Source organism: Calliphora vicina, chromosome 4, assembly GCF_958450345.1.
Source record: "Calliphora vicina chromosome 4, idCalVici1.1, whole genome shotgun sequence".
Classification (NCBI taxonomy): domain Eukaryota; kingdom Metazoa; phylum Arthropoda; class Insecta; order Diptera; family Calliphoridae; genus Calliphora; species Calliphora vicina.
This window is the reverse complement of record NC_088783.1, coordinates 148,454-220,542: the sequence shown is the minus strand read 5'-3', so window position 1 is coordinate 220,542 and position 72,089 is coordinate 148,454. Positions and strand designations below refer to the sequence as shown.

Sequence of the window (72,089 nt, the reverse complement as noted above, 5' to 3'; positions counted from 1 at the left end):
GCACCTTATTAAATGCACCTTGGTACAAACTAATTTAGCCTTCTTCACCAACTGATTCAAGGCGAATTCATATAAGGTGTACTCATCCCTACAACAAATACAACAATACAAAAACAACATACCCAATCTGTCAAAAAACAAGTAAGGCGAATTCAATATTAAAGTGGAATTTAACAAAAAACTGGTGAAATATATATTTTTATTGCCTCTTTTCATGTGGAGGATGTTAAAATGTACGCATTAAAAACACACACATATATATGGCGCGCACCAACACAAACATAAATTTTGACAGTTTGGATAAAACAGCTGATGATCAGCTGGTCTAATGAGAACACCTTATATGAATTCGCCTTGAACTGATTTAAAGGAGTGTTGTAAATTAATAAAGTAGACTCAGTAGAACAGCTGACTATTTTTTTTACTTTGGTCTGAACTGTCAATTCACTTGTGGTTGTTGTGGCGAAAAATACAACAAGCCCAAAAGCAAAAACAACAACATGCAACTTTGACAGCTCAGACCTTAAACCAAAAACAAAATTGCTTGTGGTTTTTGTAAATGTTGTATTTGTTGTAGTACTGTAGCTACTTTATTAATTTACTTTGAGTGTTGGTGTTGTACTAAAATATTCGGCTGTGCCGAATCTTATATACCCTTCACCAAATTATACTTCAAAATTTTAAATATTTTTAGGTAAACAAAATTTAATTTTTTTTCCAGTTGCTTTTTGAATTTTTTGGAAAAAAAAAATTTTCGATTGTTATTTTAAATTTTTTTTTTTTAAATTTAAAAATATTTTTTTTTTTAAATTTTAAAATTTTTTTTTTAAATTTAAAAAAAAAATTTTTTGTTTTTTCAACTTTTTTTTTTTTAAAAATTCGGGTTCAAAATTTTTTTTCCCGATTTTGACCCATTGTAGGTCCAACTTACTATGGTCTTATATACGTCGTTGCAAATGTCTTTGAAATATCTATCATTAGATATCCATATTGTCTATATTAATGTCTTAGTAATCCAGATATAGGTAAAAAAAAATAGGTCAAAAATCGAGGTTGTCTTGGTTTTTTCCTCATATATCAGCCATTTGTGGACCGATTTTGCTGATTTTAAAAAGCAAAATTCTTGAAAGCATGTCTGACAGAATTATTGAAGATTTGGATCCCGAAGATATCTGGGGTCTTCAGAAAACTGATTTCAACAGACAGACAGACAGACAGACATGGCTTAATCGACTCCGCTATCTATAAGGATCCAGAATATATATACTTTATAGAGTCGGAAATGAAAAATGTAGAAATTACAAACGGAATGACAAACTTATATATACCCTTCTCACGAAGGTGAAGGGTATAAAAATAATCAGCTGTTTCATCGCAGTCACCTTTCTTAGTGTGCCCTGGTATAAACCATAGCAAGGCGAATTCATACAAGGTGCTATCAGTTCTACAAATACAACAATTGGTCTTAACAAACGTCAAAAAACAAAAATGAAAAATTAAACAAATAATTATTAAAACTTAATGTGGTGTAGATAATTGTATAGTGAGGGCTTTAATTATTTATGTAAACAATAAATTTTTTGTTAACAAGCTTAGTATATGTAGATATTTAAATATAAAAACAAGGTTTGACAGTTGTTAGAACCAAAAAGCGAAAAAAAATGATCAGCTGTTTGACTGACTCCACCTTGTATAAATTCGCCTTGCACAAAACCAAACCAGTTGAAATTGTTTCGAGCGAAAGAGACAAATATATTTTTGTGCGTGTCGCCTCTGTATACTTTGTACCACTTTATTACACTTCTATACAATTATTATCGGCGTGAACAAAACAACATGGAAGTAAAAGAAAACAAACCGGAAACAGCTGATTATACGTATGTTGTTGATGTTGTACACAACAACTTTATTTGTTGTGTGGTGAATATAACACTGTATATTTGTTATTGTAAAAGTTTGTTGGTTTTTAACAAACCGTAGTGGTGACAAAAATTCTGTATATTTGTTATTGTAAAATAACAAATATACATATACCAAGGCGTATTAACAAGGTGAGTGCGTCCCGGCAACAAATACAACAATGCAAAAACAACAGGCATTTTGTTTTTGTTAAAATGTACGGTAAATGTCAAAATCAAGGCGAATTAAAATATTACTATGTTATTTACAATAACAAATGTAAACATAAACAAAGTTTGACATATAGTGTAAATAAAACCACAGCGAATTAAGAAACAGCTGATTTTATGCACTCACCTTGTTAATACGCCTTGACATATACCTTAAAATAAACTAAAAAAAACAAACAATGACATAGACTGTCGTTGGAATCGAATTCCATATCAAACATTTTCATGAAAAATTTAAAATTAGAAAATATATTGCCACAATTATACTAGGCGTTGGGCATCATATATGGGAACGGGCACGATAAGTGGACACTCATAGGAATCGAATGGCATACAAAGAATGTTTGAAAAAACTTGAACGTGGGGGGTAGGTCCATTCAAACTTTGATGTCATAAACATATTTCATAAAAAGTTTTAAATTAGAAAAAAAAATTGCCACAATTATACAAGGCGTTGGGCATCATATCTGGGAACGGGAACGATAAGTGGACACCCGTAGGAATCTAATGGCATACAGAGAATGTTTGGAAAAACTTGAACAATGCACCTTGCCTTGTACCTTATAATTAATATACCTTGGTTCACGGGCGTAAATTAACTTTGGCGTATTAACAAGGTGAGTGCATAAAATCAGCTGTTTCTTAATTGACTGTGGTCAAGGTATATTACAAGGCGTATTTAACAAGGTGACAGCAGTGGCGAATTAAAATAAATACAGACGAATTCACTTATTTTTTATATACAGAGTTTGACATACGGGCGTACGGGCGAATATTTTTTATATATGTAGTTTGACATTTGTGCGTGCTATTTCTATAATCAGCTGTGCTGCCGATGGCACCTTATTAAATGCACCTTGTTATAAGGTGTGTTATCAGACCAGCTGATCGTTTTTTGCTAATATGTTCATTTTTCGCCGTAGTGCATTATAAATGTCATACTTTGTTTACATTTTGTAAATGTCAAACTTTGTTTTGCTGTTAAATTCGTTTATGTTTTAAAACCAATAATAATACTATACGAAATTAGTTTTATTTTTAAAAACATCAAATTAAATTACAAACAGATTCAAACAAGGCGTATTTAACAAGGTGACAGCAGTGGCGAATTGAAATAAATACAGGCGAATTCACTTATTTTTTATATATAGAGTTTGACATACGGACGTACGGGCGAATATTTTTTATATATGTAGTTTGACATTTGTGCGAGCTATTTCTATAATCAGCTGTGCTGCCGATGGCACCTTATTAAATGCACCTTGGATTCAAATTTATAAACATTTTTTGTTTAACAAAAATTCGCTTTGATTTATTTGTGAGCTGTTTTTGACATTTTTCCCTGCCAGCCAATTCGCCTTCAAATGCAGGCACAATGTCAAACTACATATAAAAAAAATATAACCAATTCGCTCGGTATTCTGAATTCGCCGATGACACTACCTTATAATCAGCGTTGCCACTCATAAAATATTTTTCCTACCAAATTTCTAATTAAAAACTACCAAAGCAAGGTGCATTTAATAAGGTGCCATCGGCAGCACAGCTGATTATAGAAATAGCTCGCACAAATGTCAAACTACATATATAAAAAACATTCGCCCGTACGTCCGTATGTCAAACTCTATATATAAAAAATAAGTGAATTCGCCTGTATTTATTTCAATTCGCCACTGCTGTCACCTTGTTAAATACGCCTTGTACCAAAGCCTATCAAAACCTACCAAATCTAAAATATTTGAGAAATGCTATATGAATTCGTTTCAAAATTAATAGTTAACTTAAAATTATATTATTGCTGCTATAAAATTATCCAGAGGAAGAATGATATTGAAGCAGAGTTTAACACATATTATTAGAAAATAAAAGTTTTGAGAGCCCTTTGGTATTTTTTGAACTCAACACTACTGAATAAATACACATTTACCTGACTAAACTAAATATTTTAGAAAATCTTCATATTTTGCAAATATGTAGTTTTATTATTTTGGCTTAACATAAGTAGTTTTTTCGTTAATTATTTTGTTCTTAAAAATACTTCTGTATTCAGAAATATCGTAGCCTACCAAAATACGACAAATATCGGAACAAACCAACCAAACTACCAAAAGTCAATTTGTTAACTTCAAACTACCAATTTTGGTTCAATTGGACCAAAGCGGCAACGCTGCTTATAATTAATATACCAAGGTGCATTTAATAAGGTGCCATCGGCAGCACAGCTGATTATAGAAATAGCACGCACAAATGTCAAACTACATATATAAAAAATATTCGCCCGTACGTCCGTATGTCAAACTCTATATCAAGGTGCATTTAATAAGGTGCCATCGGCAGCACAGCTGATTATAGAAATAGCACGCACAAATGTCAAACTACATATATAAAAAATATTCGCCCGTACGTCCGTATGTCAAACTCTATATATAAAAAATAAGTGAATTCGCCTGTATTTATTTCAATTCGCCACTGCTGTCACCTTGTTAAATACGCCATGCTCTATATATAAAAAATAAGTGAATTCGCCTGTATTTATTTCGATTCGCCACTGCTGTCACCTTGTTAAATACGCCTTGTAACAAGGTGCATTTAATAAGGTGCCATCGGCAGCACAGCTGATTATAGAAATAGCTCGCACAAATGTCAAACTACATATATAAAAAATATTCGCCCGTACGTCCGTATGTCAAACTCTATATATAAAAAATAAGTGAATTCGCCTGTATTTATTTCAATTCGCCACTGCTGTCACCTTGTTAAATACGCCTTGCCTTGTAATATACCAAGGCGTATTTAACAAGGTGACAGCAGTGGCGAATTGAAATAAATACAGGCGAATTCACTTATTTTTTATATATAGAGTTTGACATACGGACGTACGGGCGAATATTTTTTATATATGTAGTTTCTATAATCAGCTGTGCTGCCGATGGCACCTTATTAAATGCACCTTGTAATATACCTTGCAAGGTGCATTTAATAAGGTGCCATCGGCAGCACAGCTGATTATAGAAATAGCTCACACAAATGTCAAACTACATATATAAAAAATATTCGCCCGTACGCCCGTATGTCAAACTCTAAATATAAAAAATAAGTGAATTCGCCTGTATTTATTTCAATTCGCCACTGCTGTCACCTTGTTAAATACGCCTTGATACCTTGTTTGGTATCAAGGTGCATTTAATAAGGTGCCATCGGCAGCACAGCTGATTATAGAAATAGCACGCACAAATGTGTATAGAGTTTGACATACGGGCGTACGGGCGGATATTTTTTATATATGTAGTTTGACATTTGTGCGTGCTATTTCTATAATCAGCTGTGCTGCCGATGGCACCTTATTTAATGCACCATGTTTGGTATCAAGGTGCATTTAATAAGGTGCCATCGGCAGCACAGCTGATTATAGAAATAGCTCGCACAAATGTCTACATATATAAAAAATATTCGCCCGTACGCCCATATGTCAAACTCTATATATAAAAAATAAGTGAATTCGCCTGTATTTATTTCAATTCGCCACTGCTGTCACCTTGTTAAATACGCCTTGGTTTGGTATGTTGTCTTATATGAATTCGCCTTGTGCAAGGTGCATTTAATAAGGTGCCATCGGCAGCACAGCTGATTATAGATATAGCACGCACAAATGTCAAACTACATATATAAAAAATATTCGCCCGTACGTCCGTATGTCAAACTCTATATATAAAAAATAAGTGAATTCGCCTGTATTTATTTCAATTCGCCACTGCTGTCACCTTGTTAAATACGCCTTGGCATTGTGCCCAAAGTAAATTAATAAAGTAGACTCAGTAGAACAGCTGACTATTTTTTTTACTTTGGTCTAATCTGTCAATTCACTTGTGGTTGTTGTGGCGAAAAATACAACAAGCTCAAAAGCAAAAACAACAACAGGCAACTTTGACAGCTCAGACCTTAAACCAAAAACAAAATTGCTTGTGGTTTTTGTAAATGTTGTATTTGTTGTAGTACTGTCGCTACCAAAGTAAATTAATAAAGTAGCGACAGTACTACAACAAATACAACATTTACAAAAACCACAAGCAATTTTGTTTTTGGTTTAAGGTCTGAGCTGTCAAAATTGCCTGTTGTTGTTTTTGCTTTTGGGCTTGTTGTATTTTTCGCCACAACAACCACAAGTGAATTGACAGTTCAGACCAAAGTAAAAAAAATAGTCAGCTGTTCTACTGAGTCTACTTTATTAATTTACTTTGGTCGCTACTTTATTAATTTACTTTGATTGTGCCTGTTGTTTTTTGCATTGTTGTATTTGTTGCCGGGACGCCCTCACCAAGGCGTATTTAACAAGGTGACAGCAGTGGCGAATTGAAATAAATACAGGCGAATTCACTTATTTTTTATATATAGAGTTTGACATACGGACGTACGGGCGAATATTTTTTATATATGTAGTTTGACATTTGTGCGAGCTATTTCTATAATCAGCTGTGCTGCCGATGGCACCTTATTAAATGCACCTTGGCCCTCACCTTGTTAATTCAAAGCGCATTTATAAATTCGCCTTGCACGTATTGTTATAAATGTAAAGAAATATAAATAATTTGTTATTAGTAAATTTTTTGTATACAAAGTATAATACAAATCATGTCTGAGGATGGAGAATATGAGACGACGGAAAAAAATATAAATTACAATGCCATAGCGTGCGTAAATGTTAAATTAAACAAAATTGTTTTTAATTGTTTTATTTTGTTATAGTTGTGCGCAGATTCCAGAATTATTTCTAGATAAAATTGTTGCAAAAATATACTTTAGTAAATTTGGAAAAATAAAAAGATTTATCTTGCGACCGAAACGTTTGATTTGCACCGTTGAATATGAAAGTAAGGAAGACGCAGAAAAGGCTTTCAAAAATGCGGGAAACTTTAATGGTATAGATTTCGTAGTGTGCTACGCAGAACATGAAGTGGCACATGTACAAAATACGGAAGAATGGGTTGATCCGGAAGTACAAGCCGAACTAGAGGCAATGTCTCCAGGACACAGACTGGGGACTAACTTGAGACAGTCGACAGGGTTGGCAGCTCAATTGCAAAAATCTAAACTAACCAATACTTTAGCTGCTCCAAATAAATCGCTTAAGGAATTTCCAAAGGGAAGGCAGTATTCACCTCAACCTGAAATGATAAAAGTTGATAGTGTAGTTCGCAACGAATTAGAATCTATATTAAAAGCACCCGCTTTCACATATGAAGAAAAATATAGGGTTTTAGAGGCAAGAGATAAATTAATACGTTTGACCACCGTTCGTCAAACCGATATAAAAAAGGCCGTGGCAGCAAAGGGAACATGTCCTGATATGTGTCCAGAGAAAGAAAGACTGATGAGAGAATTCCAGCGGCAGGTAATATCCATCAAGTTATTTCAACTTATTTGTGTAAATTAAATCATTCCGCTGTTACTTGCAGGTTTCCACTTTTGAGATGGCTGAAGAGGTAGGTAGTGAATCCACAATTTCACATAAAAAGGCTGTAAAGGAATATTCTCGCAGTAGCGCAGACCAAGAAGTACCGCTATCGCACGAATTAAGATCTGAGTCTGTTTTGCAAATGACAATGTTATATTTGGTGCACCGAATTATGGGATTATGTGAGGATCCTAAAACTTCATTGGGTGATTGGTTTCATTTTATGTGGGATCGAACACGTTCTATAAGAAAAGACATAACACAACAAGAACTATGTTCTTTGGGAGCAGTACAATTAGTTGAACAGTGTGCAAGATTTCATATACATTGTGCTGCACGTCTGGTAGCAGAAGACCCTTCAGTCTTTGATAAAAAAATTAACGCAGAGAATTTAACAAAGTGTCTGCAAACTTTAAAGTATATGTATCATGATTTAAGAATCAAAGGAATTCTATGTCCTTGTGAAGCCGAATTTCGTAGCTATGTAATACTTCTAAACTTAGGGGACTCAAATTTCTTATGGGAAGTTAAGCAACTACCGGAGTTCATTCAAAAAAGTGTTGAAATAAAGAGATCAATTTCCTTCTACAACGCTTTACAAAATAATAACTTTGTTCGATTTTTTTCAATGATTAAGTCGAATGAAACATCTTACTTGTCTGCCTGTATTTTGTTGGGATATTTTACTAAGCTTCGAGTACGTGCAATGGACGCAATAATTAAGTCCCACAACTGGCGTAAAAATGATGTATATTTGCCGTTGTCGTATTTAACTCGTGTCCTAGGATTTGAAGATGAGACATCAGCCGTAAGCTTTTTTAATCATTACGGTCTACACTGCGACGTTCTGGATAACAGAGTATTGTTAGATCGTTTAAGCAAGCCCGATGCCGAATACGCAATGGATAGAGCTTTGCAGGTAAGTGCAGACATACACTCTCGATCAGATGATTAGAACCACTGGAATTTCTCCTTTTAGTAGGCCATATCTTTTTAAATATTTTGTCGATAGCTAAAATTTCACTACCATCGGAATGGGCACTTTCTTAAGATTACAAAAATAACAAAAACAACATTAAAATTTAAAGGAACAGTAGTTTAAAAGTGTTTTTCCAAAAAAAGATAAAATAAAATGAAAAATTTTCCTTTCATATGATTAGAACCATTAAACTAATTTTAATTAAAAATTCTCTATTTAATAATTTAATAATAAGAACCAATAATATTAAGTTTATCGGTAATATGTTTAAAATTACTTCAATTACACGGCTTTTTATTGAATTATAGAGTGACTTCAAAAAATCTAAAGAAATTTTATTCCAGGAGTCCTTTATGGCTTGAATTAATGAGTCCTTATCGTCGAATTGTCTTCCTATTTCATAAACCTTGCGCGAACGCCAACCCCACACATTTTCAATTATGTTTAGGTCGGGAGAATATGGTGGCCAATTAAGGATATGAACATTTTGGTTTGAAATAAATTCTTTTACATCTCTGCCATTATGAATAGGAGCATTATCTTGTTGCAGAATCCATGGAATCGGTTCAAAAATATCGTTTAATTTAGGGAAAGATGATTGCAACAGAGTCTTGTAGCTTTCTCCAGTAATTTTTGCACTTTTAAATTCTAAATTAATTGTGCCGTAATACGTTATAGCACCCAGACCATAACCCCATCCTCTCTGCTGTGATGGCGATTTAAAAATAGTTCCTCTTTTCTCATATTGTGAAAATAATAATTTTAGCCATCTGGCCCATCCATATTAAATTTCATTTCGTCAGTGAAATCCACAATACGCCAATCATTAACATGACCTCTTGTTAGAATGTCCCATGTCATGTGCTCTCTAGCTAATTTTAGTCGATTTTCTTTGCCTACATTATTCAGCGGAGGTCCTTTCTTCAGTTTTTTTAATTTCAGGTGTTCGCAGCTTGCAATGGCTCTTTTCACGGTTGCGATACTTGCCTGGGTATCTGGGTCCTGATTTTTGGCGCTGAAAGAGACGAGTTTGATGTAATCCTCAAGATTTTTCTCTTTTCCGTTTGAGTTAAAGCGGTTGGAATCCTTTCTTTGTAATTTTTTCCATAGTTTTCAATATCTTTTAAGTATCCCATCACAGTTTTGTGACTTCTCCAAATTTCAAGCGCAAAAGGAATATCATTGCGAACGGTTAACATCGATTTTGTCTATTTCCGCTATGTTTAAAATACTTTTCTTGACCATTTTTCACTAATCTTTATTAGAAAGTAATGTTTTTCTTCTAGATATAATATAATGCATAAATTAAAGACGACTACTTGCAAAAAAATTTAAAAATGCAAAGTGGTTCTAATCATATGAACGGAACAAATTTTATTTTATTTTATCTTTTTTTGGAAAAGAAATTTGAAACTACTGTGTCATTAAATTTGAATGTTGTTTTTGTTATTTTTGTAATCCTAAGAAAGTGCTCGTTCCGATGGTAGTGAAATTTTAGCTATCGACAAAATATTTAAAAAGATATGGCCTACTAAAAACAGATATTCCAGTGGTTCTAATCATCTGATCGAGAGTGTACATGTGTATGATCTATATAATAAAGATAATCGAAGCGTGCATCAACATTTGTTGTATATTTTTAGCTTGTCGAGTCTAAACGATTTTCCTCGGTAGGTGAATGTGTCTTTGGTCAAACATTACCTCCGCCATCGATGTTTGAACATCATCAGCCGCACAATAGTTTTGATGTAAATGGTATGCTTAAAATGGAATCTTGGACTGCAGATGACCAATTGAGAGGAAAAGATGCTAAAGCGACAATTCAGAACAAGCAGGATCATGAATTTTCGACGAAAAATCTTGCCTCAAACACTGAGTCCAATTTGTTTAAAATTCCACAAACTTTGGTACATATATCTTCAAAACAACAATATCTTCAACGAGAAAATGAGGAAGAAACACAAAAAAATACATTGGACTCATTTAGTGTGAAGAAAGAAAAACTATTTTCTTCGCCGGGTGGTTTTAAATTTAGCGGCAATGTTTTTGGAAGAGCGAACCCGCCAACGACTGCAAGTGAATCTATTTTCAAGTCCGCGGGAGCCAGTGTAAGATCTGAACAAATACCAAATACTTATCTCAATCCAATATTTAAGACTAATTCAGATAAACCTTTAATGACAATGGGGAATATTTTTGGTGGCATTGCTGCAACAAATGATCTATCAAAAGGTACAAACATTTTTGGTGAAGCTGCAAGGGAAACAGTGAATATTTTTCAACACCAAACCGATATTCCTAAAGACTCATTTAAAATGGACAATGTATTTCAAAGCAATGCAACAAATATGTTTTCTCAAGATATTTTAAGTGACTCGAACAAAATGGATGAAAAAAATATTGTTTTAGAAAAAGAACTTAAAGAAAAACTAGCAAAAATTCAAGAAGAAAAAAGAAAAGTTATGGATCTCGAACTGAAAAATTTAAGGGAAAAACAAAAAAGGCAGGAAGATCATGAAAAACTTATAGAGAAGCAAAAACTGGATCAGCTTAAAATAATTTTACAAGAAAAAGCTGAGCGAGAAACGGAGCAAATCGTAGTTCAATTGATTGACGAAGAAGTATCCAGAATTGCGGAAGCTGAAATGTGTATTTCTCAGACGGTCAAGCAAGCTTCTGATCTCCAAAAAGAATTATTAATCTCTGAAGTTGTAAATGAATGTGTTGAAGATATAGCTCATGAAGAATACGCACTCATGTGTTACGATCAATTACTATTGAATCGTTACTTCAGCAGATGGTTACTTCACTTACGCAAGAAAAAGGAACAGAGGAAGCTAATAGAAAATACCCCATTATGGGTCACCACAGATACAAGAGCTCAGTATGTACAATCTATAGAACATCCTTGTCAGAAAAATAACTTACAAATGATTAAACGTTATCGTTTGGGACAGCCTTGTGATTTTAATAAAATTCTAAGACTAGAACGAGATATTTTGCAGGAGGAAAACCAAAATCCTCTCAATTTATTCGCATTAGTTGGTCAGCATTTGCTATGCAAACGAAACTTCACATCTTGTGGCCTATTACAACAAAGAAAATATTTCAAGTTTCTTATAACTCTTCCTGCAAATGAAGAGGAGTTACTTGGATTTGAAAGTTTCTCCAACAAATGGCTAATGAGATTTATAGAAAAGTCTCAAATTAAAACCGGCCCTTTTGTTCACGGTATTGAACATAATGTTGCTTTGTGTGTGCGAAAACTCAACGGCATAATTCCCAAAAATGAACAGGGGGATTTAATGACAACTGAAGGAGACCACAACGATGGTGTAATCTGTTTTATATCTGGGATCGATATTGAAAGGCACAGCCGAAAGCGTATTTATAACTTATTAAAATTAACAAAAAATCTGAAGCGTGTTCCGTTAGCAATTATTGCATACAATTGCACCTGCAATAAAAACGAACTGGCACATATCCTAGGCTTAGATATCCTGCAGGAGGAAGGTTTAATACATTCGTTTTCAATTTTTGGATGCCAAATAAATAGAAAAGATTTCCGATTTCGCAAAGTATTTATAAACGCTGTCGATTTCATAACAAAAGAAAGCTATCTACTGAATAACAATGAAATAAATGCACTAGCTATGCAAAAAGTATTGCCTTTTCTAGAAAATTCATTAGGCGAGGAAATGTGGCAACGCTGGAGTGATTCAGCTAAAAGAAATCCAATTTTTAACAAAATTTGTGGCTTTCCTGAACATGCTGTGGGCATCTTTCATAAAGCGTTGGATCATTTATTGCATATTACACAAGAAGAACTTCAAGAGATGCCTGAATTTCCTGAAGAACTTAAGGAATTTGTTCCCGAAAATACATATTATAATATCCCATTGGGTTTGGAGTTTTTCCCGATCAAGTGGAAATTAGAAGCAAAAAAAAGTAATATAAAACATTTTCTAGAAAGTCTATATTTGCCCGCCATCAATGAAAAAACTCCTGTCGATATTGAAGATTTAAAACTTTGGATACTGAGTTATACATCAAAGTGCATCATAGATGACGATCTAGCCGCAACAAATGCTTCTTATGAAGCCATATCAAATCTGGTCAATCAAATGAAACTTCAATATTTACAGAATATAGAAATTACTTCAAGTAAGGTCATGATAAATTATTTGACCATTTTGAAACCCATTATATTTACACATATAAATAGAACCCTTAGACGTTTCCATAAAGAACTTATAAACTTGAACGTTATATACTTGAAAGATGACTTCAAAAACTACCAAGCACAACCCTGGTGGCTCAATTATGAACCTTTAAATTCAGTATCCGTTGATTACAGTGAAGAACCTACCTGTTTACCTAAGACTCTGCAGGAGAAGAATAAAGAAAATTGTATTTCAATGGAAGCTATTGATGAAATTATAGCTAAAGCAGAAGTAACCTGTCGTAAAGCTGAAGAAATTAAACGTAACAAGTTGACTAGACACAAAAATTCTTCCTTGAATTTGTCATCAAATTTACAGCTTAAGCGAACATTAGATGACTCACTTTATCAGTTTGAATTATCTAAGAAAATTGGTCAATATGATACTACATTTGTATTAGAATTAACTCATGACATTGACAAATCAATTAATGAAGTCATGAAAAACACATCGCCGACAACACATAAGAGAAAACGATCATGTTTAAAATCACCAAATCTATCTTCAGATGTGGATAATGTTATAGCCAAAGCAAGAAATTTAATTCACAAAATAGAATCTATGGAAGATCTAAAATGTAGAAAACGAAAAGAGCCATATGGTATACAAATGTAAAACATACATATGTATGTAGATAAGACCATGATACAACCATTATTGTTATATTATGGATAAGACTAAATTTGAAAAATAATTTTTTATACATTAAATAAATAAATGAGCTATTTCGGAAAGTGAAAATATATTTATTTTAATGTCAATACGCACCGTCGATGGAAAACCTAAATAAATTAATGGTAAGTAAATGGCGAGTGTGTTTTAAATTAACCATTTATAGTTTTGATGGGTGGTGTATTGATTTTGTCATTCCATCCATAACAAAAATTGGTATGGTAAATATGCAAAATCTGATAAAAATATAAGTTGATAATCACGGGTAGCGTCTAAACGTTTCACAGTGGTATAGAAAAAATAGAGGGAATTAAATCTGTCAATGAATTTTGACATGCGCAAAGAGGAAGTGTTGTCGAGTTTAATTCGAGTCACTACAGACACCTCATTAACGTATGCCCTTATCAACTCTGTGGCTTTCCAGATCGCGAAGATCTCTGCCTGGGAGACGCTACACTCGTTAGAGTGTCTATATGAACGTTTGATAGCTTATCGATCAAATAAGCCCCTGTACCAGAGTCCATCTTGGATCCGTCAGTGAAAACTGCACCCCCATCGAACAGTTGATCGGATTCTACCCAATTGTCCCTACTAGGGAACTCTACTGGGGGTGAGACACCGAAGTTGAAGGTCGCGACCCTATGATCAGAAATTCCAGAAGGAGTGACGTCCTGATCGATAAGACCTGCCTCATACAGTATCTGTTTTCGATGGGTTTACGAGATATCACCAAGCGCTTCCTGCATGGTGACACTGATAGTGGAGAAAAACTTTCCCTTAATCAGAATCACCACGTCATCTGCATAGGCGAATATCTTCCTACCTTTAGACTCAATGATAAAGATGTAACACATTTAAAATATCGATAATTACATCGAAACTGCAGGAATAAAATTTTACAACAAAATGATTCGATTATAACCGTAGATTTTTCTCGATTCTAGTAATAAAATGTCAGTTTACCCCAACTAAAATTTGTCATCCACAACATACAATTTCAGTCATTAAGATTGAATCATTCGATTAACAATAAATTCGGTTATCATAACCAAATTTTTTTTAAATGCTTTACTAGTCGACTAAATTGTGTGTTCCTAAAAGATTTATTAAGGTGCTTAACAAACATTACAACTTGTAAGGATATTAACCACCATGGTGGACCACCACCATACAAATCTCCGGGTCCTGATGGTTTCATACCTGCTGACCTGCAAAACAATGCAGAATTAGTTACACCATGGCTGATTACGATATTTCAAGCCTGTCTCTCATGGTCCTACATACCTAATCAATGGACCGAATGCAATGTGACTTTTATACCTAAGGGTGGAAAGGCTTCACATACCAAGGCAAAGGACTTTAGGCCAATAAGTCTATCATCCTTTTTGCTTAAAATCCTGGAAAGAATTATTGACATTCATATAAGAATGTCAGTTGGCCAGGGATTATTATCTCCCTCTCAACACGCCTATACAAAAGGGAAATCGGTTGAGACGGCACTTCACTCACTAGTAGGGTATATCGAGAAATCTATCGAATTCCGCAATTACACACTTGTCGCCTTTCTGGATATAGAAGGGCCATTCAACAATGTGAAATCTGCAACCATAATATCAGCCCTGGATTCACTAGGACTTGAACAATCAGTAGTTAGGTACGTTAGGTACCTTCTGAATTATAGGATCATCCGTTCTAAAATTGGAACGACCACGATCTCCAGATCTGCCAAAAGAGGCACTCCCCAAGGGGGTGTCCTATCTCCACTTCTGTGGAACTTGGCATTAAACTGTCTGCTCGGAAAACTAGATTCCCTGAACTACAAGACTGTTGCCTATGCGGATGATGTAGCGGTGGCGGTCTCAGGGTTTCATCTGGGCACGATATCACCAAGACTGGGGACAGCACTCGAAATTTTAAATCGATGGTGTATCGATAGTGGTTTGAGTGTAAATCCCAGTAAAACTGAACTTGTACTGTTCTCTTTACGGAATAAGATTCCTAACTTTACGCTACCCCGACTAAGCGGCACTGAACTGTCGCTCTCGGATAGTGCAAAATACCTGGGTATTATACTTGACAGGAAATTATCCTGGAAACTCAACGTAGAGGCAAGAGCAGCTAAGGCCATGACGGCTATGTATATCTGCAAAAAGGCCATAGGCACGAAATGGGGTATTAGATCCTGGAACATGAATTGGCTAGTCGATACGGTTACTAAACCAATACTATTTTATGGGGTCAATGGATAAGGCCTCCAATCGCATACTCTTTGAAAGGGTATTGAGACGTATGGCAATCCTGATAACAGGGGCATTGCGAACTACCGCGACAAAATCGCTTTTTACTCTACTCAATTGGATTCCAGTAGATCTAATGGCCAGGCAATTGGCATTAAACACGGCCTTTAGGCTCAAGGCCTGCAACGCATGGAAATTCAGGTCCTATGGACATGCTTGCATAATAGGAAACTTACGAAATCTTCCTGATCTTATTGATTACTGTACCCCCAAACCCTTCTTCCTGAGGAATTTCGGTTTCTCTATCCCATCCAGTATGGAGCTTGTTGATGGTCTCCCTGTCGATGAAATGAGGCTATCGATCTATACGGTTGGGTCCAAAAAGGGGGATAGAGTGGGCGGAGGCATATACATTCCTGAATTCGGAATAAGAATATCCTTTAGGCTCCCAAATGGATGCAGCATCCTTTAGGCTGAAATATCGGCCATTAGAAGAGCGGCAAACTGGCTCAGATATTACAGTGTATCTGGTCGAGATATCCGTATATATAATGACAATATATCCGCAATTAAATCCCTGGTAGGTGTTTACACAACATCGAATATGGTGCAGGAATGCCGGACATCCTTAAATTTGATGGCGAGACATTCGACAGTTGTACTCACATGGGTACGTGGACACAGGGACAATGAGGGCAATTGTATTGCCGATTACTTGGCGGGAAGAGGAGCCTTGATGTCAGACGACGAAATAGACTTCCTCTGTGGAATCCCGTTATCAACCTGCAAGGAATTGATACAAAACGCGTATTACGAACTTGCCCAAGCAAGGTGGGGTAATGAACCCACTTGTACCACTACGAGGATGATATGGCCTGCGTTGGACTGTAAACGCACGTCGTATCTACTTCGATTACAACGAATACGTCTGAGCAACTTGGTGGCGATGATCACCGGTCACTGCACTTTCGGGACTCATGCCGCAAGACTTGGGTTACCTCATCATGACTTCTGTAGAAGTTGTCAGAACGAGGAAGAGGAAGAAACCATCGTACACTTCTTTTGTTACTGCCCGGCACTGGGTGATCTACGTGCTAGGCTCTTAGGTGAGAGATTCGTCAGTACCCTTTCCGGGTTATCTGTAAAGGAACTAAGGTGTATAGACGCCTTTATCAGGGAAACCGGATGGTTGATAAGACCGGTCACGCAAACTTTACCTTCTATGGATCCAGCAACCATCCCATGATGGTCTGCGTTTTTCGAATTCTTTGAATTCCTAACTCCTCTCCTCCTCCTCTTTTTCTTTACACTCTACTCTTGTTAACTTCACTATGACTCAAACTATAGATTTCCCTTTTCTTTAACTTCTATTTTCCTTTTTCTTCCTTTCTGTTTTTATTCTCCTTTCAGGTATCACAAAGGGAACGTTTATTGGACCCAAGTGAGCTGAACAATACCTAAGGTTTTGGACGGCTGCCTGAATACCATACCATACCAAGGATATTAATATTTAGTGAAAAATCTTTTAAGAAAAATATGTATGTATGGACATTATTGAATTTTTTATAGATTAACTACGTGGTGACAAATACCAATAACATAATACAAATGTGAGAGGGCATTTTCAATAGCGGACAACATAAGATCTTGCCTACGTAATCCTTAAGGGCCTTATTCAAAATAATTTTTTAAATTTATCAAAGGTTTATAAAACAAATTTTGTATGACAATTTTGTTTTATAAACCTTTCATAAATTTAAAAATTGATTATGAAAATTGATTATTACTCAAAACTGTTAATTTATATTTTGGAATATAACTCACTATGGTATTATATACGTCGTTGCAAAGGTCTTTGAAATATCTATCATTAGATATCCATATTGTGTATATTAATGACTTAATAATCCAGATATAGGACAAAAATCGAGGTTGTCCTGCCACAAATGGCTGAGATTTTCTCGATTTGATATTGATGTATGAATCGTGTATGTAAGTTAGTTGGGGGCTTCGGAAAGTTGATTTCAACAGACAGAAATGGCTTAATCGGCTCCGCTATACATGGAACATTTTATTTTTATATATGCAGTAACGTAGCCTCTTCGGTAACGTAAGGTAGCGTTTCTACTAATAAAGGTATTTAATGATAGAAATATCAAAAACAGTTTCGTCAGGTGAATTTGTTGACTGCCTGGTCGCAAGTAAGTGATACAAATCTGTGGCCATATGGAAGAGTGGCTTAAATCGACATAAGGGCGAATTGATAATGAAAAAGATTTTAAGTAGAAAATGCCACAAATCTTCTATATTTACCAATACTTTTTTTAAAACTTGTACCTTTGATGTTTAATAAATTTAATATCAATATGTTATGTTACAGATTTTGTGTAAAAAACAGTAAAATTGGGAATACTTCCAATTTTTTTCGTTTCGACTTAAGCTGTTCTTCCATACGGACACAAAAATATACATACATTGTATATTTGGGTGGGCAAACTAAGCTGTTTGCCCAGGTATCATGCACAGAATTAATCTTTTATTCCGATCGAAAGTGAATTAATTCCGTATTTCACTTCTTTAGAAAAAGTAAAATTTCTTTCGGAATGAAACCACTTTCAGTTTTCAAAGTGAAATTGATATTTATTTTTAAATTATTTGGTATTGTTAAATGTTTATTGTTATTGAAAATTCAGGGACCGAATTACCGCATTCGATATCGAGTTAAATGGATCGTAATTTTCTTACTTGAGATTATGTCATTCGATATCGAGCAAGATATTTAGTACATTTTATCATAATTTCGATATCTAAATCATTTTTCTTTACGATAGCCCTTTCGATCACGAATGCGGTAATTTGACCAATTTGGTAATTTTGTACCAAAAACTTCACTTTCTGTACCAAAAACTTCACTTTTATTTTAATATAAAAATTACCAAAACGAAATCGATCGGAATAAAAACTACGCAATTGAAACAATTTCGAACAAAATGTGCGACAGGCCTGTATCAGTTTTTTTTAAATCACATGTATGTACTTTGTACAATTACACTGCAAAATATAAATAAAAATTCGTTGTTTTTATTATAGTGGTGATAACAACAGTAGTCTATATAATGAATATTTTAAAAAACCTTTCAACCAATTGTGAATATATTAAATGACTCATGCACAAAAAATGGATTTCCTTGTTCTTCCCAGGAATCAAACAAAATTTTAAAACATGGATAAGCTTTTTTAACATATTGCGATGTACATATTTGGTGACTGCTGTTGCTACCTGGTTTTTTATTATGGAAATATATTTTTTTTTACAAAAATTAAAATTAAATAATTATTTGCTATATTAAAATTCAAAATAAACTCAATGAATTAAAAAAAAAAATCAAATTCTAATTAAAAGTAAAATAGGATATTTTAATTTATGATGTTGGATTTGTTCTGCAAGTTCTAAGAACAATTCAAACCAATCCCATCCACGGTTAACATTCTATCTATTGTAAATGGTGTTGAACTTTACACTGTCTCAACGCCTCATTGAAACCTTCACAGAGTGTTAAATCGGATTGACCTTGAGCACATTGTAAGAATTGCTTAATTTCCCAGCTGCATGGTCCCTGTGGTTCATTAGGTTGTGCAGCACCGCCATATTGTTGGGCTTGAGCAGCGGGTGGGGCTGCAGTAGGTGCTGCTGCTTCTTTGTCAGAGCCACTGAAAAGACTGGTAAGACCATGACCAACAGTATGTCCAATAGCAGATCCAACGGCAACTCCTCCAGCTGTTGCAGCCATCTGTTGAAACATGGAAGGTTGCTGTGGGGCACCTACTGCTGTTGGAGCAGCTTGCATAGGAGCTGGCGGTGGAGGTGCTGGAGCAGCACGAGCTGGAACATTGGGTGTAGGAGCTGGAGATGGAGCAACTCTAGAAATAAAAAAATATTTAGTACAATTAATATTAACAAAGTACATGTAATTTGTTTAGCATTTCCCGATATAGCAAATGCACTTGTTTATATTTCAAACATATACAAAATACTTGTCATAATTTTCCAAACATAAAATTGCTACTTTTGTTTGCATCAAATATACAAATTGCGACCTTTCTGACTTACATAAAGCATTTATGTGTACATTTTATCTAATATAGCAAATTTTATAATCTTATGTGATACACTGTATGAATTTTTGCAATTTTATTCGCCAGATCTACCTTTTTAATTTTTTTCGACGAAAATTAATTCACACTGCTAAAAATTGAGGTTATGTAACCATTGGAAAACTTTGATATATTTTTTTTCGGAAGTAATTTCATCATGTTGAAAAATATTGATCGAATTTTACATATCACATGCAATTGTTCACATCAAAAGCAAAATTTCTTCATTTGTTCTTAATAAATATATTCATGCACTTAATATGTAGATACATATATATTTTTAAGATAAATCTAGCAAATTCTGATTTCATAACATTAATTAAATTTTCCAATTAGAAAATTGTCACACTTTTCTTTCCTACCTTCTTGAAGCTGGTGGGGGGCTTGCAGAACGACCACGTCTAACCATTTTAATTGATTTTTAATTAATTTTTTGCAAAAATTTCAATGTTAAATTTCTTATTTTTGATATTATTAAAGTGCACTTAAACGTTGTTTGTTATCCTCCGTTCGCTTTAATTTTTCTTTATTTTCTACTTGCAAATCGATGACTGTCAAAGTTTTATATTATTTCGAAAAAACCAGAAAATTCGAAGACGGTAAGGGTTGCCATTTCCCTGAAACTTTTAAAATAATAATGTTTATATAGCAGCAAAAATTAAAAAAATCTCACAACTTTAAAAAAAATTCATTCAAATATACCCAGTGTAAAGACAATAAAATCACAAAGAAATTTTTAAAATTTGCTTCGCTGACAATATGGTTATGTATACGTACATATGTAACAACCGGTTTTGACAAGACATTAATTTGTTCAGACAGCTAAAAATTGCTTGTCCGCACATGAATATGTATTGTGACTAGTCAAGACGTGGTGTTACCCCGATCATGACAAGATATCAATTTCTTGTTCGCACATGAATTTGTCTCGAGTGGACAACTCTTGTCGATGTTATGTTCTTGTTCGAACAACGTTGTCAGAACAATTGTTCGCACAAATATGTCTGACATCAAATGTCATTTTCATACAAAGACCAGAGCAAGAAGTCGATCAGCTAAAAGTCGGCTATTAGCCGCCGCCGATATTTATTGCTTCATTAAGCCGCCGCCGAAGTAGACGGCTAAAGTCGATTATCCAGCTAAGCTGATTTAAGCTAATTTATTTTATATTTGTATAAAAAACAACAAACTTTTTCCATATCTTGAAATTGCAAAAATGCCAAAAGAAGCCGTCTACACCCAGCAACAATAAATAGTTGCATTAGCCGATATTAATTGAATTTAATTTTTAATTTGATTATCTTTTTTGGTAAATTCAAATTCGGTAATTTTAATTTTGTTATTGTTGTTACCGACTTAGTCGACTTTGAGCAGTCGCTGAATTTTTTTTCTTAGCCGCCGCCGCCGATAATTACTCGACTTAGCCGCCGCCGTATAACTTTGAAGTAAGCCGCCGCCGGCATTAATTACGTATCGGCTTCGTTTTCTGACAAAGGCTGGAATTTTAAAAAAATTACAAAGAAAACTGAACTTGAACATTGACACCAACCGAATTCATAACAACGAATTTTGATTATATTACTTTGTCTACCATATTCGCGTTGTGTATAGCGTTTTGCTTTAACACACCACTGATATTGTAGTACAAAATATTTGTTATCCCTTTTTAAGAGAACTGCCCTATCATCTGATTTTGAATTTTTGAAACGTCAAATTTGACATCTCTGTATACTTTGTGGTTTGTTGTTACGAACACTACAACAAACATAATATCAACAAAAACAAAAGGTTGACTTTGAAAGCTCCAGCCAACAGAAACAAATTAATTGCAAGTAATTTTTGTAACTGTTGAACTTGTTGACCAATCAACACCACCTTTTAATAAATTCGTCTTTTTTTTTTGAAATTTAAATTTGGTTGGCGGAGTTGAAAACTCTCAAATTGCCAGGTTATCCCACGTTGATTTTAGTTCCCAGTCGACCTATATCTTCATCAAATCAAAAACGATTGCATGTGACCAATGCAAACTTCGAGAAACTCTAACGCGGTACAGTTATACGACGCCAAACATCCAATGCGAGAGTGAGCCGCAAAACTTTGCCCTTAACTCCCTGTCTATAAGTGATAAATTTTTATCATGATAAATGTCAAAATCGTTGTCAAGATAAAAAATTATCAGGTATAGTCTTCATTTATTAGTATTATTGCTTCGTTATGACAAAATTGTTAGTGCTTTTGCTCAGACAACTTTGTCTTGACAACAAACGTCATTAATTGTTATGATAAATATTTGTCAAGTATAGACAGGGAGTAAGCGATAATGACAATGACGCGCGAGCTCTTTCTCCACCCAGAGCTGAATCACAAAGTACACAGAGGCGACACGGCAAAAAAAATATATTTGTCTATTTCGCTCGAAACAATTACAACTGGTTTGGTTTTGTGCTTATTTATATAGTTGTTTGTTTTAACGCACTATCTGTATTAAACCGCAAATTTGTTTTCTCTTTCTATCGAAACAATTTCAAAAAAAGCTGATTTTAGTGTTTTTGAACTGTCAAATTTGACGCCTCTGTGTACTTTGTGGCTGAATTACGACTGATAAATTCGTCTTGATCGACACGTTTAACCCACACCGCACAGTGGTCCAATTGCTCAATCTAGCCGGGAAAAAGACTTTTGAAAATTTTGACTATTTCATCAGTTAAACAATCTGAGAAAAAAAAATTTTTTTGGGCATGAATGTGTGGTTTTGTATGTACATTTTTTCTTTGTGGGTTTGTTTGAAGCCTATAAACGGCGAAACGGCTGGACCGATTTTCCTGAAATTTTCACACCGTCTTTCTGTATGTGTGGAAGGAATTAAAGGATACCATTCATTAAAAAATTTGAAGTGGGCGGAATGCCACGCCAACCTTAAAAATAAAAATACAGCTCCTTCCTCGTAATTGACATGTTAAACTCTAAATGAAATAAAAATCGTTGAGGCAAAAAGTGGCAGCTGATTTTTTACACAATTTAAAATTTGCACCAAACAAACAAAATAAACAAAAAAACAAAACATGTAAACAGAAGAAGAAAAAAACAAGAAGAAGAAATAAATAAATGTCAAACTGAATTACGAATGTTGTCGTGTAAACAGGTTGATTCGCAATCTTAATTCAAAACGCGAATTAAGTAATTCAGACTGCCGTGGAAACATGGCATAAGACAGTCCTTTCTTACGTTGTGGGTTATACAGCAGCTGGCCTTCGCCTGCGTACGAATTCATGTAGTTTGTTAAGGTCATCTTGCTCTTGGGAAGTGTTTTCATTATTTGTTGATGAGGGCTTAATACCGAATTCTAAATCACCAGGCAACTTGAGTTTTGTCCCGAAGACAATTTTTGCACGATTCACAACTGTTAACCACTTATTTGTTTTTTTTTTATTCTTATTTGTTATTTTTTCCTATTTTGACATTTCGCATCCCAGAGTTGCCACGTAAAATATTTGAGATATATAAAACTGCGTTATACTGCTGAAGTTGTCCACGACTTCTTAGCTGCTATGCATTGTGGACAATTGGCTACCCAATCGGCTACTGCTTGCTGGCAACCCACCCAATAAAAACGTTGTTTTAACTTTTCTAAGGTTTTTGTCACACCACTGGGACCATCATGGAACTCTTTCATTACTTTGTTTATTCTAGAGGATGGTACCACTATAAGATTTGTCACCGTTTTACCGTCAGCTCTTTCCCATATGCGGTATAAGCAGCCATTTAACACTGCAGACTATTCCATAGGGCCCAATATGATTTCATCAGTGGACTTTCGGTGGATATTTCATTGCGGGTAAGCTTTCTGTCTTCTTCTTTAGCCGATATTATTTTAACCAATATGGGGTAATTTCTTTCCGCTACAGATCAATGTTCACTGGACTCTATATGCATTAGTCGAACGTCGATGACACATTAATTTTCCTAGGCTTTTGCGCAATGCTTTCATCCCACGTTGCAAGGCCGTCGGACGCGCTCTCAAGTCCGCATTGGTATGTGTATATTAAATTAACTTTAAAAATATAAAAACTTAAATAAATTATGTTTTAAGCAATATAATCAAACGCGTGGAGACGCGCGACATGTATGGATTAATGGGGTAGTGAATCAAGTAAAAGTGTTATTCACGTTGTTGATAGACCTTCAACTTCAGCAGTGGTCCAACAACAAGAACCTTCGAAACGATTGGTGAAAGAAGTCCGCAAAAGAAATCAAAATTCCACAACACCTCAACAGACATCGTCTTCGGACAATGAAAGCGATAATTTTCAAAACTCATAAAATCAAGCACCCCACAACAAGCTCAACTCCCGTCAAATCCACCTACATGCCAAGTTATTTCCCAGAAGTACCGATATTGAAATGTTTCAATATTTTATTTAATTGTCCTGTTAATGCTGTTTAGTTAATTATTTGGTATTATTAAGAATAATAAGAATGTGAATGTTAATATGTGGAATGTCCATCTCTATCTCAGATTGCAGGTTTCAATAAAAAAATATTGATACTATAAACAATTGGTAATTAAGTTTATTATTAATAAATCAAATCCTTTAAATCTATCTAATACTGAAACAGATCAAAAGATAGAGATGGACGGACATTCCACATAGTAACATTCACATTCATAGGGTTAGATATTAATTGTTTCCCAAATCAATTTTATTTGTAATGTTTTACTCTATTTTCTTTTTATAAATAAATATCATTGTTATTAGTATTATAGCATAGAAAAAATAGTTAATTTAATTAAACAGATATTTTATTACATAGATAATTTTCCAAAAATAAAAGTATAAATTAGTTTTGCTATCATTTGTAATTTTGAAAAGTTTATAAGAAAGTTTAACAAAAATGTTTGTTGATTTTTCGAACAAGGAAATCAACTAAAATTTTAGGCATATTTACTAAATAACTTTGTAAATGCCCTTGCGCTTATTTAAATTTATACTATATTTTTAGGCAATATTACCTATAGAATTTTTTGTATGTATGACCTTTTTCCATCCCGTTGATCACCTGCGAAAGCACACCGCCTATTCCGTATCCACTCGCATCGCTGTCTAGCTCATCGCCCCAGGGATGGGATATGTCAAAATTGGTGTTGTACACAATAATTCCTTTAACTGCAGGAATGCCTGTTCTTGAGAATCACTCCACAGGAACGGTCGCGACTTCTGGGTTAGCTCATGCAAGCTTGCGGCAACACTGGAAAAATTCGGAACAAATCGTCTGTAGTACGTGCAAAGGCTTAGAAAACTTCGCAATTCGTGAAGATTTTTCGGACGAGGCCAGTCTTTTATGGCTCGTATTTTATCTGCATCTGTTGTTATGCCGTCTGCTGTTACGTGATGCCCTAAAAACTTAACTTCTTTCTGGAACAATGCACATTTCTTTAAGCTAAGTTTTAGTCCAGCCGCAGATATTCGTTTAAGGACTTCTTCAAGGTTTTTCAGGTGTTCATCAAAAGACTTCCCCATGACAATTATGTCATCGAGGTACACCAAGCATGTCTTCCAGTGAAGACCTTTCAACACATATTCCATTAAACGCTCGAATGTGGCTGGAACATTGCAGAGTCCAAAGGGCATCATATTGAATTGCCAAAATCCGTCACTCGCGCTAAAGGCAGTTTTCTCCTTCACCTCTATCGCGAATCAATATTTCATATGAATGATGTTTCCCTTTCATCAACTTTATTCACGTGAAAAAATTCCCCATGTTGTGAAATTTTTAGATGAATTTTGTAAACAATAAACAGCTGTTACGAACAAAATTAACTATTGTGAATTACAAGTTCATGGGAATATCACGATATCAATTTTCCATCCGAGGGAATTGGATATTAAAGACCTGCACAAGCTGCATTGCAAGGCGAATTTATACAAGGTGGAGTCAGTCAAACAACTGATAATTTTTTTTTTCGCATTTTGGTTCTAACAATTGTCAAATCTTGTTTTTATATTTAAATACATACATACATATTCTAAGCTTATTAACAAAATATTTATTGTTTACATAAATAAGTAAAGCCCTCACTATTCAATTATCTACACTATATTAAGTTTAAATACTTATTTGTTAAATTTTTCATTTTGGTTTTTTGACATTTGTTAAGACCAATCGTTGTTTTTGTAGAACTAACACCACCTTGTATTAATTCGCCTTGCTGCATTGTTAAACATGAAGTCAATTGCCACATGATGCTTTTGTCATGTCATGTTATGTTCTTTTACCTACTTAACAGCAACACGCAAAGGCAATGTATATCAAAACAAAAAGTAAATACAGCATAATTTTAACAACATCATAACACACACAACACTAAAAAAATTAACAGATGACATGGAAAATAATTTCAAGTCATTTAAATCAATATAAAAATACAACTGAAATTTATGTTTATATTATATTATAGGTCAAAATAAAAATACAAAAGTACATCAATGGGTTTTCAATGTTGTTTTGGACAATTTTACAATATTTAGTAATATTACCTGTTATATTATTACTTAAAAAGGAATACGTATATAAGCCATAAAATGCCAATAATTTTCATGGAATTAAAAATGTAATGTTTTTCACATATTTATTACCGACTTAGGTACAACCGTTGGAATATTATTAAGTCCCATTTTACAATGCAGAAATTGAAAGGCAGACAGACGAAGGTTGTGGCCGAGGGGTTGAAGAGGTATAGTGTGTATTACAAAGGTTTAGGTTAGTTAAAAAGAGAATGCAAAATGTCTGCCTTTCAATTTCTGCATTGTAAAAGGGGACTAACGGGGCATTTAATAATTACACTGCTAAATAAAATAAAACTCCATGAACAAAGCCAATTGGCCTATTAGGCGGTGTGAAATTAAAGTATAAATCGTGTATTCACTACACTGAAGAGGCATTTATGGAGTGAAGTTTTTAACATATTTAATGATATTAAAGATATCAAAAAATTCGTTTATCATACTCGTTGTAAAAACGTGTTTAAATCTTTCGCGGCATAATTGCTACAAAAATTATAAATCTTCGAAAATGTTCCAATGGAACAAATTCAACTGCCTAACGATCTGAAGAAAAAGTGTAGGCCATTTATTACGTAGCTTCACAGAAAAAAAGTTTTATAGTTCTTTATGTTATTCAAAAATGTTTAAAATTTTTCTTGGAAAATATTTATGTAGGTACATAATTTTTTATTATTTTCAGCTAGACATTGAGAAAATATGACGAAATTTACTGCATTTTTTTGAAGAAGATAATGGTATTATGTTGCTCTAATGTTATTGGATTAATTGTAGTCTTTACGTTTCAGACTTTTCGATACATTTAGAAATATTGGCCAATATTGGGATATTATATACAAATATTTGAACTACATAAATCATTGGGTAATGAAATTTATTATAAAATAGCAACAAATTTGTGTAAAAATTTCCTTCATGTACAATTTTATAATATTTCTGAACATGTTCTTATTCTGAATGAAAAAAGTTTTCATGTTCATGTTCGATTAATAATATTTATTAAAAATTTCATTTTAATTATGAATTTCTTTTTTCTGTGTTACCCTTTATTATTTACATATATTTTTTAAAAATGCTTATATTATTTGTTCTAAATAATTCTAAAATATAATTCTAAATAATAATATTTCTCAGATTTTCACTGTTCAGCAGTTGTGTACAATTTCATTCTGCTTTGCAATTTTATTCTGCCTAACAATGCGACACTTGTTAACATCAATTCAACTCAAGCTACCACACATAATAACAGAAAAACCAATAGTTATAGGCATGACATGGTACAACACGGTTTTCGTGGCGCGATGACATGTCATGACATGTCGACACAACAAAACAAAGCATCAAATTTTGAAGTAAGACATTTTTCTACAAAATGTTGTCTTGTACAGGCCTTTATTGGATATTTCATGGGAACAAAATTTCACATGTTATTGCCGATAGGGGTGCTTGTCTTTGTCCATGCCAGGGGCATTATTTGTTTTCAGTTTTTTGATTGCTGATGTTAAGGTCGAGAATCGAATTTTCATTGGGGAAATAACAAGGTCTTCAATAGCTGGTAAAGTAATGTCTGCGCTAGAAATATTAGGCGTAAATACTCTTTCTAGGTGATCGGCAAAAACTTCGGCTTTATCTTTATGGGACCTAACCCAATTACCATCGCTATAACGAATAGCAGATTCGTATCTAGTTGGGTTTATAAGTTTATTGGCTTATAAACCCAACCAAAGACTATAATCCTTGGATTTTGTTGGATCTAGACCTTCCAAATATGCCTTTAGAGTTGACTGTTTGTTTTGTTGGATCTAGACCTTCCAAATATGCCTTTAGAGTTGACTGTTTGTCCTCCATAAGTGCAGTATGAAGGGTTCTTTGACAGTGGTTTAGTTGACTTTTCAAGGTAGGAGAACGGTGTAGTTGTCATTGTCTTCTAAAAGTTCTCTTTTCCTTTATAAGGTTTTGTATGGTTGTTGAAAATTTATTATTTTTGGTGCCGGTGTAGCGTTTAAAAGTCGATAAACTTTGCTGCAGTCGATAATGTTTCCGAAAACATGTTTATAGCATCTTGTATTTCATTGTCGGATGTCAGTGAAATATTTTGAGATACGTGGGAGCTTACATACTTTCTATATTTAAGCCAGTTAGTATGTCTATTAAGGAAACAAAAAGGTTTTTCGATGTTTTGCCAATTGAGCATTGATATAATAGTGGGAGAGTGGTCAGAAGACAAGTCGAACAAATAGACTGTAGAAAGCTGATCGCTGCTGATGTTCTTAATGACTGCAAAATCTATTAAATCAGGAGTCTTTTGTAGATCTAAAGGCCAATAAGTGGGCTGTCCACCAGATATAACGTCAAGTTTAAGAGATGAGATAGCTTTAAATAACTGCCTGCCCTTAGGAGTTGTGAGTCGTGAGCTTTGCGTTGTAATCTCCTGCCGCTATAAATTTGTTGCCTAGAGTTTTGTAAAACGTTATGAATTGATCATCTGTTATTTTGTGTCTTGGGGGACAGTATAGAGAAGATATTTAATAAATATGGAAAGTCATTTGACTGAAATCGCCGATAAGCGTGTTTATTAGAAGCGTTATCTGTATAAAGACTGGGCATCCCCTGTAATTTGCGGTGTGGTTACCACCACAGTTGCTACATTTTTGGGTCGTGTTTAGAATTCGTGCACTCGAAAGTTTTATGGAGATCACCACAGATTACACATACTGCTGGGAGCTTGCAATAACTTTAAACAGTGGTTGCGACTTTAAACAGTGGTTGCGGTATTTTATCCTTATTGTTAATGTTGTGTACATACTTTACCTTGTAGCCTTCACTGTCTACAATTTTGATTGTATGTTTTTCTTTGTTTTTGAATTTTCAAGTAGGCGTGGTACCTCCCATACAAAGTTAATATTAAATATCAAATATTTTGGAAACTATAATAGCTATAGTCCTCAAATTTAGCATGAACAATACCAACGTTTGTATAAATATTTAAGGCCAAAATGGGAGTAGAAGCCACAGAGGGCGTGGCACCTCCCATATGATGATAATTAAAATCTATTATATGGGATACTAAATAAGAGATAGAGTCCATAAATTTTGCACGGTTATTCTATCATCAATATTAATAGTTAGGACAAGAATGGGCGGACTATCAATAGTGGGCGTGGCACATCCCATACAAACTAAATACTAAAAATCATATATGTGTATAATTTTGATATGTAAAGCAATGAAACTTTGTATGAATTACATGTTTATTCCAAAAATGGGCAAACTAGCAAAAGTGGGCGTGGCACCTTCCATAGATATAATGACAAATTATATATAGGGAAAGTTATAGCAGCTATCAATATTAATTTTTAGTACAGAAGTGCGCGGACTACCAACAATATTAAGTAAATGTTAAAATTTGTATACATTTGAAACCCTTATATATATCGATGGCTTAATATAAAAAAGGCGTAACTCAATAAAATCCATAAAATTTTAGACACAAAAAAAGCTTTAATGCAATTTTTAATAAGAAGAGATATCACATTTTATTTCTCATTTAAAATTTATATTTTTTTATTTTAATGAAGTTATTTAATATAACCCTTTTTTCATTGATATTTTTGAAAATAAAAATTAGTTACGCTTTTTTTATATTAAGCCATCGATATATAAAAGTCAATGTGTGTTTGTTTGTATGATTGTTAGCGTATTTGTAATGGCACTCGACTTATGCCCGTAACTTCAACAAATAGATTTCTACGGTGTAAAATACCCAGTAGATAAATTTACCTAAAAGGTAACTTGACATTAATTTTAAATCAATATCTACGGGTAAAAATTACCAAATATTTTTACTCCATAAGTAACTAAGCACTGATTGTTGATTTTTGAAATTACGGGCATTACAATAAGACAATTAATGAGCAATCTATTCGGAAATGCCATTTGATTTTATTCGATTGCAGTTTCCTATTTGCTTAGTATTTGCAATGACAATTGATAAAGCTCAAGGTCAGTCTTTGCAAATTTGCGGACTAAATCTAGAAAATCCATATTTTTCACATGAACAGAAACTAATTTCAGATAGACTAACCCCCATTTTCTCAATATATGGTTATCGTTTTTCGTAACGATAAACCTCCAATTAACATTTATTTTGTATGAGAACTGTCAGTTTATCGTCACGATAAAAAATAACCAGAGATTGAGAAAATGGGGGTAAAAATTAAGCTAGTATATATATAAAAGTCAATGCGGGTTTGTTTTTATGATTGTTTGCGTATTTGTAATGGCACTCGACTTACCTTTATAACTGGGAAGTATAAAGGGACAGATGTATTGCTGTACGTATCCCGATTATAACTTCGGAAATGCCATTTGATTTTAATCGATTGCAGTTTCCTATTTGCTTAGTATTTGGAATGACAATTGATAAAGCTCAATGTCAGTCTTTGCAATTTTGCGGACTAAATCTAGAAAATTCATGTTTTTCACATGAACAGAAACTAGCGAATCACACCGGGTTTTAGCTAGTGGATATAAACTTTATAACTATATATACATATATTTATGTATATTTGTTGGGTCAACAAAACTTTGAAGGGGAAGTGCAATATATATTTAATAAATAAATAGGTATTGGGTTCAATTTTAGGTTAATTTATTTATTTTCTTATTTAGGATTTTGATGAACATACAATTGAGTTATAGGTTAGGGATTTATGTTTATATTGTAGGTTTTATTAAATGCACAGGGTTTTTATGATTTAGTTTTTGGTTTTAAAATATAGGTATTTAGGCTTAAGAGTTTTTTAAGATTTTAAATGTTTTTAACTTTAGGTTTTAATTATTTGTAATTTTAGGATATTTAGTATTAAGTTTTAACCAAATATTATAATATTAAGTTGTACCTACTTTAGGTTTAATAAGCTTGCTGTTTTTGTTAGAGAAGAATAACAACTGAACTCATTGTTTTGATGAAGTTGAAGTTGGCTGCAGTTTTTGCTTGACATCAGAGATGGGGATGTTTAATTGTTCACTGATGTGAACAGGAGCTATGACCAATTATGGGTCAATCTTCATAAAATTCGGTACAGTGGAGTCGGGTTAGAGTGAACACTTGATAATATGAACTACTGGATAGTATGAACCATGGTAGAACCAACCAGGTACAATTATTAGGGAGAGTTTTCAATATTTACCCCTACAACGTCAAATAACACATTTACTCTCATCACTTTTTATTTAGTTTTCGCAATGTTTTGCACGTTATATTAAAACTAACACATATTTATTTGGAAAAAATTTAATTTGAATTGAATATTTCACAAAAAAAAGTAAATACACAAAAATTTGTTTAATTTATTTATTTTTGTCTTACATTTCGTTTTGTTTTTTTCTAATTTTTTTAATTTTCTTTTGTTTGACGTTATAGGGAATGTATAATTGAGAACGTACTTTTTAATAATTGTACCTTGCTTGTTCTGCCATGGTATGAACACTCAAATTTTTACATTGGAGACTCTAAAGAGTGAACATCGCCTGCCTCTATAGAGTGAACTTTAGATTTTTTTTAGAAAAAATTTTAAAAACAAAAGTTTTTATTTGTTAGTTTTTGTCTACTGGCAGTTTTGACTCTCATTAGTATTTTTCTACCACTTAAACTAAGTTTCATTATTTTTTTATACATATTTTTTATACTCCGTTATTTTTGTTTTGGTTTTTCTGAGATTTTTAACTTTTTTTGATTTTGTCTCTACTTTTTGTATTGCTGTATAAACCAAAAAAGGGGTATAAGCTCGTTATAGAATTCGCCTGATAAAAATTGCCGACAGAACTGCCGTCGATCAATCCGGGGTAGAAAGTCGTTATATCTGAGGATGGATCTATTTTTGTGGCCACCAAATGTGACTCCAATTATGCAACCGTATGAGTTTTTAAAAGATTAAACCTAAAAGATGCGACTTCTGTTCTTATGTTGACATGGGAGAAGTTATCGTCAGATATGATAAATAAATGTTGGGTTCCTCTATTAGGTGGTTGTGTGATAACAGATGTACAAAAAGTACATGTACAAAAAAAGCAACCATTAATGATTTATTTGTTCCTTTATAAAAATATGACAAAATGTACATTTTTAACATAAAATTTTATGAATTTTTTAAGGCTTCATTAGTCTTTACTTTCCGTTGCTGTTGCGTTCTGTTCCGTTCTGGATTTTACTTATGGCAGTTAGTTGTTCTGTGACAAAATATATAATTCTTCTTTTCTTTTAACACATAATTCTTCTTTAACTTACCTGGAATTCCCATTTTCTTTGATATTTTCGACCAGGCGGCTCGTTTTTTCCAAATTTCTATTAAATTTCACAAAATCAATAACAAATAATTTTTTTCTTTATTTGAAAAGCCGCTGTCACTTACAATTACGTAGACAATTTTTGTTTTTAACAGGTTCGCCCGGAACAGAACGGAATAGCACTGAAAAACTAACTACTTATACATGTTTTTCATGTACAAAAGAGAAACAGCTGATTCGGAACGTTACAGAAAGTAAAGACTAATTCTGCCTTTATTATTTTTTCAGTCTCGATAAAGTGAAGTTATTGGATAAAGTGAACAGGCCCTGTATTAATTAGTTCAATCTATCCCGACTCCACTGTATATGAGTATTATTTGTGTCGAAGGCATGATAAAGATATTTATAAGAGATTTATGAGTACTAAATTAATTTTCGGGAGTGGACCTTATATGGGAGGTATGGCCAAATATGGACTATATTCACAAAATCATGTAGTATGATTTCCAAATTTAAAATACCGATTTGTGAGGAATTGTTGTTCGATATTGATATTTTTTAGGTATTTATGCAGGTTAATGTGATTATCGGAAATGGTTCTTATATGATCCTTAAGAATTGAGTAATAAATCCTCGGAAATTTAACATTTTTGAATTCTTAAGGCTCTATGTTTATGCAATTATTTTATATCTTTGACGAAATATTGTCAAATTCTAAAATTTTCTATAAAATAAATCAATATTTTTAAAAATGGTATTCAAGTTTTTCAAAAATATGTTTAAGTGATGTAATTGAAAAATGTCAATTACATGTAATTGAAATAGAAAACATGTAATTGTAATTGAAAAATGTCAATTACAATTACCAGTAATTGTAATCATACCTCTTCAATTACATGTAATTGTAATTTAAAATTATCAATTGCAATTACACCTGAAGTAATTTAATGGAAAATGTAATTGGCATCCCCCAAGCCTGATAAAAATGAAATGGTCCATGTATGTAATGTCATCACGTGAGAACGGCTGGAGCGATTTGGCTGATTTTTTTTTATTCGATTCGAAGTTCGATGGTTTGTAAAGAAAAAAATTCAAAAATTCGGAAATTTTAATTTTTAATATATTGTCTTTTTTTCACTTCTCACTTTTCTTAATAAGAGATTTTTTTTTAGAAACTTGTAGAACTACATTTGTCATCGAGTTTTAAAATAAATTTGAGTATGATAAATTTTAATATTGTTTACATTGAAAATTTGTATTTATATACAAATTATTTTAGTTTTTGACGTTTGCATTAATAGTACACATTCAGTTGTCTTAAGTTTGAATGTATTTTAGATTTTAGGGAAATAATAATTGAGAACATTCTGCCATGATTGCGATCTAAAGAAATTTAAATATAATAAAAATCCATACTTCTTTTGTCAACTTATTTTTAATTTGTGTAACTTTTAGTAATACAGGCAAAAGCCAGTATAACAAATCTCACTTTAGCGAAAATCCGATTTAACGCACGGTCAAATTCGTAACATTGACTACCTTATATAACGAACGATTCAAAAATTGTATGCTCGGTATAACGAATTGTGAGAAAAAACAAACAAACGACCAAATTTTTAACATTGACAATCTTATATAGCAAACATTTCGAAAATTGTACGTTCAATATAACGAACAGAAAGTATAAAAAAACAAAAGTAGTAAAAATTTAAAAATAAGTCGTTACAGTACCGTTGACTACTCTCTTTAATAATAGATGCTGTAATTATACCCTTCAGCTTCGTGAGAAGGGTATATATAAGTTTGTCATTCCGTTTGTAATTTCTACATTTTTCATTTCCGACCCTATAAAGTATATATATTCTGGATCCTTATAGATAGCGGAGTCGATTAAGCCATGTCCGTCTGTCTGTCTGTCTGTCTGTCTGTCTGTCTGTCTGTCCGTCTGTTGAAATCAGTTTTCTGAAGACCCCAGATATCTTCGGGATCCAAATCTTCAATAATTCGGTCAGACATGCTTTCGAGAATTTTGCTATTTAAAATCAGCAAAATCGGTCCACAAATGGTTGAGATATGAGGAAAAAACCAAGACAACCTCTATTTTTGACCTATTTTTTACCTATATCTGGATTACTAAGACATTAATATAGACAATATGGATATCTAATGATAGATATTTCAAAGACATTTGCAACGACGTATATAAGACCATAGTAAGTTGGACCTACAATGGGTCAAAATCGGGAAAAAAATTTTGAACCCGAATTTTTTTTAAAAAAAAAAAAATTAAAATTTAAAAAAAAAAAAATTTTAAATTTAAAAAAAAAAATTTTTTTAAAATTTAAAAAAAAAAATTTTTAATTTAAAAAAAAAAAAATAATTAAATTTAAAATAACAATCGAAAATTTTTTTTTTCAAAAAATTCAAAAAACAACTGGAAAAAAATTAAATTTTGTTTACCTAAAAATATTTAAAATTTTGAAGTATAATTTGGTGAAGGGTATATAAGATTCGGCACAGCCGAATATAGCACTCTTACTTGTTTTTTCTATTGTGGTTTTAATTGCTTGTTTCACAATATCGAATGAAAGATTTCGTTCGCATTCTAAGCGAAAGAAAACTGATTCGTTCACATAAACATGAAGTTAGGGAATCCAAAATTAGCTTTATTTCACTTAGAATGGGAACGAAATCTTTCATTCTATAAAGAAGAAGTAAAAAATGTAGATGAATGAAATATGGAATAAAAAAAGAAAATAAAAACAAACCTTTTATCGTGACTAAATGTTTCCTGTAAATTATCTTCACACAAATAAAATGGAATCTAGAATCTTCAAAATCTGAATACAAAAATCGAACTTTTATCTGTAAAATCTTTCGTATCACTGGGCATTTGTGGTCGTACACTGTAACTGTAACCTGCTGAAAAAATAACCTGCTGCAAATTATTGAGCACTAGGCCCTCTCTTGTTGCCACTTATATTTTGTTCAATAGTTTTAATTGTGATCAAGCAGTTAATTTCAAGTTTCGATATAATTTAAAAGTATTTAAACATGAATATGACTTTGCAGCAGAGCTTTAAATTCACCCGATTTAGAAAAAAATACATATAGTTTTGAAAAAATACTGTATTTTCTTCAATCACCTCGCTTTTGGAGCCGTTTTTTTTGGCTTGAAAGTTCTTCTAAGGTTTTCTGCCGCTAGCACGTCGACAATCAGCAAAAATGTAGAGATAAACTAAAATAATCAATAGTAATCAAAAGTAAACAAAGAAAAAAATATTATCTCTAAGGACTTGGTACGATAAAAGTTGATTCTATTAAGTGTAAGTATGTATGCAACTTTAACAACTACGATAAGTACCATAGTTAGTAAGATATAGATAGCGATAGTCATCAGTCAAGAGACATGGAACATTTTACGATAAGAAATTAATTTATATCAGAGAGAGCTGCAATAAATGGGCCAAACTAAACTAATACTTCAAACCCCAATATGGAAAACTACAAATCTAGACCACTGGAATTTTATATAAAATACAATAGAATGGCAAAACCAATTTATTTAACAAATACAATTTAAGTTAATCAAACGTGAAAATCGCGAAACTACTAACAGTTGAAAGCAATAGCCATTTCACTATATAATACAGTTTGCATTGAACGGTTAGGTTAGCAAGGAACTATCATGATTTTAGATAATAAATTAGAGCCACCTGCTTACTTAAACAAGGAGTTTTTCAAAGCTGCGTTGGAGGATGGTCTACGGGAAAAAATTGTTGAAATAAAAAATATTATTTTTGCAGAGTCAAGTGGCGGTGGAGAGAATTATTGCAGCAAGATTTACCAAGTCAAGGCATTATATCGCAGAAGTAAATATCAATTGGACGAAGAAATAGAGTTAATTGTGAAAAGCATCGCGATTACACCAGCTACCCAATTTTTAGACGATCTTGCTGTATTTTTGAGAGAGAAGATATTTTATTCGGATGTTTTGGGAAAATTGGAATTATTAATTGCTGACGGTTCCAAATTTGGGGCAAAGTAAGTGAAACTTTATAACTAAACACATACAGTGAAATTATAATTTCAATACAGCTAATGAACCAACCAAACGTTTCATTAGCTGTATTTTCATCCACAATTATTTCATTAATTAAAATATTTTTAATAAAACTGATTACAACTATGGCACGCCTAAGACAGTTTCGAATGGTGTCTATCATTTTAAAATGCATCATACTGTTTGCTATAGAAACAGCACATAAGTTTAGCAGTTTTAAACCGTCGCTAAGCTAGCTTAAAACCGTGAATACAATTTGTTTCATTCTACTTGTTCTTTTCATATGAAAACATATGAATTGATATATCATTTTTTCACTAATCGAGAATCTGAAACTCTATGAAAAAACTTTTCATTTCACCGTTTCACAGAACCAGAATCGACCCCCAAATCGCGACCAAAATAAATACCCTAATGATTTAATTCATTCAATGTTAGTGGTTTACCTCTAACTTATTATTTACAGAGAGCGTATTGTGCCATAAGCCAGCCATGTTTACTACAATCAAATTGATTAAACATACATATGTACATAATTATTAATTATTAAAATAATTTGTTTGCGGCTGCCTAGCCCATTTCCATTGCTTCGATTTGAGGCACAGTTCATCCTATTAGCTTTTTATGTTTAAGAAACTGCCTTAACCTTTTCACTAGCATGGGGATCATGCATCCCAAGCAAAAAAAATCGCCAAAAATACAATTTCCGCTCAATTTAAATTGGTAGTTTTAAGTATTTTCTTGTTTATTATCAGCTGATTTGGGTACGTTCAATGAGTGAATTGATTTTTATTCCAATTATTAGTTGACAAAAACCTCGGTAGTATGCGCAAGTGTTTTTTGGATTTATAAACGTACCTATACAAGTGTTTCTTCTTCTGAAAGTTATTTTGTGTCAATAATATAAGTGTTTTATATTATAATCAAGTAAGGTAAGCATCAATATACATATTTGTTATAGAGTAAGTTCGGGTAAAATGGTATAGACGGGTAATGTGGTATAGCTACTTTTCTCTAAAACTAAGAGCATAGGATTAACCAAGGTACCAACCAAGCTTAATAGTTTTATGATCTCAGAAATTTTGCAGTGCGTGAGTGTATTTAATTTGTGCAGGTGATGAAAATAGTCAGTTGTAAAAAATAAGCAAGGTCTTGTGGTAGACTTTTTCTGTGATCTGTTAAAAATTATTTTTTTCTAAAATCACGTGTTTAATTTAATTTTAAAGTCAAATGGGAATATTTTGCAATTGAAGAACAAATGAAACAATATTGCATATTTAGTGTATATACACTCCCTGTCACATCAATAGGTCTCCATAACACAATGTTTTCAAAATGTTATAGCTTCTACAAAAAAAATGTTACGAACTTAATTTTTATTTGTATTTAAAAGTAATTTATATGTTATTGAACACTACAAAAATTGGTTCAATACATGATACAACAATATAAGGTAAACTCAGTAGAAAATAAATTCTCAATTATACAATTTTTGTAACGTCAAACAAAAGAAAATATGAAAAAAAATCAAAATCAAAATTTGACGTTATAGGGCTAAATATTGAAAACTCTCCCTAGTGATTCCACCTTCTACAATTATTGTATCATGGGTTCAATATAGACATTGGTTTTGGTTTTATAAAAAATGTTGTAAACCAAGTAAAAAAAAATTCCTTCAAAATTTGCGTCACATGAATAGGACCCTACTATAAAAAAAACTGTTTATGTATAGTTTGCAACATGATATAAAAAAATTACAAGGTGGTTTCATTTATATTTTTTTTGACAAGAAAGGGGATTTTTGAAGTTTATTTTATTTGTAAATATTCAGTGAAGCGTTGCCACATTTAGAAAAATGTTACAATACTCCGAGAAATTTTCAATGAAATATGTGTATTATGTAACAGTTCACAATGCTGCAATTTATATTTAAAATAAATAAAAAGCGGATTAATCTAAGACGTGTACCTTTATATCACATAGGCCATGACAATTAAGAGCTGCCCGAAGATAGTGATACCTTTTTCAATCAGACTTTAAAAAATGGATGTTTTTAAATTTATCAGAGAAATTCTAACGTTGCCTCAATTGTTGCATCAAAAGGATTTTGTGGTCGACTTTCTAAACTAGCCTGTGATACAAACGTGTTACTGCAGTCTTTACTGGAACTACTTTATGTGTTGGCTAGAGATTTGAGAGAAGACTTTTATCCCTATTTTCAACGTGTCCTTGATAAATTAATATGTTTGCTCAATAGTCATGATGCTAACCAATTGGAGAGAACTTTTAGTGTGTTTCGCTTATCTATTTATGGTTCTTAAGCCTTATTTGAAACGCAATATAGGCTTTGTCTTCAATTGTATACCACCCTTGCTGGACGAGAGACGCTATGAAGAACGTGTTACCAATTATGCCGTTTTTCATTTAGTGCTCGGGATGTTTGTGATTATGGCAAGTTCCTGGAGTTTATATTGAAAACTATAGAGCCTGAACAAGCTGATAGTGTGCAGGGCTGTGGGAGTTTATAGAGATAAAGCGCGGCGTAAAGGGACAATTGCATTGCCGGAGACTTTGCAGTTTATTTTAGAATCTTTGGTGGCGGATAAGAAGATAAAACCACAACAGAGCCAGCTGTTGAATGATATAGTGGAATATCGTCAAATATTCCACAATCAAGCATAAACTAAATCCTTATGCTAACGATACTCAGGAATTGGAAACCTTGGCCAGAATTGTGTTGCTGCTCAATGCCTTGAATAAACGCACAATAATATTTTGAATAAAATATTTTTTTTATTTTATTTATATTTGAAGTATCTATACTTCAATAAAGGCAAAAGTCGGATTAAGTTTAATGAATATGGTAGCTTTGTTTTAGATATAAACTTCAAATCCCCTTTATTGTGAAAAGCTTAATTAGGTTGACATAAAGAGAAAATGAAACTACCTTGTATTTTTTATATCATGGTTTGCAATACAAATTTTTATTGTTATTTACATTTACATTTTATGAAAATTTGTCAATTGAGCACATTAACATTTTGATCGCGTAGACATGACTTTACCACCCGGGCAGTATGAATTGGTGCATTGTCATGCTGGAATGCTCCAAAAATAACCCCATAACCCCTGCCACTCTGCTATGCAAACAATCCAATTGATGCTCCTCTTTTCGGAGATCGTGAAAATAATAATTGAAGCCATCATGGCTTCAAAATTTAATTTTTTTTCATCTGAAAAAACGACACGGTGCCACTCGTTATTCCACGTATGTGAGTTCGAAAAAAACCAAGCGCATATTTTTTCGAGCATCGTTAAGTGGTGGTTTTTTCTTAAGTTTTAATAGCTTCAGATGTTCAGCCTTCGAAATTATATGCTGCACTGTTCTTACGCATGCCGAAACACTAGTTTTAGCTTTAATTTGTGCAGACGAGTCGTGAGAATTTGATGCTGTTCTGAGAATAGCACGTTTATCAGTTTCCGAAAGTACACTTTTAGTACGGCCATTCATATTTTCCCCGTAGTTTCGGCTACTTTTGATTCGTTCTGCAATTTTGTGGATCGATTGTCCACATTCCTTATAAATTAAAATTTTTATTTTTTCGGCGTCTGTAAGGATTTTCCTCGACCCATTTCAAAATATCGGAGAGAATTCCAATTGCACGAAGTACAAAGGGGTTGTCCTATTCATGTGACAGGGTGTGTATATTTAATTTTATAATAATTTCAATAAACCACGTGGTCATATAATGTGGTATAGCCTTTCAAACAAATAATATGCCAAGCAAAGTTGAAGTAAGAAAATGGGCATCGGAAGATTTGAAGAAATCTATCTGAGCTGTTAGAAACAACAATATGGACATTATTTTAGCATCAAAGTCATTCAACGTCCCCTACACAACTTTACAACGAATGTCCAGAAGCGAAGAATGTATTGGAGAGCTTTTGGTAAGCTTGGTCAGTCGCCAACATGAACTTGAACTTAAAAAACTTTTTTACTTTCCTGGATGTAAACCCGAACCCCAGCATAAGAATATAGAGTAATTCTTATGCTGGGTTTTTCCATTTAGGATAATTGATCCCAATAGTTTTGTTAAAGTCGCATAAACGTCTGCATATTGTCCCATTGGTGTTCAGTGGTGAAACATATTATCCCAAGAAATAGCTTCCCGCTGAAGGATAGTAGAATTTAAAAAAAAATAAAAATTGTGCTTCTGAGTATTAAATTTAAACAAAAAAATTACCTACATGTATATAAACTCGCTGTTTATAGAACGGTAGTGAAATGGTTAAAGTAAATTGACCTATTGGATAGTTAGAGTTAGAGGGTCAACATTTGACATTTTGGCCAAACATGTGTTTTTTATCATACATGTAACTTATTACCTATTGTTCTTAGCAAAATGTGCCCCAAATAGTTTAGATAGCTATTTCTTCAATCTTTCGAAAAAAATATTTAAAAAAAAATATTATATATTTTTCCCGAAATCAAAAACTTTTTTGACTTTTTTTTCAAAATGGGCCCTTTTTATTTTTAATCTTTTTTTTTTATCTTAAAATAAAGCTTAGATATTTTCATTGAATACCTATTTGGTCGCTTAGTGGGATGCGAGTTCGATATCTATCAAAATAAATGTTCTGTAACTCAAAACATACAATTTTTGACTTTTCTTGCAAATGAAAAACTTTTTTGATTTTTTTCTTCAAAATGGACCTATTTTTATTTTTTTGCTCAAAATAAAGCTTAGTGGAGTCTTTTCCTGGAAGGCCTTTTTAGTCGTTTAGTGGGATGCGAGTGGGATATCTATCTAAATAAATGTTTTGTAACTCATCACGGAAGACATCGATTTTAAAAGTTGGTTCACTTGACATGAAATCCCCCATATATGTAAATATTTTTTTTATTATTATTTTATAAATTCTTAAGTTTATAATTATTTGCCAACTGTACTCAATAATGTCCTATGGACGATGAGGCAATACAATTTTTGTAATAATTAAATATCGATACCTTAATATAGAAAGGCCCTAACTAACATTTTCCTTACTTTAGTTGCGACAACACTGATTTTTATGAAGGTCTTCAACCAATTTAATGTTGCGATATTTTAATTTATTTTATTAATGGTGTATTACGGGATTACCTATCGAAGTATGCAAGTTAGGGCGTTTCTATATAAGGTAACGATATTTGAATAAATGAATTTAAAAAAAAAATAAGCACTTACTTTTTTAATGGTAACTATATCAGGCACAAATAAACTTCTGGGCAGATGTCCAAGCCACTAAATCATTCAAATGTTTGTGCTTTCGATTTATTAACATAAATTAAAATGTAAGCTTTTCTCAAATCAAGAATCGGCTGATTTAATTTATTACCTACTAAAAAAACCTTTAAAAAAGTAAATTTTTTTCTTTTTCTGAAATTCCCTAATGCCAAAAGCTATCGAAAAATCGATGGCACAATATCGAAAAATGTTTGTCTATAGAAAACGGCCCACCCTAATGTATATGCCGAATTGAAGTATGAAAATCAGTGATGTTCAAAAATAAAAATTAAGATATTTGGTGAGAGAGCTACCCAGCAAACATAATGTCAAACACTTAAAATAATAACAAAATGAAGAAAGTTTAAATTTAGAATTTTTGTCAAATAAAACCAATTTATTAAATGAATATGATTTAAATTTTAAGGAAATGAAAGAATATACAGTGGTGGCCAGGAATTTAAGACAAAAATTGTTTTCTAAATTCCACGTGATTGTCAATTATTTTTTCAAATATTTCCACAAATATGTATGCATGAGGACTGTTTTAACACACAAATGTGTTTTATTCGACTATGTCAATTCATACATATTCACCACGAACACATAAAATTTTTCTACAACTTGACCAAAAAAATTTTTTTTTAAATCAACATATTTTCTCACATTTATATCATTATATTTTTATTATTATAAAATATTCGGACCAAATTTCATATTTTTAGTTCCATTAGTTTTGGTCATATCATGTTATTAACAGCGGATGTTCGCTGAGGTGGGTCAACGTGTGTCCACATATCTTTGTCCATATATGTTTTACCGATTTTTCGAAACATTTTTCAGAAACTAGAAACATTAATAATAAATTTCATACCCTTAGAGGTCCTTTTATTTTGGCCCTATCGCACTTAAAATTCAGTGGATGAAAAAAAATTCAAGTATTTGTCTTAAATTGGTGGCCACCACTGTACATTACATACGGCCGAAATACTCTCAAATTTTTTATTTATTTTTAACTTTGTTTTTTTGTGTTCAATTGTAATTGAAACGCGTGTGTTTGCTATGCTTCATCCAAAAACCAACCAACAACTTATTGAATTTCTGAAAAAATGAGACATTTATTACGCTCTTTAAAAGAGCGTAACAAATGTGTTTAAATTTTTTAAACAATTGTTGTATGGGATGAACATCACTGATGAAAATCTATGATAAACATGTGTTGCTACCGGACTGATTTAGTTATATTTGTTGCTGTTGAAAAAAATATATGAAAATAACATGTTTTTATTGTTCGAAAACAACTTCGAAAACTAGCAAAACGCCAGCAAATTGCGTGGTTTTCAGAACATGCTAAAATGCGTTTTTCAAACCATAAGCGATTTGAAAACGATGCGTTTCAGAATATGGGCGATAGTTTTTCTCGATCACTTCGTTTTGGTGAAATAATTGTATTCTTAAAGTTAAAACTTCAAAACATCATGAACATGCAAGCATTTGTATGAAAAACCCAAACAAGTCGAAAAACATGTTATCACAAAAATTAGAATAACTCATTCATTTTGTAATTAACTTTTATTTACTTACATAAATACATATGTACGTGTTTTGGAAATCTACTTCAGTATGCTTTTTCAATACAATAAAAAACAAATATTTTATTGCCTCACGATCAACTTAGAACGTGATGAAAATTAAAATTCTTTGCAAAAGGTACAAAGGAACTATAAATTAACTCAGCCATTTTTACATACTATGTAAGTATGTATGTATCAGAGCTGTAAATGAATCACTCATTTTTGAATTAATTCGGGAATCATTCACACAAAAAAATTAATTGAATGAAATTTGAGTCAATTCAAATGAATTTGGTAAAAATGAATTGCAAGTCGTTTCTAATTCAAATGAATTGAATTGATTTTGAATTAATTCAAATGAATTTGGTAAAAATGAATTGCAATTAGTTTCCAATTCAAATGAATTGAATTGATTTTGAATTAATTCAATTCATTTGAATTGAATTGATTTTGAATTAATTCAAATGAATTAGAAAAAAAATTAGCAATTCATTTCCAAATGCATTCTAATTAAATCTAATTAGCCTTATTTATGAAACACAATTGTGATTTGAACTACATACATTGTTATTTTTCCTGATATTTTATATATTTAAGATAGTTTTATTTTTTTGAAATAAATATAATATAAATATTAGCAAAAAGTTTGTCGATTAGCAAAAAGGTGGTCGTGGGTAGAGAAGCCAAACGGGGAATCCCGTTCCCGAAAATCCCGGGGTTTTCGGGATTTCCTAAATACCGAAACCCGGGATTTGTTAATTTTAAATCCCGGGGTTTTCGGGGTTTTCCAAATCCCGTTTTTCATAAATAAATAAATAGGGGAAATTTTAATTTTTGTGTGCCTTTTTCATGCATTTTGACATTCTAAATGGCCGAATATCACAAAGTGATGTTCAGCAAAGTTGTTAAGCACAACTATTGCTACAATACTGTTAATAAAGGAAAACGGTATTTTTGGTACTCAATTTAAATCCTCTTCACATGAAGTTGATTTTATCTCAGATGAGGAGCTCGAACAAAATGAAAATATTTCGATTGCTAAAAGACTAAAAGATATTATTAATAAATGTAAAAAATCCAAATAACAATAACGAAACCAAATTATAATGTAGTTTTGCAACTTGCAAAATAAATAGATCATTTTATTTCTGAAGGAACAAGAGGAAAATACTTGCAGATTTGTTATAAGTATTTGCAAATGGGTTTGCCAATGTGAAAGATGGAATGTGAAAGATGTTTTTCGGCAGCAGCATATGTCGGAAACAAAATCCATAGATGAAATAGTATTCTTAAGAAGCTATTTAAAATTAACACTATTTTTTTAATGGTTAGTGATAGAAAGGAAATATTGGTGCCGTTTTGCTAAGCTTAAAATGGCTTTTCATCGAGCATGTTTAAAAAAACTAAAATTATTTTTTTTATTTTTTATGAGATTTGCGCCTCCTGTCGTGGGTTTTTGGAACTATTTTTAAGGATTCAAAAATCATCAATTGTATTAATTTTTGATTCAGAATCGACTGGTGAAATCTGAATAATATATTCAACCGTTTTTGCTCTACAGAAAAATGTGCTCAAAATGCGCGTCTTTAGGTGCGTTGAACTACCACAAGGAGTGAACATTTTCCAAAAAAAAGGACGCCATTATTTTTATTTACGCAAAAACCTTCAGAAAAATGATGATACCCGCAAATCAAATTTTTGAAATTAAGTCTAATATACATATAGTGAAATATCATTGGATAAAAGACGAAATGCGCAAGATAGGATTTGATTTTAGACCTATGGTTTCTTGGTGAAAATTTCTTAGAATTTTCCGTAGATTGCGTTTCTGCTATACGATCTTTGGTGAAAAAAATCGACCCACCCTAATCTGCATACTATAGTTTTATTTCTTATTATATAAGTATTTTATGTTTTTAGTGTCTAATAAAAATTAATTACTAAATAATAAATTTACTTTCAATTATAAAGACATAATTATGTACGTTTCTTTCTTATAATTTTCGGGATTTTAGATTTCCCGAAAATACCGAAACCCCGGGTCGGGATTTCGGGATTCTTTACCAAATCCCGATCCCCGGGATTTTCAAAAATCAGTCCCGATTAGCATCTCTAGTCGTGGGTCACAAAATTTAAAAAATTATTAATTGCTTCTTGAATATTAAACATGTTTTGTCGTTCAGCGTATTTCAAAATAAAAATCAGTTCTTCTTGAAGAAATAAACTCCAAACACCATGTTTTCATTGATCAGGCGCGTATACAGGACAAGGCTTTTCAATTTTTGTACTGGATATTTTCATTTTGGTAGGAGAAATCTTTCATTCCCCCTAGAGATCTGCTCTTGAATTTGATTGATTGCAACTTATTTTCGAGTCATTCATTTGAATTAATTCAAAATCAATTCAATTCAAATGAATTGTAAATGAATTGCAACTCATTTTTACAAATTCATTTGAATGAAAAATGAATTGAAACTTATGATTTATTTAAGTTGTAACTTTAAGAATATCGTTATTTGTAGAGTTTATAAACCGGATAACCGGTTAACCGAAAACCCGGTTTTTCTTCGAAATCTCTGTTTTTTGCGATTTTCGGTTAACCGGTTTATATCACTCGGTTAACCGGTTTTTAAAATTTGGGACTAAAATTAATAAATCTCATGTTTTGGTGTATTTTTATACCCTTCGCCATGAGTGGTAAGGGCATATATAAATTTGTCATTCCGTTTGTAATTTCTACATTTTTCATTTGCGACCCCACAAAGTATACATACATATATATTCTGGATCGTTATAGTTAGCGAAGTCGATCTAGCCATGTCCGTCTTTCCGTCTGTATGTTGAAATCAACTTTCCGTATCCCCCAAATAACATAAATACATGATTCATACATCAATATATCGGGAATTCTTCCGGCTCGGTTGCTATTTAAAATCGACAAAATCGGCCCATAAATGGCTGAGATATACGGAACCTCGATTTTTGATCCTTTTCAGAAATAACGGTCTAAAATCCATGATTTGAAATATCTTTGAAATCTGATAATGGAGTTTTATTAATTATTTGGTAAGATTTATAATGACAACTAATCACAGTTAAGAAGTGCGTTTGCCTCTTATATGTCCTTTTTTGGGACTTGGAACATTGTCTGTTTCATATCAGAAATTCGAGGTGATAATAAATTTTTAAAATTATTAAATATGTATTTAATAAAAAAAATTGTGATTTACATATTTTGGTTGAAATTTAATGAATAAACCAATAATTATAACAATTATTATATATTTAGTAACATATTTCTCTACTCAATTTCATTTCACTGAGATAATAATTTTGAAATTTTTACAAAATAAAATGAACTTAGAACATTTAAATATTTATAGTTATTTACCATTTACCATTCCTGACTACTAAAAACCAAAAATTTTAAAGCTATGTATACTTTATTGTACATTTTATGTTTTCTTCACATATATGTCGGTTAACCGGTTTAACCCGTTTTTTCGAAGTCGGTTAACCGAAAAACCGGTTTTTTAGAAAGTCGTTTTTTTTATAAACACTAGTTATTTGACTACATTTCTCAATAAAATGGACTCCAATAAAACATAATTGCTATATGAGAACGATAATATTCATTCGAGTAATGATCGTTCGATTAATCGAATAATTTCTTACGAATTCATATTTTTGTTGTCACTTTTAATTATACTAACTCTTAAATAGTTAAAGTTTTGATTATTAAGGTTCTTCTGAGAAAACGTTGGATATATTAATTCTAATATATTTGGATAAATACTTGTTTAAAGCCAAAATCTTTAGAGTCTCCATCATGTGATGATTGACTGCGAAGAGCATATCATAAACAAACACTCAAAATTTCATATCTGGGCACCCCCTAATAATTTAAAAAAATCGGGAATTTTGGGGATTACTTTAAATTAGGTACAACTGGTTCAGAAGTAGTAAATTAGTTTAGTTTATATTATAGTATTAAATTGATGAAAAATCGTGTAGGAAAACGGTGAGTGGGGTAAATAAACATGGTTCAATCCTTTAGCTTCAAACTTTCAACAACTGCTTGTTTTGTAGTTTCGGTCGGAACCAACTTTCTGTTCAACCACTTGCAGGAGTAACTGTTTCTCTTCTTCAGCATTTGTCAGAAGCTTATTTAGCTCTTCAAAAAGCTTATTTAGCTCTTCAAAAAAAAAAAAAAAAAAAAATTGGTAGTTTCAAGTTAATAAATTGACTTTTGGTAGTTTGGTTGGATTGTTCCGATTTTTGTCGTATTTTGGTAGGTTTTTGAATAAAAATTTTTAAGAACAAAATAATAAAAATCGTAACAGAAAAACTATGTTACTCCAAAATAATAAAATTATTTATGAAAAATTGAATATCTGTGGTCATAAGCAATAACCACCTAAGTCGACTTAAGAAAGATTTGAGTTATATATGCTACATTATTCTCTTAATAGAACTGTATGTATACGTGAAATCCCTACCTTCCTAACTTTCTTATTTAAAAAGTTATTAATTAGAAACATATTGGCTTAAGTCCTAAGGAAGACTATTGCATTTACAATAAACGCCAAAATATACTTAAGAAAACATTAAATTATATTTTATTTTATTTAAATAGCTTATAAAGAATTTAGTTGTTATTGTTATTTTTCACAAAATAAATTTTCATAAATAAGAGTGCTATTATAATAGCCAAACTAAAGATATGCGATTATTGCAAATTGGCTTAATTACTTGACATGTCAATATTTAAATATGTAATAACAGCTTAACTCAACATATGCCAAGCAACAATCAAAACACTTGTTTTCAACAAACGCCTAATCAGACATTAGCACTTTCAATTTAGTATTTCTGAGTTGCATTAAGCGATGATATTTGTTTTTATTAAATATTTCTCTAATAAATAAAGCTTTTGTTATAATTTTTCATTTTAGCATTGTACTTCATTCTGCATTCTACTTTTTCTAATGCATTCTTTTATTTTTCGCAGAAACGCTTTTATAACTATAAATTGCTTTTTCTCAAAAACATGTTTTTTGAATTAGACGGTTATTGCTTGTGACCACAGATATGAAGACAGAATTATCTTAAATTTTTAGTTAAGTCAGGTAAATGTGTACGTATTTCGTAGAGTTCATGCCAAATATGGGAGCTATGGTGAATAATGAAACGATTCACACTCAATTTTTAGGTGTGACATATTTATGATTGTAGTGTAATTAAATAATATTCATCCTCTGGGTAATGTTATAACAGCATTAATATTATTTTAATTTAACTATTAATTTTGAAACGAATCCAAATAGAATTTCTCAAATATTTAAAATTTGGTAGGTTGTCGTAGTTTTTGATAGTTTTTAATCAGAAATTAGGTTGGAAAAATATTTTATGAGTGGCAACGCTGGCTATATCATTAACATCCTTCAAGTTATTTGTGATTTTTTTTTACCATTAATGTAATGTACATTGCTGTTCCATTCATTTGGATATGTGGTCAAAAAAATTGAATTTATTTTTAACTTGTCAAACCACTGCAATGATCATTTGGTGGAAAATCAGCCAAAACGTCTTGGTCACTTATCTTCAGGTCATTAGGCTCACACTCCATCATCTTCACAATTGCCACCGATAGTTTTTCATGTAGGAAAAAATGGAATTTAAGAAGAACTTGCCTTAGAGTTGGTAATTGATTAAATCTAGATATTGGTTCTAAATCTTTGACACTTTGTATTTCTTTCATAAAAACAGCATCTGGTAAAAAGTAAAACCCATAAATTAATATTTAAAAAGTAAAAAATATCAAATTTTTTAAAACTTTGGAGACGTTGAGCACTGCCTTCTATGAAGTCAATAGTCACTTTACTGTCTCTTAGTAACTTATGGTGAAGTCACTTCAAACTTTTGTTTGTACTGCCGAGTTTTTACCGGCTTAAATACTTTTTCGACTGCGCCGACTTTAATTAAATATTTTTATACCCTTCACCTTCGTGAGAAGGGTATATATAAGTTTGTCATTCCGTTTGTAATTTCCACAATATAATTTTCCGACCCTATAAAATATATATATTCTGGATCCTTATAGATAGCGGAGTCGATTAAGCCATGTCCGTCTGTCTGTCTGTTGAAATCAATTTTCTGAAGGCCCCAGATATCTCCGGGATCCAAATCTTCAACAATTCTGTCAGACATGCTTTCGAGAATTTTGCTATTTAAAATCAGCAAAATCCGTCCATAAATAACGGAGATATGAGCAAAAATCCGAGACAACCTCTGAAAATTTCATCAAAAAACACAATGTATTGCATGCTTTGACAAAAAAATTTTGTTTTTTTTCTTTTGGCGTTGTTGTAGTTTTTTATACAATTAAACGCATGTTTGGATGTTTGTTCGTTTCATTGCCTTGCGTATTTTGTTTTTTCTTTTGGTGTTTTGTTTCGTTTGGCGTTGTTGTTGTTGTTTTTTGTGTTCTTGATAAATTTAGGATTCTGTACGCTGAAAGTGGGCAATGTACATTAGAGTGCTCCAAAAAATAAAATTTCGAATTTTGACCGTCCCCCCTCTAGAATGGTTCTATGTATTGTAAAAACTCGTTGTGAAAAATATTAGTATGATATGATAACGTTAACTGGTGCCGCAACGACGCTGAAGTTTTGAGGTGCATTTACAAGGGGAAAAAATGCAATTTTTTCAGTTTTTGTAAAAATTTTGGCATTAAATAATTACTTTTGCAATTTAATTTAAAAGAATCGAAATGTACACGTAATTGTCGTTCTAATAAGATATAAAAGACAAAAATTGGTTAAAAAATGTTAAAGTTATTAAAAAATCGCCAGGCCATTAACGTGTCTCAGGCCACTTGAACAAGAAATGTAGAAACAAAATTAACATATTTTGATAAATATTATAATAAAAGTACATTTTTACTTAAAATATATCCATATTTACTTGTATATGAGTTTTTGTCTTCGTAGGATACCTTTAACCTATTCGGAGGTATGACCAAACAAATTTAAGTTTTTTAAAGGCAGTTTCAAAACTCCAATTTCAAATTTTTAAAAATTTTGTTAAACAAATTTAAAAATTTTTTGATCATCACATTGGGATTTATTGAGAACATAATAGGTAATAAAAATATGAAAAAAGTATGAAAATACCTCCTATAGTTTTTCCGTACCTGCGATTTAAATTTTGAGATTTTCGAGAAAAACTATTTTTTCGGCCATATTTTTGCGAATGAGCCGAATTTCTTTATTGTTATGATTTTTAAGCAAAAGCTATTCAGAATATTATATTCCATGTAATTTTAAATATAGTCTGAAAGTTTTTCTAAAATCGGAAAACGTTAACCCTTAAATCGTGAAGGTAAAAGTAAATTTTTTCAATATTTGGAATTTCTCAAGGAAACATAGCGAAATGTTATTTATTTTTCTGCCGATTTTGATGAAACTTAAGAAAAATATAACACAAAGTCTAGTATTTACAAAAACAGCAGAAAAATTAATATTAACCCTTAATAGCACTTGGGGTTAAAATGACCCCAAACTTCTAAAACCATAAAAAAATTGTCAATTTCAATAGTGCTGATCAAAAATTGTTTTTTATAGGAAACAAACTTTAAAATATTGTATTGTGTATTAGAAAATAGTACTACTAAGCCACTTTGAAAAATGTTCACATTTTTGTTCAATTTTGACCACACATTTTTCAAAGGACAAAATATTTTATTTATACCTGATTTTTGCTTTAATAACGTATTTAATATTTTATTGAGGATTTTTGAATAATAAAATTGATTTTAACCCTTTAGTGCACTTTTGATTTATTAGATTTAAAAAATAACTCGAATGATTCATTTTATTTAATTCTGAAAAACATTAAAGTTAGCACCACTCATATTAACTGTGTTTTTCGTGATTTTAAAAGTTGAGGTTAATTTTAACCCCAAGTGCTATTAAGGGTTAATTATAATTTGTCTGCAGTTTTTGTAAATACTAGACTATGTGTTATATTTTTCTTAAGTTTCATCAAAATCGGCCCAAAAATATATAACATTTTGCTATCTTTCCATGAGAAATTCCAAATATTGAAAAATTTGACCTTTGACCTTCACGATTTAAGGGTTAACGTTTTCCGATTTTAGTAAAACTTTCAGACTAAAAAAATATAAAAAAATAGTTTTTCTTGAAAATCTCAAAATTTAAATCGCAGGTACGAAAAAGTATAGGAGGTATTTTCATACTTTTTTAATATTTTTATTCCCTATTATGTTCTCAATAAATCCCAATGTGATGATCACAAAATTTTGAAATTTGTTTAACAACATTTTTAAAAATTTGTTAAATTTGTTTGGTCATACCTCCGAATAGGTTAAAGGTATCCTACGAAGACAAAAACTCATATACAAGTAAATATGGATATATTTTAAGTAAAAATGTACTTTTATTATAATATTTATCAAAATATGTTAATTTTGTTTCTACATTTCTTGTTCTAGTGGCTTGAAACACGTTAATAGCCTGGCGATTTTTTAATAACTTTAACATTTTTTAACCAATTTTTGTCTTTTATATCTTATTAGAACGACAATTACGTGTACATTTCGATTCTTTTAAATTAAATTGCAAAAGTAATTATTTAATGCCAAAATTTTTACAAAATCTGAAAAAATTGCATTTTTTCCCCTTGTAAATGCACCTCAAAACATCAGAGTCGTTGCGGCACCACTTAGCGTTATCCTATAATCCTAATATTTTACACAACGAGTTTCTACAATACATAGAACCATTCTAGAGGGGGGGACGGCCTGTACCTAGAAAATTTTTTTCGTCCATACAATCTTGGAGCACTTGCATCCACAACAAAGGTGAAGGGTATATAAGATTCGGCATAGCCGAATATAGCACTCTTACTTGTTTTATAATTAGCATGTATTGCTTTTATATCGACACCTCCAGTCTATAACATTCTAAGTCGAAAAAGTGAGTTTTGATTTACGAGCTCTCAAAGTTTTCACGAGATATTTCGTAAACTATATAAGATACGCCATTTGTTCTTTCACTGTTTTTAGTAGAATTTGAGTAGATTTTTTATAGTATTTTCCGAATTTACAAATTTTAATTATATCATAGCTAAAAATGATGTAGAATGTATTCTAAGTCTACTTACCACATTTTAGAATGGACAATTTTTACGATTATATGTGTAGTCTAAGTATATTTATGCTTATAACTTCGGAACGGATCGGCCCATCTTAACCAAATTTTGACAGTATTTAAATTAGAGACATTTATGAGAAAAAATGTTCAATATTAAAACCTGCATATTAATAAGTTTGAAAAATAAAACATTATTAGGGAAATTAATCTTTATTTCAAAAACTTTTCCTATAGTATTATTTATTATTTAATGTGACGAAAAGTAAATTTTTTTAGAAGTTGTTTCGGTAAATAAAATAAATAGCCTATTTATAGAGTACAATTTTCATTCATATTACTCCAGTCTGCTCTATAAACATTCTGAATGTCTTTCAAAGCTAATTATATAAGAAACTATTTCCAAGAGCGACAATTTCAAAGAAAAATCTTTGATGAAAAAACTAATTTTAGAACAGTTCCTAAGGTGTGTTTACTAAACTTTTAGAAGAACTGTTTTCAGAACCATTCCATTGCTTTAAAACAAAATTCGTCAGCCTCAACGCCTAACTAGAACGAATACTGGCTACAATCATGAGTTCTAGAACTAATACATTTTTCCTGGGATCTACTATAATTTTTCCTCTGAGTAGCCTGGTAAAATTTAAAATAATTGAAAAAAAAATATTTTAGTATTTAAATACTAGTTGTTTTTAGTGATATTATAAAACAGTGTGAAATACTGTAAAAGCGCTGAGTATACATAGTTAAATTTAAAAAAAAGTACTTAAAAATCGACCCAGCTAGAAGATAAGCCGCCGATGAGCCGGTAGTTTCGGCGGCGGCGCGGCTCGTGAAAATTTACCGGCTGCTCGGTTAGCCGCCGGTCGCGCCTTTACGGCTTGCTACTCTGACACTCATATACATAACAATGAATTAACAGTACATATGGTCAATTCCATATCATCGTACGTGACATATGTACGCCTATAGAGTGGAATAGATTTTGCAAAAATAAGAGCATCTGAAAAATAATTTGGTATTTATGTTCCATTCAGAGGGTACTATATTTAAAAAAAATAATAAGTTCATTCGAAACATTGTTGTCCAAAATATCGAGGAAAATAAGACTATATCGTACGTGACATTAAACGGGAGTAATTTTGAGGTACATGTAGAAATATGCGAAAATTTGCGAATCGTGAGAGGCGTTACGTTTTCTTTTAATTCCCTACACTAAACCAAATATTTAGCTTTTACAATCCGTCATATTTAAATAAAAACAATCTTTGCATGATTTTATAATAAATAAAATTTAATACCGTAAGTGACAGATTTTTCCCTTATAGTAAAAAAGTATATATTCTGTAAATACACTCTCGATCAGATGATTAGAACCACTGGAATCTTTTTAAATTAAAAGTGTTTTTCCAAAAAAAAAAACAAAATAAAAAAATTTCCGTTCTTAGAACCATTAAATTAATTTTAATTAAAAATGCACTATTTTATAATTTAATAATAAGAAACATTAATATTAAGTTTATTGGTAATATTTTAGACATTTTAATAGTGGGTGCTACCTCCCTTGTTTAAAATTACTTCAAATACACGGTTTTTTATTGAATCATAGGGTGAAAATCTAAAGAAATTTGATTCCATGAGTCCTTTATGGCTTGAATTAATGAGTCCTTATCGTCGAATTGTCTTCCTCCTTCATATACCTTGCGCGAAAGCCAACCCCACACATTTTCAATTATGTTTACGTCGGGAGAATATTGGCTACCATATTAAGAAGATAAACATTTTGGCTTGAAATAAATTCTTTTACAACTCTGGCATTATGAATAGGAGCATTATCTTGTTGCAGAATCCATGGAATCGGTCCAAAAAGATCGTTTAATTTAGGGAAAGCTGATTGTAACAGAGTCTTGTAGGTTTCTCTAGTCATTTTTGCACTTTGAAATTCTAAATCAATTGTGCCGTAATACGTTATAGCACCCCAGACCATAACCACACCCTCTCTGCTATGATGGCGATTTAAAAATAGCTCCTCTTTTCTCATATCGTGAAAATAATAATTGTAGCCATCTGACCCATCCATATTAAATTTCTTTTCGTCAGTGAAAACCACAATACGCCAATTATTAACATGACCTCTTGTTTGTATGTCCCATGTCATAGCTCTATAGCAAATTTTAGTCGATTTTCTTTGCGCACATTATTCAGCAGAGGTTTTTTCTTCAGTTTTTTTTTTAATTTCAGGTGTTCGCAGATGCAATGGCTCTTTTCACCGTTGAGATACTTGCCTGGTTAACGGCTTGAGACCTGATTTTTGAAAGAGACGAGTTTGATGCAATCCTCAAGATTTTTCACTTTTCTGTTTTCAATATCTTTTAAGTATCGATTTTGGCTCTTTCCGCTACGTTCTTTTCTTGCTCATTTTTCACTAATATTTATTAGAAAGTAATATTTTTCTTCTACAAATAATTTAATGCATAAATCAAAGACGTCTACTTGCAAAAAAGTTTAAAAATGCAAAGTGGATCCAATCATATGAACGAAAATAATTTTATTTTGTCTTTTTTTTCGAAAAGCAAATTTAAACTACTGTGGCAATAAACTTGAATGTTGTTTTTGTTATTTTTGTAATCCTAAGAAAGTGCCCATTCCGATGGTAGTGAAGTTTTAGCTATCGACAAAATATTTAAAAAGAAAAAAAAAACAGAAATTCCAGTGGTTCTAATCATCTGATCGAGAGTGTATATGTATGTATACAAAAACTAAAAAAATAAATAGAAAATATATATTCGGCTTCAATAAAAAATTTGATAATAGCTTAGTTTTCGCCGCAATTTTAGCCTAAAACATACCTAAAACACTAAAAAATTAAATATAGTCAGTTTAAACTAATTTTGCCCTTAAAATGTTGTAACAAGCTCTAAATATTTTCACATAGTAACATTTTAGAGTTTTCTCCTATTCAAATGATCTTGAAAAAAAGTTTCAAGGGTATTTGTTTTTTCAGTCGTGGTTGCCATTCTCGTGGAATTGCCCATATTTTAAAAAAATGTGAAAGAACGACATTAAAAATATCTGTTAGTTGCTATTAGGGTTTCTAAGCGGGAAAAAAATCCAGGCAATTCCCGGGAAATATTTTTTCGTAAATCCTGGGAAATTTCGGGAATTTTACATCATTTTCTTTGTAGTCTTTATTACAATGATGACTTTTGTTTTGATACCTAAAAATACAACTCTATGAACCATATTTTTGACATTTGTTTAGAAATTACATATTTTTAAAGAAAGTTCACGCATTATTCTTGGAAGTCATGGAGCGTACGAGTAGAGCATGGAAATATTTCACTAAAACTACAGATTATGCGCAATGTACTCTTTGCCCAAGAAGACTGATTTACAAAGGTGGAAGCACAAGTGGGTTACTGCGTCACTTGTGACAAGTGCACAATGTTACTTTGGAATCTGAGGTAGAAGACGTCCCAACAGTGATTCATACAACTTCATTGGGCGCAAAGAAATATTTTCAACCTATGCAATCTTTAGAGGAAATATTGTCAAGATTAGTTGCTGTAGACGGATTTTCTATCCACGCGATAACTGAAAGCTGCTTCATAAGACAGTCACTTAAAAACTTAATACTAAATTTTATGGAAAAAATTATTAAGCAAATTATTTTAGATATAGAATCTATTGTGAAAAAAATGGTAGATTTTCTGTTTTTTTTAATGAGTGGTCTAGTATTAAACAAAGGCCATTTAGCTGTAATAGACGTACTCTACAAAAAACAATGAAAATGAACTATCCGAAGAATCAGATAATTTGGACTATGACGAAGAAATTGGAGTTCCTTGTTTGTGCCTAAATATTCTGAAGTTCTAAAAAATGTAAGATAAATTATAAACATTTTTAAAATGAGCCCACTTAAAACAGCTTCCTTCCAACAATATGCTAAATCAGAAATAGGAAAAGAAGTTCATTTGGTCTGCGATATAAGAACGCGTTGAAATTCAATTATATCTATGATTGAGAATTTCTCAAAGGTCAGAAATTGTATAAAGAAGTGTTAATTAACATGTGGAAAGATGAACACATGTTGATTTTAAATGACTTATACGAAGTTTTATACCCAATTAAAATAGCTGTTGAGGCCCTTGGTCGAAGAGATTGCAATTTACTGATTGCAGAAATTATCCTTGAAACGCTTTATAAAGAATTGGAAAGTAAAAACAACATATTATCAACAAAATTGTCGTATAAATGAAAGAGAGAAATTAAATTGTATTATTTACTAAAATTTTTAAAAAATCCGGATAATTTTAAATCGAATAATTTTTCTTATTCAACTAAAACAATCCTATTATTAACTGCTGATGAAATATTCGAAAAAAATACTATTTGAAATGGAAAATCATAGTGACGATGAATCAGTACCATAAATCTGATGGTGATTTAAAGAACACCTTGAAAAGGCTATAACAAATTCAACATTAAATCCAAAGGAAAAAAGAAGCCTGATAATGTACAAAAGAAAGAATTTGGTACATATGTATATTTGAAATAACAGGAAATCGGACGACGAATTTAAAACATCTGTATGATGAACTGCTATCTGTGAGACCCACATCAATAGAGAATGAACGAGTAGAGTATTTTCTGTATTTATTTATGTTTTTTGTTTTAAAATTGAATAAAAATTTTTATTTTTGTTTAAATGTGGATTTATTTATTAAAAGAAGTGTTTAAATTTTAGCTAATGTTTATGTTTTCAAATATAATTGAAATTCCCGGGAATAAGAAATTTTATTTTTCATTTCTCGGGAATCGCAATTTGTGTAATTGTGTAATGATAATATGAAAAGTTCTTATGAAAACAAAAATGAAAAGTTTTTTTTTCATTTCACCGTTTCACAGAACCAGAATCGACCCCCTGCACAGTGGTCGGTGCTGTATGGAGTCGGCGGCCAAAAATACTTCCAGTGTAGGTATCAACTTGTAATTTCGGTCACGGCTTTATAAATATGTCAGAACTATTTAATGATAAAATGGGAGTGGTTGATGACTCATACCCTCCCCCTACCATACCTTAGCATCCAAAATCACCCCAACGCGCAGTGCGAGGTTATGACATTCTAGTTAATCAAAATTCCATATCTCGGTAATAAATAATAGTACATTTATAATTTTTGGTACAATATATAATAAGGATATTACACAAATTTTTTTCAAAAATGGGCGTAATTGGACAACTGCCACACCCACTCCCCATATAAGTGAAACTATAAACTTTTTAAAATTTATAAAAAATTAAAAATCAATAAGAATTCTTACTAAAAAAATTGCAAACTAAATCTGGGCGTGGTCCGCTCGCTCATGTGAGTTTAATAAAATCGACTCCTTTTAGGCAAGCCAATCAGAATATGTATTTTGAACTTTTGTTTTTATACGATTGCATTTTTGCCAAAATTTTGAAATTTTTTTGCAATTATAATTTAAGCGTGTTTCTAAATGACTTTCTTTAAATGTGTAGCCCTCATTTTTAATATAGTTTTTCACGACATCCTTCACTTTTCGAGCTTTTTCAGCATTCTAAGCACCAAATATCAAAAATATGTGAGCGTGAAAGTTTGCAATTATAAGATGTGACTATTGCAAAAACAATTTATAATAAGGACCAAATTCATAAAGTAAAACAAGTAAGAAAGTATGGTCGGTCAAGCCCGACCATATAATACCCTACACTAAGTAAAAGAGCAAAAACATTTTTCTTTTAAAATTTCAATAATTTATATTTTTGAGTGATTTTCGGAAGTGGGGTTATATGGGGGCTATGACCAATTATGGACCGATCACCATGAAATTAGGTCATGTGATTTATGTCTATATTAAAGTTAACTATGTTGAATTTTGTGTGTTTACCAACATTTTTAAGCGATTTATGCACGTTAAAGCGATTTTCGGAAGCGGGTCTATATGGGAGCTATGACTAATTATGGACCGATCGTAACAAAATTTGGTGACATGAATTTTGTGTATATAAAACTTATTTGGAGCGGAATTTGTGGAGATACATATATAAATTAAACATTTATGACCGATAAAGTCCAATTTCGGGAGGACATTCGTATGGGGGCTAGGTGAAATAGTGGACCGATTTCAGCCAGTTTCAATAGGCTTGGTCCTTGAGCCGAAAAAATAATATGTACCAAATTTGATCGAAATATCTTCAAAATTGCGACCTGTACTCTGCGCACAAAGTTTACATGGACAGCCAGCCAGCCAGCCAGCCAGCCAACCAGACGGACGGACGGACGGACATCGCTTAATCGACTCAGAAAGTGATTCTAAGTCGATCGGTATACTTTAAGGTGGGTGTTAGACTAATATTTTTGGGCGTTACAAACATTTGCACAAACGCATAATACCCTCCCCACTATGGTGGTGTAGGGTATAAATATTAAAAGTCCGTGGAAAAGAAAAAAAAACAAACTCAATTCTTTACATGCATAACAATAACAAAGCAACGCGAACATAAACTAACAAAACACCTCACAAAAATTCAAAGTTGGACATCAAAAACAACGAGGCCGCTTTGTTGTATGGGAGATAAATCAAAGAGATGCAAAAGGATGCAGCTGAAATTTCCAATTTTAGAATCTTGGAATATTAACTAATAAACCAGAAAAAATCCCATTGGAGACTTCAGGGGGAAACACAACTAAAACTCTAGTTGAAATTGAAATATATGGACGAACGAACACTAAAAGTGACACTGGGCAAATATTAATTTTATAAAAAATACACAAGAAGCTAAACCCATTGTAATTATATTAAAATTAAGTTAATACCTTAAAATTCAATATTCATTTTGATTTTTTTTTCAAAAAAACATTCTTTTATATGGTTTTAATTAATTTAAAGTTGCGCTTAATTTTCCACTTTTTCACTTTTGCAAAAACCAACTGTCAACATGCTCTCACTTTTGAAGCTATTCTGGAAGAGTATAGTTGGAATAAAACAAAAACAACTATAAATATTAAAACCTTGTTTTTATAAGAAATAGTGATGACACATTTGGTGGGATCGACCAGTGTGCCCTGGTTTCAAAAACAACATTTAAAAGTTTGTACAATCAATGGTTTACCTGCCAGGGGACCATACGTTCTCTTTTTTTGAGGTCAATCATCTATTTTAACTGTAAAACTGTAACTATAAAATTTGTGTCCTCTTTCTGTCATCTATTTCCATAATCTGACATCTTAATTTTTAAAAGCTGATCAATATTTATTTTTATAAATTAAAACATGTTTTATTTCACGTTGTTGACTGACCCTCGAAACAAATTTGAGAAAGATATACACAAATTTTATGAAAATTCAGTGATATATTTAGAAGAATATACCGAATCTTTGCAGCAAACAAATATTTTTCGTTGGACCTCTTGAAAAAAAAAAATTGATTTGGAAGCTGTGTATTCATGTCTTGAAAATGTGATAATATTAATTGGTGAGAATAAAATAAATGAAAGCAAACTAGTTGAAGAAGTAAGAAAAATAAACATATATTTTAGTGAAGAGAAACTTAAAACTTGGAGAGACAATGCCATCAAATTCGACCAAAGATGGGTGGAGATATTTTATCCCTTTGAAAAAAATCAATATCCATTACAGAAAGTTTAAAACTTGTTCAAATTGCTTTTAGTCTGCCAAGAACCAATGCAGCTGTGGAGAGAATGTTTTAATTAATTAATGATATTTGGACCCAAGAAAAAAGTAATACAGTAATTTTGTAAATTTAAATTTTTATATTTATATGTTATTTTTTGAATTTATATACATATACAGTGACGGACAATACAATAGAATCACTACATATGAAAAAAGCGGTAAAACTACAAAATTTCATTTCAAAATTTAAAATTTGTTCATTATATATTAATGCTCATAACGTAAACAATAAATAGAAAAAAATAAAATAATAAAATAACACATTCTTATGTTAAAAACGATGTCAAATCTAAAAGACTAAATAAAATATGCGATATTCAAATAGAATCAATCAGTCTTAAAATTATTAAAAATAAAAAATAAAAAATCATCATAAGAATTCGTTGTTTTCTTAATATTTTGTTGCATATCAATTATTTCTAATAACAGCATCAAATCTTTTGGGGATTGAATTTAACAAACTTTCGCATGTAGATCGGGAAATTGCATACCATATTTCCTGAATTTTCTGTTTGTCTTTTACTATTTTCCATAGGATTTAAGTCTGGTTATTGAGACGGCCATTCCATAACATGAATTTTGTTATATAAAAACCATTTTTTTGGCAAGACCAGACGTGTGCTTTGGGTCATTATCTTGCTGGAAGAGCCATTTTAAGGGCATATTCCATTCTGCATGTGGCTTTATAACATTCTCCAAAATATTTACTTATCCATATTTTCTTTAATCCAATAAATTGGACCAACGAAATACCAAGAAAAGCATCCCCATATAATAATATTTCCCCAACCATTTTTAAACGTTTTTGGTTTTTGCCATTTGTTGGACGTCTAACCCATGTCTTATCATCACTACCAATTAAATTAATGGTCGTTTCGTCCGTCCACTACACATTTTGCCACTTTTTTTATATTTTCAGTTGGGTTTATTAGCTCAGTGAAGTGACCGCTCTTTTCAGCTCAGCTCACTGAAATGAACTAGGTCGCTCTTTTAGCTCATTAGCTCAGTATGTTGTATAATGACCATTTCATTTTGAGAATTGCTTGTAGTGAATTAAATCAATTATTTCTGTTGTTAGTTGTAAAAACACACAGTCTTTTGACAATTAGAGATTTATGCGTGAAATAATTGATTAAAATTTTAAAAAATCAAATTGTATTCTATTTAAACTAATATTTAGACAATATTTGTTAAGCAGAACATTCACTAACTATAAGGTATTCTTTTACCACAAAATAAGAAAATTAACAAAAAACTCAAGATATTAACTGGAATTGTGATCCAAATTAAAAATGTGACAATAACTAAACCAAAATTAATATTGTTGCAATTTTTTGGCGGTTTTCCCATTTACAAAATGTTAGTTAGTTATGAATTGGCAAAATATGATCAACAAAATTTCTACTAAAAATACGAAAGAAAAATAGTTTTGAGATACAATTTGTATAAAAATATTTTCAACTTTAACTTAATTATTTTATGATATAACAATATATACATAAAAAAAACTTATATTATATTGTTAATAAGATATTATTTTTTAGGACTCCTTGAGAAATCAAGAGTTTTTAATATTCGATTTTTAAAATGTAGGGGTTTGAACTTTTTATCCCAAAAAATTATGTTTTTTTTTAAAAATGTAAATTCAGTTCACCTTTTAGTCCATAATTAAGATTCGAATTTAGAACTTTAACTTAATTTGCAATACAATTAATAAATAAGATGGATACTGTATTCGATTATAGCCATGTCCGTCTGACTGTCTATCTGTAGAAATAAACTTTCCGAAGCCCCCAAATAACTTACATACCCGATTCATACATCAATATCTCCGGAATTCTTCCGGCTCGGTTGCTGTTTAAAATCTAGAAAATCGGTCCAGAAATAAGGAAAAAACCAGGACAACCTCTATTTTTGACCTACAGTGGTGGCCAGGAATTTAAGACAAAAATTGTTTGCTAAATTCCACGTGATTGTCAATTATTTTTTCAAATATTTCCACAAATGTGTATGCATGAGGACTGTTTTAACACACAAGTATGTTTTATTCGACTGTCAACTCATGTATATTCACCACGAACACATAAAATTTTTCTACAACCTGACCAAAATTTTTTTTTTTTAAATAAACATATTTTTTCACATTTATATCATTATATTTTTATTATTATAAAATATTCGGACCAAATTTCGTATTTTTAGTTCCATTAGTTTCGGTCATATCTTGTTATTAACAGCGGATGTTCGCTGAGGTGCGTCAACGTATTTCCACATATCTTTGTCCATGTATGGTTTTTTTATCTTGGACCAGCACTCAGCATTGTGTTGGAACTAGGAAAATAGGTTATGGGAGGGAGGATAGAGGGAGTAGTGTTTGTGGACATTTGATTTGAATTTTCCTATATTGAAAGTGACAGGAAATACTTCAGGAGGAAGCTTATTCCTCATACGGACAGTACGGCTAAAGAACGAATTTTCCCTGTAATGTGTTGTGCGATCTACTGTCCAGTCGACAACGAATTGATGTGCCCTTGCCGAAGAGTGTGTGTTGCGTAAAGATCTACGGGTTTCGGGAACAAGTTCCCTAATTTCAGCAGAGTACATACCATTGTAGTATCGGTAGAACAGTGAAACACAACCCACATTGCGACGATATTCCAGTGAGTCAATAGAGCTGGATACCCTACTGTCACCGATAAGCATCTTCGCCCTCGAAGACTTCGAAGCACCGGCCCACACATGAGAGTTGTATTTCATTTTAGGTCGGATATAAGTGGTGTAAATAGTAAGGAGATCAGATGGAGTGAAGTATTTCTTACACCGTTTTAGAAAACCAAGGCACTTGAATGCTTCTTTCGACACTCGAAAAATGTGTTTTGTCCAGCGGACATCGCACTGAATACTCATGCCTAGAACATCAAGAGCTTCTGATTCCTTAATATTTACACCACCCATACAAACAGATGGAGCAACATGATCTGTTGTGCGTTTGTGGGTTAACATACAAAATTGAGTCTTGCGCGCATTAAAATCGACTCTATTCGCACAACCCCATTCAGAGATTGTCACAAGATCTTGGTTGAGCGTATCATTCATATTTTGCCTCATTGCCCCAATCTCCGACAGGCTTGGTCTATAATTGAATGCATATGAATGGCAAATGTTGCTGTCATCTGCAAAAGAGTAGATAGGGTTGGAAGTTTGACGTAGAAGGTCGTTTATAAAGATAAGAAATAGAGTAGGAGAAAGGACGGAGCCTTGCGGTACCCCTGAATTGATCTTGAACTCGTTTGATGAAATTCCATCTATAACAACTCGTATAGTGCGATCTCTGAGAAAGCTCGATATAAATCGACAGAAGTTATTACCAACACCAAAAGTAATAAGTTTTGCTAAAAGCGCACCATGCCATACTCTATCAAACGCTTTAGAAATATCTAGAGCCACCACTTTACTTTCGCCAAAACGGTGTATGGAACGACACCATTTTTCCGATAGGAAGGCTAGCAAGTCTCCCGTAGAGCGTCCTCTACGAAAGCCATACTGCCGGTCGCTGAGTAAATTGTTGGACTCTAAATATTTCACAAGATGGTAGTTAACCATACTCTCCATAACTTTGGAAAGTGTAGAACAAATTGCTATTGAGCGATAATTTTCAGGGTTGTTAGCCTCTCCCTTTTTAGGAATTGGCGTTACATTAGCAACCTTCCAACATACTGGAAATTTGCTTAGTTTTGTTTATATTTTAATTTATTTATTTTCAGACGAAACATATTATCGATATTGGACGGATCACGACATTTATTTGAGGACAAAATAAAAATGCGTGTAGACGCGACGGACGACAGAACACTACTTTATAATTTGACAACCTCGATTTTTGACCTATATCTTAATTACTATGACCATAGTAAGTTGGACCTACAATGGGTCAAAAACGGAAAAAATATTTTTTAACCCGATTTTTTTTTCACCAAATTTTTTTTTACTAAATATTAAAAAAAAATTTAAAAAAAAACAATTTGAAAAAAAAAATTTAAAATATGTTGCCACTAATTGCCTCTAAAAAGCCTTTAAGGCGCTGAGGCATAATTTATAATTTGAATTTTTTGTAATGAATAAAGAAAAAAAACCCTTAAAAAATTTTAAAAAAACTACTTTGAAAAATAAAAATTAATTTTGTTAACTTAAAAATATTAAAAATGTTTATTTTGAAGTATAATTTGGTGAAGGGTATATAAGATTCGGCACAGCCGAGTTTTTCAGTGCTATATAATTTTTCTTATTTAAATGATGATAGAATTATGGTCGCACTACTAAATGTCAAACAATTATCGATAATTTTGCATAAAACAGGTGTTCAACCAAAACAAAAATTTGTACGTTTTACCAAATAAAAAAATTAAAGTTTATTAAAAAATAAAATTATTGGTAAGAAAATGGACAAAGAAGACACCGCATCGGAAGTGGAGTTTTTGCTGGATACTGTAAAAAAAATACAGCGCTACAAGTTTATGAAACTTAAATAAATTTTAAATAACTAACGTTGGCCATTTAAGTACCATTTAAAAGAGCACTGAAAAACTCATTTAAATAGAATTTAAAGATAATTAATATTTAAATACGAATTCAAAAAATAGCTCTTAGAGAATGATTCAGCTTTGTATTTTTAGCAAGAATTTAAAACAATTTAACATCTGTGAACATTTTTTGAAATCCTTTTTTTAATTTTTAGATTATCAAAGTAAATTGTTGCCTGGGAGCAAAAAAAGTCTCGAAATGCATATCTAAAATTTTTGTCATTTTCGTCAAATTCTGAAGAAATGTAATTAACATTTTTAATTACAGATACAAGCACTATAAGATTTAAATAAAGAATGTCTAAAAATGTAAAATCCCCAAAAATGCATGTAAATCCCCAAATTTTGTTAAAATCCCCAAATCCCTCCCCACGAAATTCTGTCCCCAAAAAAATCTTGAAATCCCCAGTTTGGGGACAAATCCCCACATCTGGCTACACTGGCACACATATAAAATTTCCTTCATGAAAACAAAAACAATTTGAATAACTCTAATAATTCTTGAAACAGTTCATAAAAACGTTGTATCATATCAAAGCAAAAATACGGCAGCACACAATCATATACATATCGAGCCCTTAGCGCCAAATTATCGTAAGCGACAAAACACAAATTTTACAGGAGAAGGTTTTTTTTGATTATTTTGAAATTTATACATAGAATTAAAAATGTTATGATGCGATATAATATAATTTCGTTCAAGCTATTTGTCCATTTTTCAAAAATATTTATAACTTTTGACAATTAAAAATTCATGGAATACTATATTGAAAAATATGACAAAAAATGTTTTTTATTGAATTTTTGCATAGATACAAATTTTTCGAATTGAAATTAAATTTTTATTTATAAATAGTTTTTAATGAAATTTCACAGTTATATAGATTTTTCTATTTAAAATGGAAAAATAAAAACGAATTTCGAAAGTTATTATCAGCAATCCCGCAATTCCCAAAAGTGTTAAAAATTCCAATAATGGTAATTTTTCGTTTTTTGGCTATAATATCCATACCAGGGTCGGGGTTATCGGGACCCTTTACAAAATAATTAGAAACATATTGAGCCACCTACAATCGATTACTATTTTTTGATATCGGATACGCGATTTGAGAATTTTTGCCCTAAACTTTTATTTCACATAAAAAATAAGTGTTTTTTGAAAGGACCTGGTCCCCTCGTTAACAACAATTTTGAAATTGGTTTTCCTTTAGAATATTTTATGAAGACTAAGCTTTCAGAATGTTAAAATTCCTTATACATCCTCTTAGAAATTTTTTGCGATAACTTAAAAAGAAAAAAGTTCTTTTATCCCAAAAAAATAGCGAAAAATTGCTTTTAAACATTTTTTAAATTCAAATGTATATAACTTTTGACTTAGTCATTATTTTTAAACAGTTCTTTTTCCATTTGACACATACATGTGTTGTTAGTCCAATAAAGGAAAACTGGAGAAAATCGTGAAATATTTGGACACGCTGTTATCAAAAAACTGGAGTAGGGTGGGTAAAAATGTTGAAAATTTAATTTTCAAATGCGAATATCTCCTAAGCTATAGTAGATAATTGATAGCTATGAAGAGGTTTTTTGTAGTGCTCGATGAGAAGATTCTACATGTATAATTTTTTTGAAATCGGAACTCAAACCAAGAAATAATATCGTTTTAAAAATGTAAGTAGGAGTAGGGTGGGTAAAAATGTTGAAAATTTAATTTTCAAATGCGAATATCTCCTAAGCTATAGTAGATAATTGATAGCTATGAAGAGGTTTTTTGTAGTGCTCGATGAGAAGATTCTACATGTATAATTTTTTTAACATACCCGAGGTGTCCTACTTTGAGGGCCCTTGGTCGTGCCCCTGGTGGGCCCATGTCGTCCACGTTCAAAACTTAAACTCGACATCACTTCTTCTTTGCGCACGTGAAATTTCATTGAAACCAATCTAACCATTTAGAAGTTACAGATTTATTTCCCTCTTTTTTTTCTATACCATTGTGTGTCGCTTACGATAAAATTTGTTTACTGTAAAATATAAACATTGACTTACGATAAAATCTTACCCCCTATATTTTTGATGTTATTAACAATTTTGATATTCTGAGAACGCTAAAACATCAGTCGGTCCATAAAATTTTAATTTCTGCAATAAAACAAAAATTTTAAAAATGTCGCTTACGATAATTTGGCGCTAAGGGCTCGATATGTACATAACAAACCTACATTCGAATGATCGTTTTATTTTTGTAGGACACAATCAGTGTTGCACTTCATGTGTAATTACACATATTGTGTGTAATTTTTACTTGAATGTGAAGCCCATGTGTAATTGAAGGCATGTGTAATCCATGTGTAATTTCTAGGAAGGCCAAAAATATTTGATGGTTCAACATAAAATTAAAGCTTTTATAAAAATGCCTTTTTCAGGGTTTTTCGAAAGATCTTTAAACGGTATATTGAATGCTATGAAAGAAATGTTTGTTTGTTTAAAATTTAAACCAAATAATTCTAGTGCGATTACATCGAAATGTTTTTCCGTTTTTCGAAATTCGTATTAGAATTATACATATGTATATCTAAAATTTTCGAAAATTCACTATTTATTGATGACAGATATGCAAAAAATTAAATTTGATTAGAGAAAATAAATTTATACAGCAAACTTTGTATCATATCAATTATATGACGAATTTGTCGATTTTTTAAGCGAAATTATTTTATATGTATTCTAGTTCTGCATAATTTGGTTACATCTTAGAAGAGAAACTATAGAGTATTACTGCAAATTACTGTTATTCTATAAATAGTTTAAAATTATGAAAATACCAATTATGGTTTTCCGTATTTGAGTTTATTGAAATCTGCATAACTTAAAATGTAATATAATAACAACTTTGTAAATTTTATTAATAATTCAAGTCAGACTGAACTTACCGTTTCAATTAATTGCCGTTACTGCTAAAATACTGTTACCGAAATAATCCAAATTAGCGATACCATTACCTTGGTACTGTTTTGAATCGTTTGAGTATTATATATCGACTGAGTGGGTATGAAAGTTTATTGATACATTTATTGAGCAGAATATTTATAATAAAAATTAAATAAAGTTTCGAAATAATACGACTTTCAAAAAAATGTTAATAACGATTTCAGTAAGTCAACAACGTCGAAAATTATACTTAAAATACATACATAATTCGATATTGGACTTACTTGAGAATTGGTTTCATGTCATTTAATAGGTCGTCAACTATTTTTTTATCTGATTTATCATTCCTTTGAAAGAAATATATTAAAAATTGTTTGTCCTGTGGTCCAGCCTACCAACTACGAGTACAATTATAAACATTTTGTATAAAACAAAGTAAACTTAAATTTTATTTGGGAACATTGATTACATTTTTATGGGCTTTATTCAAATGGCGTCAACAAATTTTAATTAAAATCTTTTATTTTATGATATTATGGAATGTGTTTTCAAGGACGTTTCTTGAAATTATGGTATTTAGGATAATATATGGATTTCAAACCGCTTGGTTATCCAAGAAGCTTTATAAATATGATAACTGCCTGCAAAGTTGTGGGCCATTTCGCTGTTGAGAAAATTTGGTTACATTTGGTTAAAAGATTCTGGCGTCCTCTTCACCTGATATTATTAGGCTCAGTTTTATACATATGGTATTCACAAAAGGACCACGTTCGCCAAACTCTACTATCTAAAATTATAACATTTAATTCACATGTGTAATTTTTTCTCGGATGTGTAATTTAGGTATGACCATGTGTAATATTAAATTTCCATGGTGGCAACACTGGACACAATACTCACTCACTTTTCAATGTCAGTGAGCGAAAGAATGTTACAGAATTGACGAGTAAACATGTGAAACATTGAAGATGACAAATGAATGTGCTTGTGCAGCTCTTTCATGAGTACTGAAAGAAACATGAGCATAAAACGATACCGCTCAGTTGAAAACGCTCAATGCTGAGCTAGCTGAAAACGCTCAGTATGATGAATGATTCACTTCGCTCATTTGAGTGAATAGTTCAATTGATCTAGGTCATTCATGAGCTACACAACTCTAGCGGAAACTAGAAAAAAACTCAAACAAAAAAATTACTCAAAAAAGTTACACATACGAGTGTGTTTTTGTTTTCATAATGTTTTTTTTACTAATACATTCTCACCACTTATGTTTTTGACAACTGAGTTAGGTCTTTGACAGGAGAGTTTCCGCTCTATGTGTTTTCTCTATGCCCTTGCTGCTTTAGAAATTGAAACATAGTTAGGTTTTAGTTAGTATATTTTGTCAATTTGTATTGAAAACAACTTTTCTAATTGTTGATCACTCAAATTAGATAATTTGAAACGTTTGTTCACCCTACCAGTCATTTCTTAACATTTTATGTAAAAAATTCCAAATCAAAACAAACAAAACAAAACAACATTTTCCTATATGAGGGAAAATCTGTGGCAGCAAAACTAGTCAGAAATGCCCAAGAGTGCCTGAAGGCACTCATCAATAAATCACGTCTCTAAAGAGTAGCTTACCTTTTTTTTACATAAATCTTGACTCCAATATATAAAATATAAGTACCAGCCATTTCTTAACATTTTATGTAAAAAATTCCATATCAAAACAAAGAAAACAAAACAACATTTTCCTATATGAGGGAAAATCCAAGAGTGCCTGAAGGCACTCATCTATAAATCACGTCTTTAAAGAGTAGCTTACCTTTTTTTTACATAAATCTTGACTCCAATATATAAAATATAAGTATACTTTTTAAGAAAAGAAATATGATTGCAATCGGGAAACTTTAAAACACTTTAATCATGGCTTGATAACACAACATGGACTTCCCATTTTTTTTTGGTTGTTAATGCACTTAGTTTATAAAAAAATGCAGTAAATAAGACAGCAGAGAGCTTTTAAGAGGTTTCAAGGCTTATTAAAATATTTAAGTATGTTTTTTAGAAACTGTTCTTTGCATTTATGGGCATTTATGCGATGAGTGCCTTAAGGCATGCTTAAGCATTAGAGGGTTAACAGTTAAAAGTACCTGCTACTTTATCGAGTTGTTACCAGTGATATTTCAAAAACGTTACCACTGAATATTGAAAAATATAAAATAACGACTTAAATGTACCTGTTACTTGCTATATTAAGTAACAGCTGTTACCAGTGATTTTTCAAATCACCTCTACTGTTAAGTGCTTAACAGTTGACTGTTACCAATTCAATGTAAAATAATACTTTTTAAATTTTAATATCGGTTTTACAGCAATTTTATGCACATAAACACTTTTTTATAGCATAGCTTCCCTGATTGGTAGTATTTAATGCAACATCCAATTCTAAAATACAAATATTTAATTCTTTGATTTCAGATGCTTGTACACTACACGAGAACCGATGCAAACGATTGTTTTTGACGATTTAACACAGTATGGGTATAAATTAGCCAATCGGCAAAGTGGACTAAATGAAGAACATTGTATTGTTACGCTTAAGAAACTGGCTAAATTTCATGCATCCTCCATGATTTTACTGAAAAGGGTATGTGATATCTTCAATTTAATTATCAATTTGATTACTTTAAAAAATTATTTCTAAAGGATGCTGGCATAAAAGAACACTTCCGAACCGGGATGTTGGACGAAAATTATATACGTACTAGCGAGAGATTTATGGACTTCATGACGTTATTACTGAGAACATTGGCCGATTTAGTTAAGACTTGGGAGGGCTACGAGACCATATCAGAGAAATTGCATGGTCACTGTGATCATTTAATAGAAAATTTGGTTAAAACTGGTAAAGAAAAAGCCAATGAACTATCTGTATTAAATCATGGCGATTTATGGGTAAATAACTTTTTATTTAAATACGCCGAGGATCAACCGGAAAAACCCATCGACGTTTTATTTGTGAGTTATCTTTATAATAGATAAAAACAGAGAAATACTCTAAAAATTCTATTCATTCAACAGGTAGATTTTCAAAACAGTTTCTTTGGAAGTCCAGGTTGTGATATCAACTTTTTTCTAAATAGTAGCGTACAACTGGATGTGTTAATAAATCGTCGCGACTTTTTAATTGAATCGTACTACGATACGTTGACAGATTCCTTAAAAAGTATGTACTATAATCACATTCCAACATTGGATGATATAAAAATGGAAATATACTCACGTGAACTATATGGATTCTTTTCATCCTACGCATTCTTACCCATGGTCGCCATGAAGAAAGAAGACTCGTTGGACAACAGCATTGAAGCGTTTGCAAATAAAGATTTTGCTGCTAAAAAAGTTAAAATTATGTTTACATCCAACCCAAGAACAACTGATACATTAAGATATACCTTAAAACGTTTTGACGAATTGAAAATATTTGATTAATTTTAAGATTTTGAAATAATAAACCAAAGGTTATTATTTCAAAACCAAACAATTTTTTTTTAATTACACGGCCCTACAGTGTAAAAAACTTGGAAAACGACCTAGCGTGGGTTATAGGTCTTGCTGATATTTTTTGACACAATTTGTGGTACATTACAAATTTCAGAAACATCCTCAAATTCAGAAGTTATAATAAAAAAACTTTTTAAGTGATGTTCGTCAACTTATCGACCTGTAACTCAGTCAGTTTTAGTCCGACTTTTTGACGGGTTTGGAAATAAAACTGATTAAGCTTCAAAATGTGCAGACGTTTTTGATAATTTTGTATGTTATAACTAGACTAGGGTGCGGATTTATATGCAAATGCATGTTTATTCTCGAACTTCCAAATACCATGCAGATTATGTAATTATCTATCTATTCGAATCACATATTTGGATGTAAAATGTCATCGATTTGTTAGTGCATATTTTTGCATATTTTATTGAGTCGACAACATTTGATGCTAATTCTATAACAAATCCGACATTGGCGACCAAAAATAAAATTTGTATTATAAATTGTAAATTAAACACAATTTCCATTAAATTGTGTTTAATTTACAATTTCCA

General features: G+C 31.6%; 3 protein-coding genes and 1 long non-coding RNA gene across 4 annotated transcripts; 3 read left to right on the top strand and 1 right to left on the bottom strand.

Moving 5' to 3' along the window:
- Positions 1-6,660: 6,660 nt before the first annotated feature.
- xmas (RRM_XMAS2 and SAC3_GANP domain-containing protein xmas) lies at positions 6,661-13,524 on the top strand. Its single transcript, XM_065507881.1, has 4 exons — positions 6,661-6,817; positions 6,873-7,518; positions 7,583-8,500; positions 10,204-13,524. The coding sequence occupies exons 1-4, from the start codon at positions 6,759-6,761 to the stop codon at positions 13,396-13,398; spliced, it is 4,818 nt and encodes a 1,605-aa protein (XP_065363953.1). The 5' UTR covers positions 6,661-6,758; the 3' UTR covers positions 13,399-13,524.
- A 5,243-nt stretch (positions 13,525-18,767) lies between these two features.
- Chchd2 (Coiled-coil-helix-coiled-coil-helix domain containing 2) lies at positions 18,768-20,426 on the bottom strand. The gene is made up of 2 exons (XM_065508999.1): positions 20,210-20,426; positions 18,768-19,613 (listed from the first exon to the last, which is right to left on the bottom strand). Exons 1-2 carry the CDS (start codon positions 20,254-20,256, stop codon positions 19,187-19,189), a joined length of 474 nt encoding a protein of 157 aa, XP_065365071.1. The 5' UTR covers positions 20,257-20,426; the 3' UTR covers positions 18,768-19,186.
- A 3,335-nt stretch (positions 20,427-23,761) lies between these two features.
- On the top strand, positions 23,762-24,403 carry LOC135958813 (uncharacterized). Its single transcript, XR_010576458.1, has 2 exons — positions 23,762-23,878; positions 23,938-24,403. It is a non-coding gene; the product is annotated as an uncharacterized LOC135958813 (long non-coding RNA).
- An 11,658-nt stretch (positions 24,404-36,061) lies between these two features.
- Positions 36,062-71,518, top strand: LOC135957074 (uncharacterized). Its single transcript, XM_065507740.1, has 4 exons — positions 36,062-36,739; positions 70,465-70,633; positions 70,693-71,004; positions 71,068-71,518. Exons 1-4 carry the CDS (start codon positions 36,384-36,386, stop codon positions 71,476-71,478), a joined length of 1,248 nt encoding a protein of 415 aa, XP_065363812.1. The 5' UTR covers positions 36,062-36,383; the 3' UTR covers positions 71,479-71,518.
- Positions 71,519-72,089: the final 571 nt, after the last annotated feature.

Bases quoted from the DNA above. Each gene is read 5' to 3' on its own strand.
- xmas (XM_065507881.1), top strand. From the start codon at position 6,759: ATGTCTGAGGATGGAGAATATGAGACGACGGAAAAAAATATAAATTAC. The intron at 6,818-6,872 runs GTGCGTAAATGT...ATTTTGTTATAG, and splicing joins ATAAATTACAATGCCATAGC to TTGTGCGCAGATTCCAGAAT. The intron at 7,519-7,582 runs GTAATATCCATC...TGTTACTTGCAG, and splicing joins TGAGAGAATTCCAGCGGCAG to GTTTCCACTTTTGAGATGGC.
- Chchd2 (XM_065508999.1), bottom strand. From the start codon at position 20,256: ATGGTTAGACGTGGTCGTTCTGCAAGCCCCCCACCAGCTTCAAGAAG. The intron at 19,614-20,209 runs GTAGGAAAGAAA...TTTTATTTCTAG, and splicing joins CCCCCACCAGCTTCAAGAAG to AGTTGCTCCATCTCCAGCTC.
- LOC135957074 (XM_065507740.1), top strand. From the start codon at position 36,384: ATGATTTTAGATAATAAATTAGAGCCACCTGCTTACTTAAACAAGGAG. The intron at 36,740-70,464 runs GTAAGTGAAACT...CTTTGATTTCAG, and splicing joins GGTTCCAAATTTGGGGCAAA to ATGCTTGTACACTACACGAG. The intron at 70,634-70,692 runs GTATGTGATATC...TTATTTCTAAAG, and splicing joins CCATGATTTTACTGAAAAGG to GATGCTGGCATAAAAGAACA.